Source organism: Manis javanica, chromosome 13 (assembly GCF_040802235.1).
Source record: "Manis javanica isolate MJ-LG chromosome 13, MJ_LKY, whole genome shotgun sequence".
NCBI lineage: Eukaryota > Metazoa > Chordata > Mammalia > Pholidota > Manidae > Manis > Manis javanica.
In genome coordinates this window covers 36,511,419-36,583,507 of record NC_133168.1, presented here as the reverse complement: position 1 = coordinate 36,583,507, position 72,089 = coordinate 36,511,419, and the positions used below count along the sequence as shown (strand labels likewise).

The 72,089-nt window shown below is 37.8% G+C and overlaps 1 protein-coding gene and 1 pseudogene across 2 annotated transcripts; both read right to left on the bottom strand.

Moving 5' to 3' along the window:
- Positions 1–14,353: 14,353 nt before the first annotated feature.
- Positions 14,354–52,323, bottom strand: LOC108394645 (amine sulfotransferase-like). Of its 2 annotated transcripts, XM_017656313.3 has the most exons (8): positions 52,214–52,255; positions 41,575–41,643; positions 41,242–41,391; positions 23,123–23,331; positions 19,265–19,391; positions 18,240–18,334; positions 16,284–16,470; positions 14,354–14,484 (listed from the first exon to the last, which is right to left on the bottom strand). In XM_017656313.3, the coding sequence occupies exons 3-8, from the start codon at positions 41,378–41,380 to the stop codon at positions 14,363–14,365; spliced, it is 879 nt and encodes a 292-aa protein (XP_017511802.3). In that variant the 5' UTR covers positions 41,381–41,391; positions 41,575–41,643; positions 52,214–52,255; the 3' UTR covers positions 14,354–14,362. The 2 variants fall into 2 exon arrangements, with proteins under 2 accessions (XP_017511802.3, XP_017511800.3); XM_017656311.3 differs by lacking the exon at positions 41,575–41,643 and having other exon boundaries at positions 52,214–52,323.
- Positions 52,324–71,447: 19,124 nt separating this feature from the next.
- The window catches only part of LOC108394646 (amine sulfotransferase-like), a 6,178-nt pseudogene continuing 5,536 nt past the window's right edge, over positions 71,448–72,089 (bottom strand).

The window sequence follows — 72,089 nt, the reverse complement described above, 5'->3', positions numbered from 1 at the left end:
AATTTAGGTTATGTAATTTTTTGACATATAATAGTTTATAGTAGACTCTTACAATGTATTTCTCTATTCATTTCCAATGATTTTTTTGTGTTTTCTATTCGTTTTCATTAGTAGTCAAGCTAAAAGTTGTGTCAAGTTGTTTATCTTTGAAAAAGAACCAGGTTTTAGATTTGTTGATCTTTCTGTTATTTTTCTGAGCTCTGTTTTGTGTATTTTCACTCTTTTTATTATTTCCTTTCTTTTGCTTCCTTAGGGCTCAATTTGATTCTTTTTCTTTGAGGTATAAAGTTAGGCTGTTTATTTGGGATCTAATTTTGACTATATGCATATTTTTTTACAAATTTCATTCACAACCTCTTTATTGTAATACATAGGATTTGATATTGTGTACCTACATGTTCATTTGTTTGAGACACTTTTTTCCCCTTTTGATTTATTTTCATCCCATTGGTTATTCAGATGAAATTTGTTTAATTTCCACATATGTGTTGATTTTCTTATCCTTTTTTTATTGATTTCTAGTTTTATAACATTGTGGTCAGAGAAGATACTGGGTATGTTTCCAACCTTATTAAATTTGCTAAGCTTTGTTTTGCGGTTTTTCCTATGATCTAAACAGGGAGATGTGCTGAGTAGTCTATGCTCTGTCTACTTGAGTTTGGCTGCTTTTCACTAAGCTGTCTCTTGTTACACTTGGGCCACAAACACAGGTGTCTGTTACATGAACCTGTCAAGTTCTGCTTGTCACCATGAAATTTGCTTTGCTTAAGGTCTAAAGTTATTCCTTCTCATGGGTCACTTATGCCTATGCCAGGTCTCCTCTTGTCAATAGATTATCTTAGCAATTCTTCATCCTTTAGAGGAGTTTCACAGAAATTTTGGTGTAGAGAAATAGTTCTTAGTTCTATCAAACATCCATATACTTTGTTGTTATTTTTTCCCATTTCTTCACACTGCTCTTTATTTAAATTGATGTATGATATACTATAAGATTCATGGATGACTGTTTAGTTGATTGATTTTCTCAAATGTATGCATTTCCTTCTACTCAGAAAGTTCTCATGTAACCTTTTCCAGGAAATCACTCATGTCTCAGGGGCAACCATTGTTTTTTCTCTTGTCAACATAGATTTCAATCCTTGTTCTAAAACTTCCTATGAATGCCATTTGGCTAAATATGAAATTGTTGAGATTCATGCATGTTCTAACATGTACCTGTGGTTCATTTATCCTTATTGCCAAATAGCACTTGGTTGTGTATATGTAACACAATCTGTCCATGTGTCCTGGTGAAAATTTGGGGTGTTTTTCAATTTGGTAAAACTCCTATGAATATTTGTAGAAGATTTTGTTTTACATAGGTCAATATATCTCCTAGTTGAATGCCAGGAATAAAAGTACTTGGTCAGAGAGTAGATGTGTGGATTATTTCATAAGAAACATCTAGTTTGCCAAAGAACTTCTACCATTTGACATTCTCAGCATTAGTATAAATGAATGCCAGTTGCACCAGTACCTCATCAAAATTTGGACTGTCAGTCTTTTTAATTCTAATCATTCCAATGAATGTAACATATTTTACTGTGGTTTACCTTTTGTTTTAAATAAATTGTAATGCCTTTGCTTTCCTAGGACAAATCTATAGAACATGACTTAACCCATATGAAATTTGGACAAAGATTATATGTCTCAATTATAAAGGGTAAATAGAAATCAGTGATGAAATACAAGAGTATATATTTTTGTTTTAAAGACCCAAATGGTACTATACTATAAGACATACTAAAATGACCATATAATTGACTGTATAAGCAGAATACCATAAGTAATATAATGTGAACGCATACAATGCAAACTTTGCTTTGCAAATTCACCTATGTTATGAGGAACTGTTATAAGCAATGCTGTTTTTTCAATGGCAAAGAGCTCTTGGTAAAGTTCTCAACATAAAAAAGGACAATCATTATTCAGCTTACATGGTATTTGCTTTCTTACAACATTTAGTGCTTATTAAAATTCTGTAAAACAGACTTTGAGTATATATGCAAAATGGGATCAGTTCAACACCAAAGTTGTTATACAAGTTTTTCACAGACATGGATGGCCAAAGACACATTAGGAAATTGGGATGATACAGAAGAGTTTTTTGCATTGTGTGAGTGTCCTGACACCAGAAAATGTCTAGGACCCCTAACTTCTCCCCACCCTGCTTTACTGTGACAACCACACACTTTCTAAAGTCACCAGAACTACTTTTCCAGCACTACATGGGGTCTGTGGTTAGCGAAGCTCAAGACCTGCTCCACCTACCATGGCCATCAGCTCGCTCTGTCCTATAACTGGTCTGCTTTGGTTCATCATGCCGGTTTAATTCAAGACATTATATTTGATGTAAAAAGTGGTTTTCTTCCAAGAATTGCACTGAGATGATCTCTCAAGGACAATGGCTGTGAGGGACTGAAGGAAGCATGACTGGGCACAGGGAAAGGCTGGGCTGCAGTGCAGTCCCATCAAAACCACAGCTGATCAAACAGGGATCTCAGGGACTGTGGTTCCCTTCACAACTGTCCTATCTTGGGGCCATCTGTCTGCTACAGAAGCAAATGCAGGGCAACATTTGTGCAAGTGTAGCTAAAAGATGTGCCACCAGTACTGCTAGTCCTTCCTTTTCTTCTGGATTAGATATTTTGAAGGAGTATTGCCTTCATCTCATATGTCTACCATAAAAAATCATAGATTGGGTGGCTTGTAACAATAGATATTTATTTCTCACAGTTTTGAGGCTGAGAAGTCTGAGATTATAACACCAGTAGATTCATGTCTGAAAAGAATGCACTTCCTGGCTGACATTTCACTGTGCACTATTAAAATAAGTACAATATTAATACATTCTTCAAAATAGGTAAACTTCAATGTCTAGAAGAGACAAACCTACAAAGGCAGGATATAGCTTAATATATGCTGGATCTGAGACATAGTTGGAGTGATTAGCTGTTAGAGGACAAAAGGGACTGGTGAGTTGATGGAATTGTTCTACAACTGAATTGTGATGATGGTTGCACAACTCTGGAAATCACTAAAAATTATTGAATTACACTTATGCAGTAGGAGAATTGTTTGGAATATAAGTATTCCTCCAATAAAGATGTTTTAAAAAGAGCTTAGAACATTCATCTGATATACAACAACCAATTTATACTATAATATTGTCTCTATAGAAGCTCTAGTTTCCAGGTACTTTCATCTTGTCTGGTTCCCACCCCCAAAGCAGGGAGAATATAATGTGGGAAGAGCTTGGAGTTCATCTCAGGATTCTCACTAACTCAAATATTTAACATGGTAGCCTTTTGTCAGTCACAAATCTTCTGACTGCTTCATGGATGCTCTTTTTATTATATCTGCTGCTTATTTGTTTCACACAAGGGAAAAATCCAAAAATTAGATACAGTGATAAGAATAAGTACCAGTCTCGCACACACAAAAATACATTTAATTAGCCATATAGTCAAATGTGATGTCCCTGTCCATCTTAAACTACTCACAAAATTCAGTAGGAAGATGAGAACCTTTATTCCTAAAGCACAAAGACATTTATAATTAGAACTGTCTTATTTACATGAAATTTATAATTAGAACTGTCTTATTTACATGAGTAGAAGATTTTAAGTTTCATTGGAAAAATACCTATGAATAAACCTGTTTCTTCATTTACACCATATAAAGGATTGAGTTGGCAGTCTACTTAAGAATTCATTACAGGTATTTTGTACTTCTCTTTTTTGGAAGGCTTAATGAAGAGAATAAGAATTCTTATTGACCATATTACAGGGAAGCTATGGATTTAAATATTAGAAGGAAAAAATACATGGGAGATTTAGTACTTGGGCCCAGTAAATATTATATTGGTTATGTGGCTGGAAAGGGCTCTCAAATGATCTATGTGTTCAAAGAAGGAAATTTTAAGGGGAATTAGACTCACTCTAATGTTCTTATGATGAGAAGAGGTATTTGTTGAGAGAGAGGTTGTGCACTGCAACAAACCTAGCAACAATTAATGAACCCGTGGTAAAATTTGAGGAGCAATTAGGCAGGACACAAACATGATAGAAATGACAATGTGGACAATTAGTACAATATCCTCAGCTGATCTATTTACTTGCTGCAGTCAACCTGTCAGAATTATCCTGGCACTGGAAAATTCTCTGGATCTTATTTAAATGAGGTGATGCTTGGTTTCCCATCAGATTCTCTCCAAGTAAAGCTTATCTCACTGAGAAACTCATGACAGAACTCATGGAGAATGGACATGGTGCTCATCCTGACAGGCAGGCAGGAAGCACTGGTGAGTACCTGTCAGAGATCTTAGCAACATAAATTCAAGGAGAATCTTTAGGATGTTAATGTTGAACCTCATGTTTATGGATAAACTGGCTTTTCTCTTGTTTTAGATTCTGTTTCTCCTTTCACAAATTTTCTTTAGATTATCAAGAAAAACAAAATATCAGAGGGGAAAAAAGATGGTCACATGAGAAGTAAAGCAGAAATCTCCCAATATCATGTACAACAGTAAAATAAAACAATTACAATCCTAAAGAGTGAAATAAGGTTGTACCAGTCAGCCTACATCTGGGAAAGGAGAACATCTCATGGAAAAGGGTAAAGTGACAAAGTGACCTATTAGGACCCAAGCCCTTCCCCTACCCCAGCTCACAAGTGGGAGGAAAAGAGAGCAGAGAGGGAGTAGAAGCCCAGCACTGATAAATACCCAGCTTGGAGATCTAGTCCAGGAGCACAAATGCACATTTCATGGTACAATAGAGATTAGAGGGCTTGAAAAGCAAAGTCAGAGACTGAGATTCCAGTGGCTTGTGGAAAACAGGTTCCCACAACTGGCTGCTCTGGGTCAAAAGAAAGGCAGGCACTTTGAAAGACTTCCCAACAGTAAAAGGGCTGCTACAGATTCAAGGATTACACAGAACTTGCTGCTCAGGAGAGGGAACAGGTGGAGAAAATCATCCTGGCAAACACAGATGAGCAGATTGTGGAGTTTCAGGAGCTACAGGCACTCCATTCCCCTGGCTGGCAATGCAGACCAGAGGCCCCCAACAGTGATAATCAGCTTGCTTATCAGCTGGCACTAGCCAGCACCTGAGTACAAATCTGCTGTCCCTGCCCTAGCTCCAGGCCAGCCAGAGGTGAGCCCCACCTAGAGCAGCTATAGAGTCAGTGCAGAGGTTGCTTCCTGCAGGCATAGCTAACTGGCCCTGACAGTGGAGGCAGGAAGTGCAGCCAAGAAGCAGGAAAGAGTTTTTTCTTCCCTTCAAGCATGCACTCCACTTTCCTGTGACCCCCACCATTTCTCCAGGCCAGCCAGAGTGGATTTCCACCTTTGGCAGGTTAGGGGTTTAAAGCAAAGACTGGGAATGCACTGGCCCAGACAGCAGAAGCAGGCATTGCTGCTGGGAAGCAGGCAAGAGCTCTCTCCTTTGGGCGGGCTCTGATAGCACTTGTCTGAGACCCATGCCATTGCTCTGGGAATATAAAAAGACAGAAGAAACTTGTTCAATCCCAAATCCCTCAAACAGCAGGAGGAAGGCTGCTGTTTCCTGAAATAACCAATATTCCTGAAAAAGAATTCAAAATAAAAGTCATAAGCATGCTAACAGAAATATTCAAGATCTAAGGGATGAATTCAAGAGAGAGAAAGATACCTTAAAAATTACAGTAGCTGAAATGAATCATACAATTCAGGATTTAAAAGCAGATTAGAATAGGCAGAGGAGATGGTAAATGGACTAGAAATTTGAGAATAGGAATAGGAAGAAGCTGAGGCAGAGAGAGAAAAATGGATCTTTAGGAAAGAAAGAATATTAAGAGAACTGTGTGAACAATCCAAAAGGAACAATATTCACATTATATGGGTACCAGAAGAAGAAGAGAGAGAAAAAGGGATAAAAAGTATCTTTGAAGAAGTAATTGCTGAAAACTTCCCCAGTCTGGGGAAGGAAATAAACTATCAGGCTATGGAAGTGCACAGATATCCCAACACAAGGGACCCAAGGAAGACAACACCAAGACATATGATAATTAAGATGCCAAACATCAGGGACAAGAACAGAGTATTAAAGGAAGCCAGAGAGATAAAAAAAAAAGATCACATATAAAGCAAAAATAATCAGGCTATAATCAGACTTCTCAAAAGAAACTTTACAGGCCAGAAGGGACTGGCATGATATATTCAATGCAATGAAACAGAAGGGCCTTGAACCAAGAATACTCTACTTAGCAAGATTATCATTTAAATTTGAAGGAGGGATTAAACAATTTACAGATGATCAAAAGCTGAGGGAATTTGCCTCCCACAAACCTTCTCTACAGTGTATATTAAAGGGGCTTCTTTAGATGGACGTGATCCTAAGGGTAAATAGCTGTCACCAGAGAAAATAAAACTACAATAAAATAGACTAATTAATTACAACTAAGTGAAAAATTAAATCAGCTACTCACAAAGTCAGTCAAGAAACACACAGAGTACAGAATATGATATCTAACATATAAAGAGTGATGTTGGAAGGAAAAAGGGGAGAAAAAAGAATCTTCAGATTGTGTTTCTAATAAGTGAGTTAAATTACACTATTAGATAGTAAAGCAGCTGCCCTTGAACCTTTGGTAACCACAAATCCAAAGCCTACAGTGGCACTAAGTATATATCTATCGATAATCACCCTAAATGTAAATGAATTGAATGCACCAATCAAAAGACATTGAGTTACAGAATGGATTAAAAGCAAGACCCATCTACAATCTGCCTACAAAAGACTCACTTCAAACTGAAAGACATACACAGACTAAAAGTGTATGACAGTGGAAAAGTGAAGAAATGGGAAAAGATATTTCATGCAAACAATAGGGAGAAAAAACAGGAGTTTCAATACTTGTCTCAGATAAAATAAGCTGCAAAACAAAGAGAGTAACATGAAAGAAGGACATTATAAAATGATAAAGGTGTCAGTCCAACAAGAGGATAAAAACATTTAAAAAATCTATGCTCCCACTACAGGAGCACCTACACATGTGAAGGAAATACTAACAGAATTAAAGGGGGAAATAGAATGCAATGCATTTATTTTAGGATACCAAAACACCACTCGCTCCAAAGGACCTATCAACTGGGGAGAAAATAAGTGATGAAACAGAGGTACTAAACAACAAATTAGAACAGCTGTACTTAACAGACATCCTCAGAACACCCCTTCCAAAAACAACAGGATACACATTTTTCTCAAGTGCACATGGAACATTTTCCAGAGTATATTACATACTAGGCCACAAAAAGAGCCTCAAAGATTCAAAAAGATTGAAATTGTGCCAACCAATTCCTCAGATCACAAAATTATGAAACTAGAAACAAATTGTGCAAAGAAAACAAAAAGGCTCATAAAAACATAGAGGCTTGACAACATGCTCCTAAATAATAAATGGATCAGTGACCAAATTAAAACAGAGGTCAAGCAATATATGTAAACAAATGAAAACAACAGCACAACACTCCAACTTCTGTGGGACTCAGCAAAAGCAGTTCTAAGAGTAAAGTATGTAGCAATTCAGGCCTATCTAAAGAAGAAAGAACAATCCCAAATGAACAGTCTAAATTCACAATTAATGAAATTGGAAAACAAAGAACAAATAAGACCTAAAGTCAGTAGAAGGAGGGACATAATAAAGATCAGAGAATAAATAAATAAAATTGAGAAAAATAAAACAATAGAAAGAATTAATGAAATCAAGAGTAAACAAACAAATAAACCCCTAGTCAGACTTATGAATAGAAAAAGAAAGTCTGCACACATAATCAGAATGAGAAATGAGAAAGGAAAAATCACTACTGACAACACCAAAATACAAAGAATTATTAAAGAATACTATGAAAAATTATTTACTAACAAATTGGATAATCTAGAGGAAATGGACTACTTTCTAGAAAAATACAACCTTCTAAGACTAACCCAGGAAGGAACAGAAAATCTGAATAGAACAATTACCAGCAATGAAATTTAATTCGTAATAAAAAAAGTACCCAAGAACCAAATCCCTGTACCAGATGCCATCACCACTGAGTTTTATCAGACATTTAGTGAAGACCTAATCTCATCCTCCTTAAGTTTTCCAAAAAGTACAAGAGGACGGAATACTACCAACTCATTCTATGAAACCAGCATCACTCTAATAATAAAACCAGGCAAAGATACCACAAAAAAGAAAATTAAAGACCAATATCCTTGATGAACATAGATGCAAAAATACTCAGCAAAATATTAGCAAACCAATTTAAAAAATACATCAAAAAGATCATGCATCATGATTAAGTGTAATTTATTCCAGAGATGCAAGGATGATACAAAATTTAAAAATCCATCAACATCATCCTGTATATCAATAAAAAGAAAGACAAAAATCACATGATCATCTCCACAGATGCTGAAAAAGCATTTGACAAAATTCAATATCCATTCATGATAAATACTCTCAACAAAATGGGTATAGAGGGCAAGTACCTCAACATAATAAAAGCCATACATGACAAACCCACAGCCAACATCAAACTTAACAGTGAAAAGCTGAAAGCTTTTCCTTTAAGATTGGGAACAAGACAAGGATGCCCACTCTCCCCAATTCTATTCAAGATAGTACTGGAGGGTGTAGCCACTGCAATCAGAGCAAAGAAAGAAAAGGCATCCACTTAGGCAAGGAACAAGTTAAACTATCACTGTTTGCAGATGACATAATATTATACATAAAAAACCCTAAAGAATCTAATCCAAAACTGGTAGAATTAATAATTAAATTCAGCAAAGTTGCAGCGTACAAAATTAGTACACAGAAATCTGTTGCATTCCTATATACTAATGATGAACTAGCAGAAAGCGAAATCAGGAAAACAATTCTATTCACAACTGTATCAAAAAGAATAAAATACCTAGGAATAAACCTAACCAAGGAGGTGAACCACCTATACCCTGAAAACTACAAGACACTCATGAAAGAAACTAATGAAGAAACCAGTAAATGGAAATACATCCCATGCTAATGGGTAGGAAGAATTAATATCGTCAAAATGACCATCCTGCTTTAAGTAGTCTACAGATTCAGTGCAACTCCTATCAAAATACCAACAACATTCTTCAACAAACTAGAACAAATAGTTTTAAAATTCATAAGGAATCACAAGAGACCCCGAATAGCCAAAACAATCCTGGGTGGAATAAAATAATGGGGGCTATTATACCGCCCAACTTCAAGCTCTACTACAAAGCCACAGTAACCCAGACAATTTGGTACTGGTACAAGAACAGAAATATAGATCAATGGAACAGAATAGAGAGCCCAGATATAAATGAAAGTATATATGGTCAATTAATATACAATAAATAGCCATGGACATACAATGGGGAAATGACAGCTTCTTCAGCAACTGGTGTTGGCAAAACTGGACAGCTACATGTAAGAGAATGAAAATGGATTATTGTCTAACTGCACACACAAAAGTAAATTCAAAATGGATCAAAGACCTGAATGCAAGTTATGAAACCATAAAACTCTGAGAAAAAAAAATAGGCTAAACTCTCTTGAATATAAACATGAGCAACATTTTCATGAACATATATAGTCAGGCAATAGAAACCAAAGCAAAAATGAACAAGTGGGGCTACATCAAACTATAAAGCTTCTGTACAGCAAAGGACACCATCAGTAGAATAAAAAGGCATCCTACAGTATGGGAGAATATAGTCATAAATGACATATCTGATAAGGGCTTAACATCCAAAATATATAAAGAGCTCACATGTCTCAACACCCAAAAAGCAAATAACCCAATTATAAAATGGGCAGAGGAGCTGAACAGACACTTCTCCAAAGAAGAAATGTGGATGGCCAACACATACATGTAAAGATTCTCCACATCATTAATCATCAGAGAAATGCAAATTAAAACCACAGTGAGATATCACCTCACACCAGTTAGGATGGCCAACGTCCAAAAGACAAGCAGCAAGAAATGCTGGCAGGGATGCAGAGAAAGGGGATCCCTTCTACATTGCTGGTGGGAATGTAAATTAGTTCAACCATTGTAGAAAGCAGTATGGAGGTTCCTCAAAAATCTGAAAACAGAAATATCATTTGACCCAGGAATTCCACTCCTAGGAATTTACCCTAAGAAAACAAGATCCCTTATTCAAAAAGATATATGCACCTCTATGTTTATCACAGCACCATTTACAATAGCCATGATATGGAAGCAACCTAAGTGTCTATCAGTAGATGAATGGATAAGGAAGACATGGTACATATATGCAATGGAATATTATTCTGTCATAAGAAGAACATAAGTCCTTTCATTTGCAACAACATGGATGGAGCCAAAGGGTATTATGCTCAGTGAAATAAGCCAGCCAGAGAAAGCCAAGTAACAAATGATTTCACTAATTTGTGGAGTATAACAACAAAGCAAAATCTGATAGAACAAAATGGCAGCAGACTGACAGACACCAAGAATGGACTAGCAGTAACCAAAGGAGAGGAGTGGGGGAGGGCAGGTTGGAAGGGAGGGAGAGGTGGATTAAGGGGTATTATGATTAGCATACATCATATAGGGTGGGGCATGGGGAAGGCAGTGTAGCACAGAGAAGACAAGTAATGACTCTATAGGATCTCACTACTCTGATGGACAATGACTGTAATGGTGTATTTTTTGGGGATTTGAGAATAGGGGGGAATGTAGTAACCACAATTTTGCTCATGTGAAACCTTCATAAGATTGTGTATCAATGATACCTTAATAAAAAAGAAGAAAAAAAGAAAATATCAAAATTTTTAAGCAGTAATGGTACATCACAATGAATCTAGAAAGGGAACACACATGCCTTGTTCATTCAAGTGAAAAATTACAATTGATATTCTGAGTTTCCAATGTTGAGTTATATAACCTAAACAGTCACTTCAATTTATATTATAAAGCTCTCTGCATTGAGTAAGGAACACTTCATATTTCAACACAAAAAATTTTTCTGATAAGAAATCTAACCTCATTCGAAAAATCAATATCAATATAGGAAACAAGTACACTATAAAAACTCTCATCCATAAATTAAACAGTCTAAAAGAATTGCATTCCTGGAGCCACCAAATCCAACTTCCTCAGTATGTTCCAAATAAAGAGATTATGTAATTTATCAAAGCTAGAAATGGGTTCTAAATCCTGTTTATAGATCACTGATTAAATTTTTAGAAACAATCTGAAGGATATAGTTTCATAGAGAGATAAAGATATAGGTTCACACGCATATACACAAAACACACTTTTGATAATTAATGTGATAACTATAGTTCAAGGTAACCATAGATAAAATCACTTAAAGTGTGGTGACAGTCTACCCACGAACCTCAGACTTCTGAACCTTACCCACAACCTACAAAATCAAAATCTCTCTGAACTGGGGCCCTGAAGTCTATACTTTTATACACAAACCAGGAAATTATTGTACACTAAAATTTGAAAAAATTGCTGTCACTGTATATGTGTGTCTTGTTTGAACTAAAACCTTTCCCTCAACTTGGGCATTTGGAGAATGTGTATTTGGAAACAGATTCATGTGAAAAACACAAGAAAATGTGATTTCACATACACAGAAGCATCTACTTGATCAAATGAGTTATAATAAAAGATTGTTACAAATTAGATACCAGAAATCATGGCTTCCCATTCATGAATATAGGTTCATCAGTTGATCTCTGCTTTTAGAACACATGATAATTTAATAATATAATATAAAAATATTTCTTTATGTTAATAAGGCAACTGAATCACATTCAAGGACATGATTAGAGAAATGATTTATATGACAAAGTGAGTCACTGCTTTGGGGATCATTGAATGTAATACATATGTCCTCAGTAGGGTCATACTCTTGGATTACCTAATTTACTTAAGGGATATAATTTCCATGCAACACTCATGTTGCCTTGAAAATGTATTTGAAGGTTAAATATATCAGGAGTTAAATTCCTTCACAAAATATCACCTTGCTTTTATTTCTACTACAGTGGAAAGTTAGACAACTTGCACTCTTTGGAATTGAAGAGTGGCCCCCATAACTGGTCAATTACAGCAGTAGATAAGAAGTTACCTTGGTAAGCATTATACATATCATCCTAAAAGATATGGTTAAGATTTCCCATCTTTTGCAGTTAGGATACAGAAAGTCATGAGAGGCCAATGTTCCGTTGGCAAAAAATGATAAAAAAAAACAAAGTACAAAAGTTATATATTTAAAAACCTTAGCTCTCTGTAATTAGTAAGTGTTAGATAAATTAAAATTCCAAAGAAGATAGAGCCCTTGTGTAGGTTAGGTATCCTTGGTTCCCTTTCCTGGGTACATTTGCCAAATCTACTTTAGGCCAGATTCTGACATCCTAGGGTGGAAGACTAAAGAACTAAAATCAGCACCTCTGCAGAGAAGAACTTCTGAATGAAGGGCCGAGGGAAAAGGCCTTTCATGTTTTCAGTGGAATGTGGATGAACCAGAGGTAGACTTTAATCAAGTTAAAATGGCAACTCAGACTAAACCAAGTTAAGCACTAATTTGGTATGAAAAGCTAAGGGGAGAGTAAGATTTTCAGCTATGGAGTCAGACAGACGAAGGTTTGAATCATAGTGCTAACACTTACTGCCTATTTGCTCTTCAGAGTTAAGTTTACTGTGCTCTAATTCCTATATGCTCATTTATGAAATATCACCGACCTTATAAGGATTTGTTAATAGTTCTTGCAGAAAATTCACATAAAATTCTAATGCCAATATCTTGTAGACAGAAGGTACCAATATTCATTCTTTTAAGCAAAATATTCCCTTTCCCACTCCTAACCTAAACTTGTTTTAGAAGACATAAGGAGAAAGGAAGGAAAAATGAATGTTTATTTCTAGGCAAAAGTCACCTCCTCCATGCCCCCCGGGGATGTTATGCGTTCTGAAGGGAGGAGGTACTGTGCCAGGAGGAGTCATGGGGACTGAGAAATCCTCTCCCAATGCTGGAGTCAGAGCCCCTTATATTCTTGTTTAAAGAAGCAGTGATGAAAGAAATTATTTGTGTTTCTCAGGAAAGGTGAGCAGAGCTATGAGCATATGGAAATGAAGCAAGTGAGGCAGCCAGCCACCCTAAATTGGGCACCAATCAGCAGAGATGTACACAGAAGCTGGTGGGTGGTGTGGCAGCCTCCACACTAGTTGCAGCCTCAGACGAGCTGCATTGCTCCCCACTCAGCCAGACTTAATGCCAGAAACCCAGACTATAGACGAGCAGCAAACACCACGAGCAGCGATAAAGAGTCAGAAAATTTAACTGATAAAATTTCTTACTTGCAATAACTACAATGTTATAAATATATACATGTATGATAAGGACTAAACGTAGCAAGAAATGAGCTGGCACACATAAGAACCACATGTCTTTACCAAATGATCTGGGGAAAAAAAATGGTGAGTGTGAAGTATTTCTGAATGAGACTGCTCAGTTGATAATGGTTTGGTTTAAATTACCTTTAAAGCAATACTTACAATAATACCAAAAGATTCTTTCTGAGAGTTCATAACTTTATTTTAGAAATTATATGTCCTAATTTTGGAAGAGAAAATCATACTAGGAGAACAAACATGACATTTTACACAACTCAACTTATGTGTCTACAATTATTTAGAACATGATAATGTCCATTTTAATCAGTAAGAAAATGATGGACTATTCAATAAACAGTTTAAGTTACTTTTTTATCTATTAGAAAAATAATTTTTTACAGCATAAGCATATTATCTAGGTCAACCCAACATATGATATGTGACTATATGAAAATATTTGGAGTGGCAACCTTCCTAAGTTAAACATAAAGCCTAGAAGTTAAAATAAAAGTTTCACTCACATGGTTATGTAAATATTAAGCTCTTTAACATGAAAAAAGACAATAAGCAGTGTTTTATAATAGCAAACCTTCCATTACAAGATAGCAAATTGGTTATGTTATGAATTCTTCTTTTACTCAAGAATTGAGGAATTACTTGAAAGTAAAATACAATATTCCATAATTATATGCTAATGCAATAAGGAGAATACTTTTTACATCAGAAATTGATGAACCCACGAAATGGAAAACAGGTCGCATATGCCAAATTATGTAGAATTACTCTATTACTATTTATTAATCATTAAGGTTTTCAATTGTGATCCAATATTAGTCAAAGATATTAGAGTGTATTATTAAATGTTTCTTTCTGAACATGTTTTCTTAAAACATTTGGGCTGAGTTTAGGATTCTATTCTTCATTTATATCCCAGATGAACTTCAAGGGAAAATCTTTCATCTCCTTTTGGAAAATCTTGTCAAACCTTTCATTCTGGGCTACAGTCATGTGATTTTTCCAATCTCCAATGGTACCTGGGAGTAGATATAAACCAACTGCTTCAGTGATGTGACTGGGCTGGGGGTGCTGGTGTGGGAACTTAGCTTTGGGAGAAACACATTTTTCTCACTTTTATTTTTCTCTTCCCTCTAAGTTCCCAGTTCCTCCTCCCCATGGCTGTGACTTCACTCTCTCACTTTATGGAAAGCTGGCAAACAAACTTATCATTACAATTACACTATAATTTGTCCTCTTTCTAAGATGTCAGCCACGTGGAAAAAAAGAAAATCACTGCAATTTAATCACTCTTTTATTCCACAATAGCATCGCTTACTGTTTTTTAAAACGTATTATAATAATCCCATATCAAATATCACTGAATTAATATTTCCTGATGAGGACATGGATGTTCTAAAAGATGTGAAATTATAGCCAAATATCATAGAGTGTATAAAAGCAGGGCTGAAATTACTCCATATTTACTCAATTTAGGTATGACACAGCCTCGTACTCAGCATACAGACATTTAGAATTGTGGTGACAAATAGAAGCTGAGAGAAGGAGAGGAAGAGAAGAAACACTGACCTCTAAAGAACACTGAATGGAATGAAAATGAAAATATGTAATGAACTAAAAATGGAAAGAAATCTTAATGCAGGAATAGTCATAACAATAGAAACGACTTTGAAGAAGCTAACTTCAGTGAGCAAAGTGCATGTGAATCTATCTTCACAGTAAACATGTTGGGAATATGCTCCAATTCTACAAAGAAATTTTGCTCACTCTGATTTTCCTTATTTACCAATTCAGCCTCTCTTGTTCAAGTTTGTTAAAGACATAGGTGCACAGAAAGTTTTCTTTTTTCAAGAAAATACGAATCTAAGTAGAGCAATAATGACAAATGACAATGGTCTTAGTATCTACAACACAACAGTCTGTGCTGGGGTAAAGGGAAAGGCCCTTGAGATAGGCTCTCTGCTACCACTGCTTCAATTTCTTAAGAGAAGGGGGAAGATGTACCTAAGAGATGAAGGGATACAAAAGAAACTTTTAGAAAAAGTCAATGTTTATTGCTTGACATAGAGGCATAGAACTCTATAATTAAATAAAAATCTTTATCTGTAATTCTGTATTACACAATCTACTCATCCTCAGTTAAAAGGTGATAAGGTCTTATTTGGAAAGATTGTAAAATAATTCAATATGTTCAATAGTATCAGTTGTATAATGATTTAATTCAATTATAAATATCACTCACCATTAGGCCAGATAAATGAGATATTTCTCTAAGTTATGATATGAGATTCTGATTTGATATAAGATACATAATACATACATAATAGTACATAATAGTCACTTCTCACGGCAGAGAATAGCAAATGTGTTCTTTTAATTCACACCAGGAGGATGTTCAGAAAAATTGTGAAAATGTAAAAGCAGCCAGTGAGGCCCAACAGACACGTCATTAACTCATCATTGTAACGTGGCCATATTAATGAAGGGAAACCATCTAACACTGAATGAACATCCATTTTGTTGCAGGTTCTGTGCTAGGCATTGGTAGATTTGTAGGGGACATGTAAAGACCTTGTGATTGTAGGTTACTCCTCAGTAGGTCCACTTTCAGGGACCAAATAATATAGTCTCATAAAGAGCATGGAACAGAAAACACAAAGAAATCAACTGTGTGGAGGAGGGAATGGGACAAGGAGTGCTCCATTATGGGAAATGCTGGCAAGAGGTCCAGAAGAAATATTCTGGTTCAAAATAATAAAAATGCTGAACTTTGGATGATTTACATCACAAAACAAAAAAATTTCATGCTGAACTTCACCTTTGCGAAGGAAATGGCCATCTGTTCTTCTCAAATCATGTCGTCTCTTTAGTACGTTTTCATAATTTGCACGTGGGTCAGACTTCATGTTTTCAAACATGGCCTGACTCACAACAGCATCCATGTCTTCCTTACTCAATTCTTTCCCCAGAAATTTACAGACTTTTAATGTAGAACTTCTCAGATCCTGAAGTAAAGCAGAGACTGATACATTAGGCAAATTATAACAAAGAATACTTGAGCAAATGCCACAATGAAACAACAACATGGAAAGAAAAATGTAATTTGTTATGTTGGTTATAAATTTGAAATTACACAATGGGAAGGTAGTTCATTTATTCTTTCTTGGTAAATTAGTTTTTCCTTTGTCAAGAGTTTTACTCCTGATTTTGGTGTACTTCAAGAGCACTCACATTTCGTTTTATCTGTGCTCAACAGAAAACCTCATGAGCAGCTACTATTTATCAGACACGGCCCTGTTTGACAGTGCAATTGACCAGAGGGATAGCAATGGAATCAGAGCTTGCATTGAGTATATCAACACATGGGAGAGAGTCAGTGTGCAACAGATTTCAGAGAAAATTTCAGGGAGCAAGAAAAATATGTCATAAGTCTTAAATGGAAACAGAGTTTTCCTGGGGAGGCAATGTTGGAAATACATAATCTAGACTAAAGGGTCAAGATATACAATACTGTGGTTGCATGGAACTTGTGAGGTGTCAGTTCACAGAAAAGTTAGATATTCAGATTCCCTGCAGGTAGCTGGGAATAGGCCAGGGATGAGAAGGTCAGAAGTGTCTGGAGGCACTGAGGAAGCCCTACTGGGAGGAGGGATGCAAACCCATCCAGATACTTGAATCTCTCTTGGTAGCTGTTATAGACTCAACAGGAGAATCTAGGATTCTATCATGACTTAGGGGTAGATTTTGACCAAAGCTGGCCATGAACATTCAGCTGGTGCAGCCATTAGTTGTTGCCTGCATTTCTGCTCATCCTCATCTTTCCTGCTAAAAGATCCCTTCTGGTATCCTGGCAGCAGTTCCAGGACAGGTCTTGTTTGAGCTGAGATCCTAATGACAGTACCACTCCCCTTTACACAGATAAGTCTAGAGAGGTGACTGATGCACTTTTGGCATTGAAACACAAAGACACAGTCAAATAGAAACTTCTGAGATTGATTTTCCTCCTAGGGTGAAACTGAGAACAGAGCAAGGGAAAAAGTCCTTAATGTTCCTGTTCCTTCTATTTTCACTGTGGGTGCTGTCTATCCTGTCCTCACAGGACATGAGATTGGCACAATGACAACCATCTTCCAAATATGAGAGGAGGATCAATGCCACACCAAATACGATAAAAAAAGGAAATAGAAAATTCTTGGAACATTTATGACATCCTTTAGCTGACATAACCAGCCTCATGATAGCCTGACTCTAGATTTCAGTCAACAAACAGTGGATATCCTTATGCTTCAACCACTTGTAATTGACTCTTATTAGGAGCTGCACTTTTCTTAAAGAAACACAGACATTTCATTTTAAATTGTCCTATCAGGCTTACTCAGCAGAAGGCTCACAAGATTATATTTCACAACAAATATATCCCAGTGTGATAAACTAAATCCAGAATGTCAAAAGGATGAATAATGTATAACATAGAAAGTATAAACTTGACTGAGAAAGAACTATTCTGGTTCAAAATAATCAAGCATTTGAAGCCCTGCATATACCCACAAACCCCTCACACACATATGTTTATTAAAAGAAAATTTAAATCCATACTGTAAATGAAAACCTAGCAAATAGAATATGGAGATGACATGGAAAAAGTCTCTGTAACACTGCATCTTGGATCTCTAACTCAATATTGTCTTCGAGAATTCCAGATATGAAATCATCAGTTCATTAGGTCAGGCAGGGTTACAATGTAGGTTAAAATAGAGCTATAATCTCTTCTCACCTTTATCATGTTCTCATACATTATGAACTGAATATTGAAGTGACTTTTGTGCTCGCACCAACCTCTGATATGGTCAAACCAAAGACTTCCCAGTACTGTGGGAAGATAGAGAAGGAATTAGATAAATGTGTTGGAGAGGTTAAGAAATAAGCTATAGCCTTCTTATGAGGTGCAGTAACAATATATACTTAACAAAAAAACTTATAATGTTTAGTAACAATAATAGAAGGGAAAGAAACACTGTTGCTAGATGGCAGTTTGTTCTCTGTCACATGATTAACAGGTGAATCACCCGTGTGCCACCAGGAAAATATCGTGTGCATTTAAGGATAAGTAGTTTTTTTTCTTACAAACATGTTTTAAATAAATAGAAAAGCATTTAAAAGTTGGATTAATAAGGGAAAAAAAATCAACAGTCATAGGAACAAATTCCCTCTGATCCACTCCTCCCACTGACCCCAAAGGCACATAGAGCTGCTCCACTCAGTGGACCATGTGCACTCCCTGAGGAGTTCCTTCAGCTCTGGACAGGATGCAGAACCTAAACTTACTTCTCCTGTGCCAGAACATCATCTCTATCACAGCAGGCCTTTCTCCTGGTCTACCAGCCACACTGACTCCCCAGAACACAATGCAGAACAGAACTTTCTCCCATAGAAGCCTCTGGATGTTGCCACACGCACTATATACTATGTACTGCGAAAGCCCCAAACCTACTGTGATCTACACTGAGCTCCCTTTTCGGCTGAACTAGAACAGAAACCTCTGAGTTCCAAATCTGTTCACACTCCTATCATGATCAAATATAAATATTTACTTATAGCATGACTTTGTAATCTTAACAATATGCAGAGTTTGTGTGACAGTGAGTAGAATTTGTATTCAAGATAACCCCACCAATGGCTTGATAAATGGCACACTGAACCCACTCTATTCCATTTCACCAATACTCCTCTGCCAGATTCACTAAACTGAAAAACTTCCCACAGGTCTGAACTTATGGCTAGGTTTATAAGGTCAGTTACCTTTTCCTTCTAAAAAGAGTTCCATAAATTCCTCCATATTGGCTGATGGTTTCAGTACACTCAGCATTTTTGAAAAATGAAAAAATGAGCACATAACATCTTTAGGATTCCTGTATAAATAAATAATCTGCAGGAAAAAGAGGGAATCATTGTTACTGTTCCTTTCATTCCATCATAATTTCCCCTGAAGGCACTTCAATTGTATGGGACCAATTAATGTGAGTATCCACAACTTCCCAACCATGTCGTGTATGTGCTCAGTTGTCATCTTTGTATTCAACTTCCTCATTCCCTCAATGTCTCTCCCTCCCTGCTTGGCCTGGACTATCAATAGCTCTTCAAGACCCATCTCAGGATTCACCTCTTCTTAACTTCCCAGGTGGAGAGAGCAACATCGTTCTCCCCTGCAATAAATAGCTAATGCAGATGTAAGTGCTTCATAAACTATAAAATTCTATGAGAACTGGAACACCTTACTAACACATTTCAATACAAAAATAGAACTCAAAGTGTGTTATTCTTACCCTTCAGTGTACACTTAACATCTTCTGTACTGACAGAGGAAATGCAACTGCTTGGCACACACAGGTTACTTATTCGTCAAGTATTTTTTACATGAAAGGAATAGAGGGTTCACTTAAAACATTGTTTATGATAATCAACTAGAAGAAATAATTCCTTAACAACAATAAGCAAGCTAATCTTACAGGAATACAAAATATCATTTATATCTTCCCAGTCCATGTTTAAGGGCCTTATTCTCTGTGTGTACAGAACATTCAGCATCACTCTATAATCCCCAGACCTTGCATCTCTGTTGAGAATTGACATGTGTATCTGTTGTTTCTCTTCTTGGCGAACATCCAGTTCAGGTAAAGAGAAGGTTTTAGCCACCTTTCCCCTCCCTGTGCAGTGCCTGGTGACAAAGATTCATGACAGGAGATGAATTGATGGATTCTCAGTATTTCTATGCTCGTCTTGTCCCTAAGTGACCCACACTGCCAAGGAAGGAGAGTCTTGTAGCCATGGCACTTGTTTGAAATCAACAAAGTGTTTGATTATATCAAACAAATATCAATGATGACTGATATTTCTGTAAATAAATGAATGGCACTTTTGCAAAGGATAATAGGTGAAGCAAAGAATTCATTTTCAGCCCCTTGTTATGATTCCTCATGTCTCTAACTATGGTTTGTGAATTACTTCTTGTCATATGTCTGTTGTTTATTTAAAGTGACAGTGTAATCACAGCATAAGAGTTCCTGCCTCTTTAGGTAGACAATCATGCAAGTTATCAGTATATACATTTTATTTAAAGCTGTGGTGTTATGTAATATGAACTAAGTAATAAGTGCAGAGGGAGAGATGGAGAAGGCCAGGTCAGATACTTCCAGGATCAGCACTTAGAGGTTAAACAGATAAGGAAAAGCCAGAAGGAGGAAGGAAAAGTATCTCAGATGCACACTGTACCATTAGAGAAAACCCTAAATAATGCAGGGGCTGATTTTTCTGAATAAGCAAAACCAAACCAAACAAAACAAAACACAAAGACCTAACATTAGAGTCAACAAGTTAGGTTAACTCATTATCTAAATGTTTTCAAATTGTTAAAGGTTTCCTACATTTCTACTTTTACTTGATAAAATAGGAAAAGAAAACATGTAAAGAAGGGGAAAACAATCAACTATGTTAGATGCCATGGATAGACCATATAAGATGATAGGAAATTGAGTCCTTGGTTTATAAAATGTAAGAAATATGTGATATTGACTTTGAGGCATGAATGAAAGTTAGAGGCCAAAGTCAATTTTTGTCAGATTAGCTCAAAGAACAGAAAAGCAGCAGCTAAAAATTGATATGGAAGAAGCAGAGTTCTGTCTCTTTCAAAAATGTGTAAAATGACAACATGATTCTGTGCCAAAGAGTATGATCAGGAAAGAAGGAGAAATTGATGATGAGTTGAAAAGAAGGAAATTATTACTCATGCCAAATCTGAGGATAGAACAAGTTTCCCAAAGGGGCTATTCTGTTATTTTGGACCAATTAATTCTCCATTGTAGGCTCTTCCGGTGTGCAATGTTGCCTATTTAATAGCATTCCTGGTCTCATCTCACAACAAACCAGCAGTACCAGCACAACCCCAGCCAAAACGCCTCCAGACAGTTCCAAATATCCAATGGAGACAAAATCACCCCATTTGATGCACACTGGGGATGACAAAAACAGACTCTGACCACAGAGAGGCTGATTTCTAATAGGAAGGAACAGATACAGTGTACACACTGCACTTTTTCTTTTAAGAAGGGCACTGAGGGGACACCAGTGAGGGTAACATTTTGAAAAGTAGGTCATTAACTCTCTGGAGGCTTGGAGCAGAATGTTGTTGAGGTTTCCAAAGAAGAAAGAAAATATATATTCATTTTGTAAACCAAGAAAGTGAAACATTTAAAGTAATAGAATTTGAGAACTTTGGCCAGATTAAAGGCCAGGCACAACTTTGAAATATTTATATTTTATCCTAGTCACTCAGATCTCTGAACAAGTTAGGAATGCATTCCAGTTGTGTTGTAAGAGTTAGGGTTTCCCAGCTGATAATAACAGAGACAAAAGGAGCAAGTGGCTTTAGAAAGAAGGGAGCAGAGTACTAAAATACAGTGAGGAAGTAGGGCTCTCTTCGCCAGAAGACTGGAGGGGATGGATCCTGAATGATGCTGACACAGGCTGGGATGGGAATGCCAGCAAGGAACAGGCAGACTAGGAGGCAGCATTCTGAACAAGGGGCTTGAAGTCATGATTTAATTAGTGCAATTACGGGTGAGTCCTTCCTTCAAGTCCACTACTTGAGGGCCACTGTTTTCAGCATTGCGAACTCAGCCTTGAACAAACCTGTACTTTCTCATGGTTTCACACTCATGTCAAAAAAAAGATAATAAGCTAATATATATATATATATATATATATTCATATTTAATTCAGAAAGCAATGAGCACCATAAATAAATAGTTTATAAGAGGGTTAGAAGGGGAGCTGAGGTCAGTGGAGGAAAGATCACTGGTGTTGGGAATTTCACACTGAGGTTGGTGGGATTGGGAATGGAAGGAGGCCAGGGCAGGGCCTGGGGGCAAACTTGAAGAAGGAACTTTGTGCATTTGTTGCACCCTGAAAGTGAGGTCCTCCCTGGACTTTGGGCACTGGTGCCTTGTTGGCCTCTCCTTGTGTGACCCTGCCAGAAGACAATTCACATGAACTTTGAAATTATTCTGTGAGTGATGGGAGCAAAAGTGAGAGCAAGGAAAGTAGCCAAGACCTAAAATTTTCAATACATGGAGATGATTGATCCAGGAAAGATCAACGAGAGGGAGAAAGAATCACTCTATAGAGAAGACTGATTTGTTTTGAAGATCCTTTGATTTTTCATGAAGGTTGAGCTTTGATAGGTAATGGGAAATAAATCGGGAATGTCTAGGGAAGCAGAGAAGGCCCTAGAGGGAAAGGAAAAGAAATTTCTGGTATTTATGTGTATACTTATTGATAGAGATAATTTAAAATTAGAGACAAATATCATATATGTATTATATATGCTATTATAATATATTCTTTAATGTAAAATATATAAATGTATATATTTATACATTTATAAAGTATGCTTTACTTTTAAATAACCTGTATTATTATATAATGAGAAAAGGACAAGGTGAAAATAAAATTAAATGTTATAAATAAGAATGCAAATGCTAATGAAAATTACAGTATGCAAAATAGCACATTAGATAACAATTAGATGCATGTAGTATCAGTGTAATGGAAAATGAAGTAATGAAAAGAACAATCTTTGAGCAGGCATCATCTCTTTCCTACTTTGGCTTTTTGTTTCTTCAGCCCTCTGGGAGCCAAGTAGTACGGAATGTGGCTACAGAACAGACGAGGAGAAGGGCTTCTGTCAAGGTCACTTGGGTCGGGACTGTATTCAAGATGGCGGACTCGATAAACTGTGTCCACATTTGCAGTTCTTTTGCGATACTCTTCACAATAAATCAGGCTTAGTAAGTGCTGAGCCCACACGGTTCCTGTAAAAGAAATAATTTTGCTTTCAACTTCAAGAAGTGCTCAAAATATTCAAAACTATAGCATCAGTTTTTAAATCATGTACATTCTGTTATTCAACAAGGGATAATGATAGTGTTGTCTGCATAGATTCTTTTACATATGTAAAGGCAGTAAAGATAAAAGACAATACAGATTGCCTTTGTTTTCCGTTTAAGGAGTTGATCCATTCAAAACTCCAGGGGCATTTGTCCACAAATGCATTCTTTGACTCATACTCTGTGCTTTCTCTTCTTCATATGGTATCTTTACATTACGTCTATGCCTACCTTCATATTTTCTTCCTCACTTCCACTCCCTCACTTTCTCACTTGTTCTAATTAAGTACAGATTTTTAAAAATCCCTCCAAAGAAGTAACTTTTAATTTTTGTAACCTTCCGCTGTTTTCTCACTTTGCCCATGATCTCTACTTAGTAAATGGTCCTCATTACAAATACCTCAAGCAGAATCTGTGACGCCCACATAGACACAAAGGGAAAGATGCTGCCTGAAGTTGGACCCTGGTTTTCAGTGGGATCCGTGAAACTCTTAGGATGACTCTTACAGGTAATTCCAATTAAGGTGAACATTTGTGACCAAATAGTTGGGTGTAATTGCCTGTGTTCATTTCCTTCCATTTCTTCACCAGCTACATACATGGGACTAGTGAGATTTAAAATACACCCCCTAAGAAGGTCTGCTTCTGGTATTTCCTAGCCAGTGTTTTGAGACACACTTAGAGCACCAGAACATCCTAAGTCCCTGTCAGGATAGCGATCTGAGTTCTGAAATTAGTAAACGTGCTGACCCCTCATCAATTCCCATGCTAGCCTTTCTTCCCAAAGGCTTCCAATTCCACCCAGGGATTGGAATTTGTGACCTATGACCACTTGTGCCTACCTATTAACACAGCAGAAGCTAAAACTCAATGTTATGGAGCTCTGAATGATTTTCTTACATAAATCTTCCTCTACAGATAAAAGATACTGCTCCTGGAGGAGGTGTCACAGCTTTAGGAAGACAGGTGGGATACCAATCATGACTTGATATCAAATGTTTCCAGAGATTCAAGAATATGAAGACTTCAGCAAGGTGTCCTAAAGTCAAAATAGGCTGCACTTCTTCTCTGTCTCCTCCTCTTCTTTCTCCCTCTTCTGCTGGGTCTGTCCCTCTCACTTTCCCAGCCTGTCCTTCTCTTTATACCTTTTTTCCACTTTTGCCCTTTTCATGATTGAGGTGTTGTATTATATTACATTTTCTGCAGTTCATGCCATATTGCCATCATGATTCATCTCAGACACTGCCTTATCAGATGCTTCACCTGTAATTTCTGCACTGGACATTTGGCTGAGAAGCTCTTCCCAACTCCAGGTCACAATGATTTTTATAACAGAAATAGCTACACTTCCCTAAGAAAAATAGATATATTGCTTATCCTTAATATTAATGTCATAGAAACAGCTATAATTCACACTTGGATTAGTTGATAGATATCCAGTTGCATTTCCTCCACATAGTAAGGCAGCTTTCCTAACGCTAAGAACCCCTCCTTTTTTCATTAATAGTTGAGCCATGCTTAAATTTATATAGAGTCTCTCATACATGGGGACTTGTGTCTCCAGTCTTTCTTTTACTTTTTATTAAGGTGTCATTGATATACAATCTTATGAAGGTTTCATATGAGCAACATTGTGGTTAATACATTCCCCCCTATCACCAAGTCCCCACCGTACACCCCATTACAGTCACTGTCCACCAGCATAGTAAGATGCTGTAGAGTCACTACTTGTCTTCTCTGTGCTATACTGCCTTCCCCGTGCTCCCCCTACATTATGTGTGCTAATCATAAGATCCTTAATCCCCTTCTCCCTCCCTTATCACCCACCCTCCTGACCTTCTTCTCTTTGGCAAGTGCTAGTACCTTCCAGGAGTCTGAGTCTGCTGCTGTTTTTTTCCCTTCAGTTTTTGCTTTGTTATATGCTACAAATGAGTGAAATCATTTGGTACTTGTCTTTCTCTGCCCAACCTATTCCACTAAGCATAATACCCTCTATCTCCATCCATATTGTTATAAATGGTAGGATTTGTTTTCTTCTCATAGCTGAGTAATATTCCATTGTGCATATGTACCAGATCTTTATCCATTCATCTACCAGTGGACACTTAGGTTGCTTGCATATCTTGACTATTGTAAATAGTGCTGTGATAAACATAGGGACGCATATGTCTTTTTGAATCAGGGATCTTGCTTGATTCCTAGGAGTAGAATTTCTAGGAAATTTCTAGTAAATTCCTAGGAGTAGAATTTCTGGGTCAAATGATATTTCTATTTTCATTTTTTTGAGGGACCCCCATACTGCTTTCCACAAAGGTTGAACTAGTTTACATTCCCACCAGCAGTGTAGGAGGGTTCCTTTTGCTCTGCATCCTCGCCAGCACTTGTTGTTGCTTGTCTTTTGGATGTTGGCCAACCTAACTGGTGTGAGGTGACATTTCATTGTGGTTTTAATTTGCATTTCTCTGATGATTAGCAATGTGGAGCATCTTTTCATGTGCCTGATGGCCATCTGAATTTCTTCTTTGGAGAAGTGTCTGTTCAGATTCTATGCCCATTTATTAACTGTGTTATTTACTTTTAGGTTATTAAGGCTTGTGAGTTCTTTATATATTTTGCATGTCAACCCCTTATCAGATATGTCATTTACGAATATAATCTCCCATATGGTAGGATGCCTTTTTGTTCTGTTGATAGTGTCCTTTGCTATATGGAAGCTTTTTAGCTTGATGTAGTCCTGTTTGTTCATTTTTGCTTTTGTTTCCCTTACCTAAGGAAATGTGTTCAGGAAAAAGTTTCTCATATATATTCAAGAGATTTTTGCCTACGTTTTCTTCTAAGAGTTTTATGTTTCAGGAATTATATTCAGGTCTTTTATCAATTTCGAGTTTACTTTTGTGTATGGAGTTAGAGAGTAATCTAGTTTCACTTTTACATCTAGCTGTCCAGTTTGCCAACATCAGTTTTTGAAAAGGCTGTCATTTATCCATTGTATATCCATGGCACCTTTATTACATTCATTGGCCATATATGTATGGGTTTGTATCTGGATACTCTATTCTATTCCATTGATCTATGGGTCTGTTCTTGTGCCAGTTACCAAATCGTCTTGATTACAGTGACTTTGCAGTAGAGCTTGAAGTTGGGAAGTGAAATTCCCCCAGCTTTATTCTTCCTTCCCCTGATGGCTTGGCTGTTTAGGGTCTTTTGTGGTTGCTTCCATATGAATTTTAGAACTATTTTTTTCTAGTTCATTGACAAATGCTCTCAGTATTTTGATAGGGATTGTATTGAATCTGTAGATTCTTTAAGGCAGGATGGCAATAGACAATATTAATTCTTCCTATCCATGAGCATGGGATGTATTTCCATTTCTTGGTTTCTCCTTTAATTTCTTTCAAGAGCATCTTGTAATTTTCATGGTATAGGTGTTTCATCTCCTTGTTTAGGTTTATTCCTAGGTATTTTATTCTTTTTGATGCAATTGTAAATGGAATTGTCCTGATTTCTCTTTCTGCTAGTGCATCATTAGTATATATTAATGCAACACATTTCTGTGTATTAATTTTATGTCCTACAGCATTGCTGAATTCAGTTTTTAGTTCTAGTACTTTTGGAGTGGATTCTTTAGGGTTTTTTATGAACAATATCATGTCATTGTGACAGTTTAACTTGTTCCATGACATCTGGATGCCTTTTATTTCTTTGTGGTATCTGATTGCCATGGCTAGGACCTCCAGAACTATGTTGAATAAAAGTGGAGACAGTCGTCATCCTTGTCTTGCTTCTGATTTAGAGGAAAAGCTTTCAGCTTTTCACTGTTAAGTATGATGTTGGCTGCGGATTTGTCTTGTATGGTCTTTATTATTTTGAGGTACTTGCCCTCTATACCCATTTTGTTGAGAGTTTTTATCATGAATGGATATTGAATTTTGTCAAATGCTTTTTCAACGTCTATGGAGATGATCATGTGATTTTTGTCCTCTTTTTGTTGATGTAGTGGATGATGTTGATGGATTTTTGAATAATGTACCATCATTGCAACCCTGAATAAATCCCATTTGATTATGATGGATAATCTTTCTGATGTATTTTTGAATTAGGTTTGCTAATATTTTGTTGAGGATTTTTGCATCTGTCATCAGGGATATTGGTCTGTAATTTTATTTTTTTGTGGTGTCTTTGTTTGATTTTGGTATTAGAGTGATGCCAGCTTCAAAGAATGAGTTTGGAAGTATTCCCTGTTCTTCCACTTTTTGAAAAACTTTAAGAATGGGCATTAAGTCTTCTCTAAAAGTCTGAAAAAATTCAGCAATGTAGCCATCTGGTTTGGGAGTTTTATGTCTCCCATCTTTTTTGTCCCTGTGACCTATTTTGTTCTTGGGTAAATGCTACGCTGGTTTCCTAAGTGTGTGTCCTTGTAAAAAATTAAAAAATCATAAATATTCAAATATGTGGTATATTACAATGTGATTAATATACTGTGGGGAGAAAATAAATTAGCAAAGAGATCTATAAGTTTTTTGAGTGAGGCTGATTATTTAAATTTGACCATCCAGAATGACTTCACTTAGAATGCAAAATTTAAACAAGTACCCAAAGGTGAGAAAAAATGTAACCTTTGCAAATATCTTGGGAAGTGCATTACAGGAAGAAGAACCATTCAGTTCAAAAAGCCTGAGGTAGGAATGTCCCTGTTATATTTGAATAAGAGCAAGAAAACCAGTGTTTCTTTGCTAAAATACTTTAAATGTTTTTAAAAAATTATTAAGGTATTAACACTAGCCCTTCTAAAACTCTTCCAAATATTAGAAGATGAGGGAACATTGTCAAACTCATTTTACAAAGCCAACATCACATGATAATAAAATCACACACAAGGACACTACAAGAAAAGAAAATTACAGGCCATTATTCTTGATGATCATTGGTGCCAAGATATGCAATAAGAAATTAGCTAAAAGAATTCAATAATACACTGAAGCCATCATACATCATAATCAACTGGCATTTATTTAAGTGAGGCAAGAATGCAACATCATCCACAAACCAATCAATGTGATACACCACATTAACCAAATGAATATTTAAAACCATAATATCAGCTCAATAGATGCAGAGAAACCATTTGAGAAGGAAATACACCCATGAATATATGGTCAATTAATTTATGACAAAGGAACCAAGCTAATACAGAGGAAGAAGATAGCCTCTTCAGTGAGTGATGTTAGGAAAACTGTATATCCATATGCAAGAGAATGAAACTGTACCACTATCAAATACCATACACAGAAATAAATCCTAAATGGATTAAAGATATGAATGTAAAATCTGAAACCACAAAACTCTTAAAGGAAAACATAGGCAGTAAACTCCTTGATGTTTTGCTTGCAATAATTTTTTGCATAAGACACCAAAACAAATGCAACAAAAGCAAAAATAAGAAACTATATACATCAAACTAAATAATGTCTGTTCAACAAAGGAACCCATCAACAAAATGTAAAGGCAAATTGGTGATTGGGAGAAAATCCTTGCAAATAATATACCTTATAAGGGTTAATGTCCAAAATAGGCAAAGAACTCAGTAGTGAGAAAATACATCCATCCAGATAAAAAAACAACAGTAGTGGATCTGTATTGACTTTGGTGTACATATACATTTGCAATTATAGGTGCATACTTATTTGTTTATTTATATGTATAAATACATATACACAGAGAAAGATATGTTTCTGACCACAGTGCAATAACAAACAAAACACCACAGTGCGCAGACTAGAAAGCTTATAAGTAACAGAAGTCTGTTTGTCACTGCTCTGGAGACTAGAAATTTAAGAGCATGGTGCCAGCAGATTCAGTGTCTGGGGAAAGCTCTCTTCACAGTTCATAGCTCTGGTCTTATTGATGGGTGCTTACATGGAGGATGGAGATAAGCATCTCCTAGAGCTTCTGTTTTGGACATTCTATCCTCATGACCTAACCATCTATCAAAGATACTACTCCCAACACCATCACCTTTAAGGGATAAAATTACAACACGTGAATTTTGGAGAGCCAGAACCATTCAGACCATAGGAAAGAAGAAAAAATATATATGTACATATAACTCATCCTCCTTTTCTCCTAAGAAACAAATGATATGGTAACTGGAATTCCTTCCCAGTGTCTCTGTATAAATCCCTTGATAGTCATTAAGGTAACCTAATGTTTACATGGGAAATTTTTGGCCAAAATAGTTCAACTGCTTATTCCACACCTCAGAGGTCCATAAGAGATTAACCTGAATCTACACACACACCCTATGTAATGCTGCTTGCCAGTCACAAAAGGACTCTCAACATTTAGTTGATGAGAGGGAAATGTGCCTTCAATGGAACTGGAAGGTTGTCATAAAATTGAGTCCCTGCTGCTGACCCATAAAGTGCTGACTTGGCTTCAATTTAAGAGGATGTCCAGTGGAGCACATAGGACAGTTAGGGTTCCCTTAGATCTGCACTGCACACTAACTGGTTCCTAACAGTAAGCGGATGTAGCAAAAATACTTAAAAAATATGCAGATCCTTTTTTATCCTTCTGTGAACTCTCTAAATTATTACTATAATCTTCCTTTTTTGGAAGCTACAACACTTACAAAGAGCAGAACACTTTCTTATTAAGAATTTATGTTTTAACTTGTGTTCTAACATTACTTAAAATATTTCTGATCTTCCAAGTGCTGATTGTCTTCTAATATTTAGATACAACATATTTATATAGCAAGGAGTCACCATTAGATCAGCCCATTCGAGGCCATCAGAAAACCTTGGCATTGGAAATAGGCCTAGTGTTGTGAGCTATGCAATCAACTGAATGAATGAAAATGGAAGAAGCAGCCAGAATGTGTCCTCTGAAAATATAAAAGCTGGGTTACCTAAGAGGGAAACTCAGTACAGAAAGGGAAACAAAAATCAGAAATCAGTCATATTGTGACATCAGAGGGAAAAGGCTGAGGGAGGATGGTTAGTGGATTAATGAGCCGTGCCTTGAGGCACAACAATGGGAGTAAAGTGGCAAAGAAGCCCCTTAAGTTTTCCCTATGCAAATCACTACTTAAGACTTTGCTTTAATAATACAGGCCTTTCTATGACCAAGAGACACATTTAAAATCTTTGGTATATATACTTTCTTTTCTTTTTAAAAACAGTATAGAGAAAATATTAAAGATGGTGGCATGAGAGGTAAGACAAGAGGCTTCCTTCTAAAACCACATATAATACAAAAATATAATTAATACAACTAATCTGGAGAGAGCAGCAGGAAAGAAGACTGCACCAGACTGCATACACCTGGAGAAAAGAGCATAATTCATGGAACAGGGAACTGTACCAAAGCTGTGGCATGGTGGGACACAAGTCCTTCCCCCACCCCAGCTCACTGGTGGGAGGAAGAGAAATGCAGCAGAGAGGGAGTGGAGGCCTGGGACTGCTGAATACCTACCTTCTGGGATCTGCTCTGGGAGCACAAACCTACATTTCATGGTGCTTGCATGATACTTTCATGATTATGGGATTGGAAAGCTAAGAAAGGCAGAATTCCCAGAGAGACTGAGATTCCAGCTGCTTGTGGAAAGCAGGGATCCATATTATCCAGCTGCTCTGGGACAAAAGCTTATACCTGTGTGCTCAGGTCGCTGGTTCACAGAGGAGACAGGCATAGCAGCTGGGAAGTAGGAAACCACTCTTTCCTACCCCCAGGCACCAATACCACTCCCCTGCAACCTCAAACATTGCTTCAGGGTCTGAGCACCTCCAGAGAGTAGAGCTTCTGCACACTACAGGGTGCCATATACAAATATGAAATGCCAAAGGAACTTAGTACAGAGTAAAATTAATATAACCCCTGAGAAAGATGACATGGACCTCATGACTCTTCCTGAAAGGGAGTTCAAAATAAAAATCATCAACATGCTAATGGAGGTACAGAAAGATATTCAAGAACTCAGGAATGAATTCCAGTCAGAGATCCAATCATTGAAGAGCACAATGGAGGGTATTAAAATCAGATTGAATACAGTGGAGGAGATGGTAAATGAAATAGGAACAAAGAAGCTGAGGCACAGAGAGATAAAAAGATCTCTAATAAAAAAAGAATATTGAGAGAACTGTGTGACCAATCCAAATGGAACAATATTTGCATTATAGGAATACCAGAAGAAGAAGAGAGAGGGAAAGGGATAGAAAGTGTCTTTGAGGAGGTAATTGCTGAAAACTTCCCTAATCTGTAGAAGGAGATAGTCTCTCAGGTTCCTTGTGTTGGGTGTCTCCACTGATCTCCCAACACAAGGGACCAAAGGAAGACAACACCAAGACATATAGTAATTGAAATGGCAAAAATCAAGGATAAGGACAGACTGCTAAAAGCATCCAGAGATAGAAATAAGATCACATACAAAGGAAAGCCCATCAGGCTAACATCAGTCTTCTCAGCAGAAACCTTAAAGGCCAGAAGGGAGTAGCATGATGTATTTAATGCAATGAAGCAGAAGGACTTAGAACCAAGATTACTTTATCTGGGAACATTATCATTTAAATATGAAGGAGGGATTAAACAATTTCCAGATAAGCAAAAGCTGAAAGAATTTACCTCCCACAAGCCATCTCTACAGTCTATTTTCAAGGGACTGCTATAGATGGAAGTGTTCCTAAAGTTTAATAGCTGTCACCAGAGGTAATAAAATCACAGTAAAGAAAGTAGAACAGGTAATTACTAAGCAAATGCAAAATTAAATTAACTATCCCCAAAGTCAACCAAGGGTACAGAATATGATACCTAACGTACAAAGAATGGAGAAGAAAGAAAAATGAGGAGAAAAAGAAAAGAACCCTTACATTGTGTTTGCAATAGCATATAGTGACTTAAGTTAGACTCTTAGATAATAAGGAATTTAACCTTGAACCTTTGTTAACCACGAATCTAAAGTCTGCAATGGCAGTAAGTACATACCTATCAATAATCACCCTAAATGTAAATAGACTGAATGCATCAATCAAAAACATAGTCACTGACTGGATTAAAAAAAAAGACCCATCTACATGCTACCTACAAGAGACTCACTCTAAACCCAAAGACATACACAGACTAAAAGTGAAGGGATGGAAAAAGATATTTCATGCAAACAATAGGGAGAAAAAAGCAGGAGTTGCAGTACTAGTATCAGACAAAATAGACTTCCAAACAAAGAAAGTCACAAGAGACAAAGAAGGACATTGCATAATAATAAAGGGGTCAAACCATCAAAAATATATAACCATTAACCATTATAAATATCTATGTTCCCAACACAGGAGCACCTACATATGTGAAACAAATACTAACAGAATTAAAAAGGGAAATAGAATGCAATGCATTCATTCTAGGAGACGTCAACACTCCACTCACTCTGAGGAACAGATGAATGACACAGAAAATAAGTAAGGACAGAGAGGCACTCAACAACATTTTAGAACAGATGGACCTAATAGACATCTACAGAACTCTACATCCAAAAGCAGCAGAATACACATTCTTCTCAAGTGCACATGGAACATTTTCAACAATAGATCATATACTCGTCCCCAAAAAGAGCCTCAGTAAATTCAAAAAGATTGAAATTGTACCAAACAGTTTCTCAGACCACAAAGGAATGAAACTAGAAATAAATTACACAAAGAAAATTTAAAATCCCACAAACACATGGAAGCTTAAAAACATGCTCCTATATAACCAATGGACCAATGACCAAATAAAAACAGAGATCAAGCAATATATATGGAGACAAATGACAACAATAATTCAACATGGTAAAATCTGTGGGATGCAGCCAAGGCCATGCTAGGAGGAAAGTATATTGCAATACAGACCTACCTCAGGAAAGAATAACTATCTCATATAAGCAGTCTAAATTCACAGTTAATGAAACTAGAAAAAGAAGAATAAATGAGGCCCAAAGTCAGTAGAAGGAGGGACATAATAAAGATCAGAGAAGGAATAAATAAAATTGAGAAGAATAAAACAATAGAAAAAATCAGTGAAACCAAGAGCTGGTTCTTTGAGAAAATAAGCCAAATAGATAAGCCCCTAGCCAGACTTATTAAGAGAAAAAGAGAATCAACACACATCAACAGAATCAGAAATGAGAAAGGAAACATCACGAAGGACCCCACATAAATACAAAGAATTATTAGAGAATACTATGAAAACCTATATGCTAAGAGGCTGGAAAACCTAGAAGAAATGGACAACTTCCTAGAAAAATACTTCAATGAAAACAAGAGCTGGTACTTTGAGAAAATAAACAAAACAGATAAATCCCTAGCCAGACTTTTCAAGAAAAAAGAGAGTCTACACACAAACAGAATCAAAAATGAGAAAGGAAAAATCACTACAGACACCATAGAAATACAAAGAATTATTAGAGAATACTATGAAAAATTATATGCTAACAAACTGTATAACCTAGAAGAAATGGACAACTTTTTAGAAATACAACCTTCCAAGGCTGACCAAGGAAGACACAAAAAATCTAAACAGACCAATTACTAACAAAAAATCGAACTGGTAATAAAAAAACTACCTAAGGACAAAACTCCTGGACCAGATAGCTTCACCACTCAACTTTATCAAACATTTAGTGAAGATTTGATACCCATTCTCCTTAAAGTTTTCCAAAGAGTAGAAGAAGAAGGTGTACTTCCAAACTCATTCTATGAGGCCAGCATCACTCTAATACCAAAACCAGGCAAAGATACCACAAAAACAGAAAATTACAGACCAATATGCCTGATGAACATAGATGCCAAAATACTCAACAAAATATTAGCAGACCAAATTCAAAAAAACATAAAAAAGATAATCCATCATGACCAAGTGGGATTTATTCCAGGGATGCAAGGATGGTACAACATTCAAAAATCCATCAACATCATCCACCACATCAACAAAAAGGACAAAAACTATATGATCATCTCCATAGATGCTGAAAAAGCATTTGACAAAATTTAACATCCATTCATGATAAAAACTCAACAAAATGGGTATAGAGGGCAAGTACCTCAACATAATAAAGGTCATATATGACAAACCCACAGTGAACATCATACTTAACAGTGAGAAGCTGAAAGCTTTTCCTTTAAGATTGGGAACAAGACAAGGATTACCACTTTCCCCAGGTCTACTCAAAATAGTACTGGAGGTCCTAACCATGGCAATCAGACAACACAAAGAAATAAAAGGCATCCAGATTGGCAAGGAAGAAGTTAATCTGTCCATTTGCAGATGACATAAAAGTGTACATAAAAAACCCTAAAGACTGCATGCCAAAACTACTAGATCTAATATCTGAATTCAGCAATGTTGTGGGATACAAAATTAATACACAGAAATCTGTGGCATTCCTATACACTAACAATGAACTAGCAGAGAGAGAAATCAGGAAAAGAATTCCATTCACAGTTGCATCAAAAAGAATAAAATATCTAAGAATAAACCTAACCAAGGAAGTGAAAGACCTATAGCCTGAAAACTACAAGACACCCTTAAGAAAAATTAAAGGAGATATCAATAAATCATGGCCATGCTCATGGATAAGAATTAATATTGTCAAAATGGCCATACTGCCTAAAGCAATCTATATATTCAATTCAATTCCTATCAAAATACCAAAAACATTTTTCAACAAAGTGGAACCAATAGTTCCAAAATTCATATGGGACCACAAAAGACCTTAAATAGCTGAAGCAATTATGAGAAGGAAGAATAAAGATGGGTGCACTATGCTCCCCAACTCGAAGCTCTACTCCAAAGCCACAGTAGTCAAGACAATTTGGTACTGGTCAACAGACCCATAGAACAATGGAACAGACTAGAGAGCCCTGATATAAACCCAACCATATATGGTCAATTAATGTACGATAAAGGAGCCATTGATATAGAATGGGGGAAATGACAGCCTCTTCAACAGCTGGTGTTGGCAAAACTGGACAGCTACATGCAACAGAATGAAACTGGATTATTGTTTAACGCCATACACAAAAGTAAACTCGAAATGGATTAAAGACCTGAATGTAAGTCATGAAACCATAAAACTCTTAGAAAACATCTCCTGAATATAAGCATGAGCAACTTCTTCCTGAACGCATCTCCTCGAGTAAGGGAAACAAAAGCAAAAATGAAATCATGGGACTATATCAAACTAAAAAAGTTTCTGCATGGAAAAGGACACCATCAACAGAACAAAAAGACATCCTACAGTATGGGAGAATATATTTGTAAATGACATATCTTACAAGGGGTTAACATCCAAAATATATAAAGAACTTACATGCCTCAACACCCAAAAAGCAAATATCCCGATTAACAAATAGGGAGAGGATCTGAAGAGACAGTTCTCCAAAGAAGAAATTCAGATGGCCGACAGACACATGAAAAGATGCTCCACATCACTAATCATCAGATAAATGCAAATTAAAACCACAATGAGATATCACCTCACACCAGTAAGGATGGCCAGCATCGAAAAGACTAAAAACAACAAATGCTGGTGAGGATGTGGAGAAAGGGGAACCCTCCTACACTGCTGGTGGGAAGGTAAGCTAGTTCAACCATTGTGGAAAGCAATATGGAGGTTCCTCAAAAAAACTAAAAATAGAAATACCATTTGACCCGGGAATCCCCCTCCTTGGAATTTACCCAAAGAATACAACTTCTCAGATTCAAAAAGAAATATGCACCCCTATGTTTATCGCAACACTATTTACAATAGCCAAGATATGGAAGCAACCTAAATGTCCATCAGTAGATGAATGGATAAAGAAGAGGTGGTACATATACACAATAGAATACTATTTGGCCATAAGAAAGAAACAAATCCTACCATTTACAACAACATGGATGGAGCTGGAGGACATTATGCTCAGTGAAATAAGTCAGGTGGAGAAAGACAAACGCTGAATAATTCCCCTCATTTGTGGAGTATAACAATGAAACAAAACTGAAGGAACAAATTAGCAGCAGACTCACAGACTCCAAGAATGAACTAGTGGTTACCAAAGGGGAGGGGTGTGGGAGAGCAGGTGGGGATGGAGGGAGAAGGGGATTGAGGGATATTATGTTTAGTACACATGGTGTAGGGGGTCAAGGGGAGAACAGTGTAGCACAAAGAAAGCACATAGTGGATGTGTGGCATCTTGTTGCACTGATGGACAGTGACTGCTTTGGGGTATGGGTAGGGTCTTGATAATATAGGTAAATGTAGTAACCACATTGTTCTTTCATGTGAAACCTTTGTAAGAGTGTATATCAATCATACCTTAATAAAAATATTTAAAAAATCAGTATAATTCCCATTGGTTACAACTCACTACATAATCTGTACAACCCATAGGTTTTTAAAAACATATTCACAGGGTTGTACAATCATTAGCACAATCTAATTTTAGAATATTTCCCACCCACCAATTGCTTTGCAAATATTTCCGTAGCTATTCGCAGTCAATGAACATTTTTTATATTTTTTTATGATAACTCATCAGAATTCCTCTTCTAACCCTCAGCCCCAAGCCACCACTATTGACTTTCTATCTATAAATTCACACATCTGGAGTTTTTGCATAAATGGAATCATAAAATACGTGACCTTTTTTGTCTGGCATCTTTCACTTTATACACTATGTTCAAGGTTCATCCAAGTTTTAACATTTATCAGTACTCCATTCCTTTTTATGACGAAATAATATTCTATTTTACAGCTATACCACTTTGCTTGTCATTTCTTCAGTTCATAGATATTTGTCTTTGGTCTACATTTCTGCTCTTATGAATAATGCTGATATGAATATTCATGTATGATTTTTGGTGTAGGCATAATGTGTTCTTTCTTTGGGGCAAGAAGGAGTAGAATTTATGGGTAATATGGTAACTCTATGTATTAATATTTGAGCATCTGCCAAACCAGTTTATAGAATAGCTGTACCATTTTATAATCCCATCAGCAATATATGAGAGTTCTAATTTTTCCATGTCCTTGCCAACAATTGTTACTGTTATTTTTGGTTGTCACCATCCTAGTGAGTGTGAAGGGGTATCTCATTAGAGTTCCTTACCAGATATATGATTTGCAAATATTTTCTCTCATTTTGTGGGTTGTCTTTTCACTTTTTAAAATTTTCAATTGACATATTGCTGTAAACAATCTTCTGTTGTTTTCAAATATAAAACACAGTGGTTCAACAGTTACCCATGTTGTTAAATCCTCACCCCTTCTAGTGCTGTTACTTTCCGTCAACATAGAAAAATGCTACAGAATCAGTGAATATACTTTCCATGGTGTACTAGTATACCCATAACAACTTATATAATATGAGTGAGAATTTTCATACCTCTTTATCCCCCTCAGCCTCCCCATCCACCTATCGCAGCCACTCTCTCATGGTAACCACCTTCAGTGTCTATGAGTCTACTCCTGTTTTGTTCATTTTGTTTTGATTTATTTTTATATTCTAAACTTCAGTGAAATCATATGGTATTTGTCTGTCTCCACCTGGATTATTTCACTGAGCATAATGCTTTCTAGATCCATCCTTGTAGTTGCAAATGGCAGAATTTCTTTAATTTTTCTGCCTGAAAAATATTCCATTCTATATATTTACTACATCTGCTTTAGCCATTCTTCTACAGATGGACACTTAGATTGCTTCCATATCTTTGCTATTGTAAATAATGTGGCAATAAACACAGGGGTGCACATATCTTTTCAAATCAGAGGTTTTGTTCCCTTCAGGTAAATTCCTAGAAGTAGAATTACTGGGTCAATCATATTTCTGTTTTTAGTTTTCTGACATACCTCCATAATGCTTTCCAAAGCAGTTGTACCAATTTACATTCCCACCAGCAGTGTGGAGAGTTCCCATATCTCCACATTCAAGCCAACATTTGTTATTTTTTGTCTTTTGGTTAGTGGCTATTTTAACTGGTCTGAGGTGATATCTCTTTGTGGTTTTGGTTTGCATTTCCCTGATAATTAGCAATGTGGAGCATCTTTTCATGTCCCTGTTGGCAATCATAATTTCTTCTTTGGTTGTCTGTTCAAGTCCTCTGCCCACTTCAAATCAGGTTATTTCTTTATTGGTGTTGAGGCGTATTAGCTCTTTATGTATTTTGGATGTTAACCCCTTATTGGATAATTAATTAATTAATATATTCTCCCATACTGTAGGTAGCCTTTTTGTTCTGTGGTTGTATCATTCCCTGTACAGAAACTTTTTACTTTGATGTAGTTTCATGTGTTCATTTTTTATTATGTTTCCCTTGCTGAAGAAGATGCATCCAGGAAAATATTGCTCATACTTATGTTCAGAGAGTTGTACCTAAGTTTTCTTCTAAGAGTTTTATGGTTTCATGTCTTACAATCATATCTTTGATTCATTTCAAGTTTACTCTTTCATATAGGGTTAGACAGTAATCCAGTTTCATTCTCTTGAAGATAGCTGTCCAGTTCTTACAACACATTACTGAAGAGATCGTCTTCTCATCATTGTATATTCATATATCCTTTATCATATACTAATTGGCCATATATTTGTGAGACTATATATGGGCTGTCTTTACTGTACCATTGATCTCTGGGTCTCTTCTCATATCAGTAACATACTGTTCTTATTACTGTAGCTTTGTATTATAGCTTGAATTTAGGCAGTGCAATCTCTTCCAATTTTTTCTTCTTTCTCAGGATTGTTTTGGCTTTTCAAGGTCTTCAGTGATACCATATGAATTTTAGAACTATTTGTTTTAGTTCCTTGAAAAATACTATTGGTATTTTGATAGGGATTGCAATGAGTCTGTAAATTGCTTTGGGCAGGAGGGCCATTCTGATACAATTACAGTTTCTTAATCATGAGCACAGGATAGATATCCATTTATTTGTTTCTTTTTTAATTTATTCATGAATGTCTTCTTGTTTTCAGAGTGTAGGTATCTCACGCCTATGGTTAGGTTTATTCCTAATTGTTTAGTTATTTTTCATGCAATTGTAAATAGAATTGTTTTCCTGATTCTTCTTTCTGCTAGTTTGTTGTTTGCTTATAGGAATGCAACAGGTTTCTGTGTTTTAATTTTGTATGCTGCAACACTGGTGAATCCAGTTATTAGTTCTAATAATTTTTGATGTAGTCTTTAGGGTTTCTATGTGTAATATCAGGATATCTTCAAATAGTGACAATTTAACTTCTTCCTTACTAGTTTGGATGCATATATCTCTTAGTGTTCTCTGAATGCCATGATTAAGAGCTCCAGAATTATGTTGAGTAACTGTGGTGAGAGTGGACATCCTTGTCTTGTTCACAATCATAGAGGAAAAGCTTTCAGCTTTATGCCATTCAGTATGATGTTACCTGTGGGTTTGTCATGTATGGCCTTTATTATGTTGAGGATGTACCTTGTATTCCCAGTTTGTTGAGATATTTTATCTTGAATGGATGTTGAATTATGTTAAATGCTTTTTCAGCATCTATTGAGATGATCATGTGGTTTTAGCCTTCCACTTTTTAATGTGGTGTGTGACATTGATTTATGGTGTCATTCCATCCTTGCATGCCTGGAATAAACCCAACTTGGTCCTGAAGGATGATCCATTTGGCTTGCTAGTATTTTGTTAAGGATTTCTGCACCTTTGTTCATCAGGAATTTGGGTCTAAATTTTCCTTTTTTTCTGTTAGGATCTTTGTATGGTTGTTATATTAGAGCAAGCAATGTTGGCCTCATAAGATGAGTTTGGGAGTATTCCTTCCTCTTCTACTTTTGGAATACTTTAAGGATGGATAATAGCTATTTAATTGCTTGGTAGAATTCAAATGTGAAGCCATTTGATACTGTACTTTTGTTTACTGGGAGTTTTGATTACCGATTCAGTTTCATTGTTGGTAACTGGTCTGTTTAGATTTTATTTCTGTGTCAGTCTTGGAAGATTGTACTTTCCTAAGAAGTTGTCCATTTCTACTAGGATGTCCAATTTATTGGCATATAATTTTTCATAATATTCTCATAATTCTTTGGATTTCTGTGGTATCTGCTGTGACTGTTCCCTTGTTATTAATGGTTTTATTTATGTGTGATGCTCTCCTTTTCTTTTGATAAGTCTGGCTAGGGATTTATCTATTTTGTTTATTTTCTCAAAAAAACAGCTCTTGTTTTCATGTACTTTTTCTATTATTTCATTCCTTCCTGTATTATTTATTTATCCTCTCATCTTTATTATGTCCCTCCTTCTACCAAGTTGGGGTTCCATTTGTTCTTCTTTTTCTAGTTTCTTTAATTGAGAGTTTAGAATGTTTATTTTGATTTTTCTTGTTTCTAAAGGTAGGCCTATATAGCTATGTACTTCCCTATTGAAACTGCTTTTGTGGTGTCCCACAAATATTGAACTGTTGAATTTTTGTTGTATATATTTCATATTATTTATAATTAGTATAAGTTAAATTTCCTTCTTCACAGGTCATTAAATATAGTTTATATCTTCTGTCCCAACTCCTTGCCTAAGGGTAAATATTCCTGCCTCCTTTCCAAGCCACTTCATCACTACATTTTTTACTTATTTTCTTCAATCCAATTTCTTCTTCATTTAGTTCCTATCACTTGCCAAATCAGAAATAAATTTAGCTACATTGTAAACACCTTATTTCATGAGACATGAATTGACTTGTCTTTCAATACCCAAAAGATTTAGAGTATATGACCATACATAATACTACTGAAAATACTTAGTCCTATATTACAGAAAAGCCATTCAATTATTTGATTTGTTATCAGAATAGAGAAATTACTTGCCAGATTTTGGGTATGAGACTATGAAGACATCATCTTCTCTGATTTCAAAATCATCCATATTTTCTAAAAACTCAACATTAACTTCAGAATGTATAAAATGGCATCCTTTAAATTTGAGTAAAAATTCTAAGTCTTCCATAACTCAATTGCCTGCAAAACACAGATAAATTATTTGAAAGAAATATAGTACAAGTTTATATGTCCTTCCCTTCCATATCCTTGCTTCTCAGCCATAATTAAGAAGAGAAATTGATTTCTAGTTTTATCCACAGATCCTGAAAACCTGCTGGCTCTGAAAGCTACTATCCCAGATTCTGGATGTGTGGGCTTTACCTCATTTCCCAGGAGCCTGCTGATCATGGCTAAGTCTTGAGTTTACATGTGTGTCTTCCTTTCATGGAGCTACAGGGGAAACACTTAAAAGTAATTATTGAGATAGTTTCAAAAGTAATGCTTGAATCAGAATTCTGATGTATCCCAACACAGTAAAAATAAATACACAAACATGACTTAAACAGGCTTCGGAAGCAATTGTCCATTTCTCAAACCTGACAGTCTATGAGCTGAGCCTTTTTATGCCTGTAATGGAACTACAGTGCCTTAGGTTTGACCAGGTTTCCAGAACCATTTCATCATAAACTTTCTGGATAACAGTTATTTGTTCATGACATTTTTGGTTAACTTTTATTTAAATTTCATTTTATTTGTTAATATTCAGCTTGTTTAGAGCAATCCAAAAAATGGATAGTATTACTGTGAAATAACAGATGTGACTGTTAACAGGGAAGCTTGAGAAATTGCAAATAAGCAACTGAACTGTCCATAATGACAATTTCAACTACGACACAAAATAAAAGTGTAAAAGAAAACTTTCAAACACTGGTGACATGTAGAATGTACAAAAAGCCTTGTGAGTCATCATACATGCATATATTAGCCTTTTATTATCACCTGTCACTAGTCTTATGAAAAAAAATCTGTTCTATGCAAATAATTCTGAGGTTAGTTGATTTGGGGTTCTTCGAGAAGATCCTCAAGTTTCTCTTTTTTTCATTTTTCCCAAAGAGTTGATCTCAGGAATAGCTGACAAAGAAGAGCACCATAATTGTATATTTTGACAGCAATTCCAGGAATCTTGGACCATGTGCCCCTCTAAGAATAGGGAAGAGGAATTTGTAAAATATTTCAACAGTCACTCTGTAACTAGTAAATCTATATTTGATAACCTCTATCAAAACTGAGGATTAAGAAAAGTATAATTTGGTTGGACCAATAACAAAAATTCAAAGCCAGAACTGGAGTGGAAGCCATGAATCAGATGATGGAGGAAGAAAGAGAAGATTTATTACATCAATAGAGTTTCTTCAGGGCTGCTCTCCAGGGTTCAAGACAAGCAGCCTAATTGATACCTTGAGTCCCCAATATTTTCTCAAATACTAACTTCCATCATGAAGAAGCAGTGCTCCTTGAGGAGTAACTGCTTCTGTGTCTTGGGATGAAGATAATAAAGAAGACCCTATAAAGTCATCATCTATTTCTCAAGTAAACATAATTCCAGGGTTATGGCAATAGCGCTAAAGCATCAAAGGTCAAAATGAAGACCGTAGTGACCCAAGGGACATTTGGAGCATCAGCAGGCACAGAATAATTTCAGTCAATTAGAAAAAGAAACATCACATGAGGAGCATGAATCATCATAATGCTTTTAAAAGGAATGTAAGCAACTTGATGTGTTGTGCCCCAAATTGCTAAAATCCCTAATAGAAATTATGTGACTTCCATATTAAATCTGATCAACAAACATGTAATCAATTATCCATTGTTAGTAACAGTAGGGAGGATATGTTTAGAATATACTTAAAAATAAATATGCATAGCTTCCGAGTTTAGATGAAGGAATAAAGAAAACTACTTATAAAAATATAGAAAATTCACACTGGCTTCTAATAGTGAAATAAAAAGTTATGTGAGAGTAAAGAAAATGTAAGTTCCATGGCTAGGATCCTCTCCTGATTTCTAAATACTCACCCACTGTGTACCTGCAATGGTGTAATACTTAGCCCTCTCAGGCAAATGCTTGCATTCCCATTGATGATAAGCCATTATTACCTGTGTAGCTATAAAAAGAGCTTTGCCTGATGCTAAGAGCAGAGCAGAGGCTGGTGGCAAGGGCAGAGAATGGAGAGAAGACAGAGCCTAGAGTGGAGGCAGACAACCAGATGCAGATGTGATTCTACCACTAAACCTACCTCCATGAGAATAAAAATTGGTATAAGCCCCCTTACACTGTCAAAATTCTGTTGTCATTTTTCTGTCTTACTGAATCCACAATGAACTTGCTGGGAGTTGGGCATTCTTTCTGGCCACCAACTATATTTTGGCACAGTCACTAAGATTTGCTTCAAACTAAAAAATGTAAAAAGCTGCCCTCATGGGAGGGATACTTCAGCAGGTTCCCCTGTGGATGGGGATACACAAGCTATCCCCCAGTGGGCATATGGCCTGAGGTGGCTCTCCTCTTGAAGAGTGAGCCCCTCCCTAGGTCTGAGGGGAGGTAGAGGTGATGCCTAAGGGAGTGTTGGAGGCCCTCTATGATATTGGGTAATCCTTAAAGAAACAGGATGCGCACATGTTAGCAGGAACTGAGGGTTGGCTATTTCTCCCAGTATTAAGAAAGGACTTAAAGGAGAAGGATGTACTCCTGTGAGAAGCAAGAGAAGAGGCAGCATGAGAATGCAGGCTGTGAAGTGTGGTGGAGGAGGTAAAAGATTTGTTGATGACTGAGAAGGCATAAATGGGAAGCACTGTGGAGAGGGTAAAGGATGTAGTTCTGATTGAGACAGAGGTGCACTGTGGGGTGGTAAGAAGTTTCTGTCAGCTCTGGAACTGGTGGGTGATGCACTGGGGGAGAATTGGGAGGAAGAGATAATGCCAGAGGTACCAACCCCTCCTCTATTTAAATAATGACCAATTGTAGTTAAGAAAATAAAAACACAGAAATAACAGGCCCTTCTAATAGTGGTGAAGGTCTTTTGCTGGGTTTTGAAGCATTCCATGCTCCATCCCATATGCAGGCAGAGCAGGTGGATATGGGCTCTCAGTTTGTCAGAAACCATCGGAATCCATGTGAGCCTGTCTCCTTCACCTTTGAGATGTAGGGTTGGATGGGATTATTCTGCCCAGGTTATAAATGTGAGAGCTGGCTTCCCTGACATCTCTTGCTGCCTTGAGGAAAGAATAACTAAATGCATATAAGATCCCAAGCAACCACTCCCTTAATTGGATTATGGCCATACTTTGCACTATATGGACCAATAAAGATGTCTTACCATCTACACCCACTAAATGGCAGACATATGCTGATGTCCAAAAACTATTAATTGGAGTTGGATATGAAATTTGCCATATAAAACCCAGGAAATCAAGGCCCAGATGAGGAGCTCTTTACCATGGGGATGAGGGATATGGTGTTGCAAACAGTTCCCTTTTATCTCTTTGTGCCCCTAGTGGCCGTTACTGCCCCTCACTTAGGCAACTCATAAATGAGGTTACCCATACTGTGGCAGATTTGGCAAAGGCTGAGAGGCAATGCAAGCATGGAAGGGAGAGCAGTCTGCTGAGAAGAAGAGTTTAAAACCCCTGTGAAGATCACGAGGACCCAGATGTGGGCTGATATAATATAGGCAGGAGCAGACACAGAAAAATTGGTTGGGAAGACAGACAAAACCTCACTGGAACTGCAGCAAAAATTGAAGCCAGAGCAGCAGCTCCTGTTATTGACTAAGGAGAATACCAAGAAATGGAAGTCAGAGACCGAGCCACAAGTCTGGCCTGTGTGCCTGTAGGACTTCTGCTAGAGACTAAGCCTATCCCTCCTGGACCCTTGAAACAGTATGACTGGGTGGTACAGTTTCACTGAGGGTAGGGTCAAGGTCACCACTTTGGAACCAAATGGGGACTGAACACCTTATGTTGAAATCTCAATTCACTGGTCCCCAGTGAATGTGCAACATGTCCTTGGTCTGGTGGGCACAGAAGCTAAATGCTGATTGAATCATGGCAACCCTGATTGCTTTCCTGGGGCACTGTTATTATACATGGATATGGGGGTAAGGCTATCAGAGTGAAACAAACCCAAATACCAGTGGGAATAGGGGGTCTACCCCCAAAGGAGTATACTGTGTACAAGATTGGCCAATGTTGGTGTCATTAAAGCATGTGTCCTATCACCCTTAAGATTAATCTCCTCTAATGCTTTATGTATTAGACACACACCCTAGCAAAAACTGGTATTTTCTGGCTGTGCATAGAGCTTCCTGCTGGTTCCACTACTGGCCTCCTCTGGAAAGTATGAGTCACAGACTCATCTGAGTAGAACTAGTCGGAATACAGCTAGAATGACCACTTGGTGGTAGGCTTGAGGACTACTATTATCATAAATTTGTCATCTCTGTCATAATTGTTGTTATCTATAGGTTGATGTACCATCTGTTCTGTTGTGGGATCTGCTTACTATATTTCAGCTTTCTTGCATAGGAACCATCGTGGAAGATTGAGAGCACATAGTTTGGAAGGTGAGAACCCTGGAGGAGCAGAATGTAGGGAAAATGGAAGTTCTCTGGCCAGGATCCTCACCTGATCTTATACTACTCTCCCAGTGTGTACATACAATGATGTAATACTTAGCCTACTACACAGGTGTATGCTTGCATACCCATTCAAGTTAAGTCATTATTGCTGTGTTACTATTAAAAGTAGTTTACCAGGTGCTAAGACCAGAGCATAGCAAAGCAAGGGTAGAGGTGAGGGAACAGCTGATAGCAGACTGATAGCTGGAGCAGAGATGGACAGCCAAATGTGAACATATTTCTAACACTCAATCTACCTGTGATAATGGAGTTTGGTATAAGCCCCTTTTTACACCCCATTCTGTTGTCATTTTTTGGTCTCACTCCATCCAGAGTGAATTTGCCCAGAGCTGGGAAACCCTTCTGGCCCAGACCTACAGTGATACTTATATAAAGGTATAGGAATGTGTAGAATGAATGTTTGTACCTTTTAATCTTTTCAAAAGTGTTAATGTGGTTAAAAGATGGTGGTATGAGAAGTGAGACAGAAGAAACTGCTTCCCAAAATCACAAATAATTTGAAAATAGAGCAAACATACTAATCGTGAAAGAGCATCCCAAAGATTGTAGAACACACTGCATACACCTGGGGAAAGCAGAAGACAACAGAGAAAAGAATAAAGTAGCATAGCAGTGATCTGACAGGATACAAGCCCTCCCCCAAATGCTGCCCATGGTGGGAGGAAGAGAATCTTAGTGGGGAGGGAATAGAAGTGCAGGACTGCTAAACACCTAGACCTGGAGATGTCCTCTGGGAGACATTGCTCCAGGTGCTCGGCACTTCCAGAGAGTAGAGTTTCTGGGCAGTAGAGGGCACTCTCAACAAAGTGGGCATATAGGGTATGTACTTCAACGTAGTAAAGGCCATATATGACTAACACACAGCCAACATCATACATAGCTATGAAAAGCTTTTAGCTTTTCCTCTAAGCTTGGGAACAAGACAACGATGCCCACTATAGCTACTTTTATTCAACATAATTCTGGAAGTTCTAGCCACAGCAATCAGGCAACACAAAGAAATTAAAGGCATCCAGATTGATGAGGAAATAGAAAAACTGTCACCATTTGCAGATTACATGATGTTGTATATAAAGAACCCTAAAGAATCCACCCAAATCTACTAGAACTAATAATTGAATTCAACAAAGTTTGCAGGGTATGAAACTAATACACAAAAATCTGTTGCTTTCCTAAATGCTAATAATGATGAACTAGCAGAAAAAGAAATCAGAAATTGCATCTAAAAGAATAAAATATCTAGAAATAAACCTAACCAAGGGGGTGAAAGACTATACCATGAAAATTACAAGATACTCATCAGAGAAATTAAAGAAGACACCAAAAAATGAAAATACACCCCAAGCTCATGTATAAGAGGAATTAATATTCTCAAAATGGCCATCCTGCTTAAATCAATCTATAGATTCAATACAATCCCTATCAAATCAACAACAGTATTCTTCAGTGAACTGGAACAAATATTTCTATAATTCATATGGATCCAAAAATAACCCTGAATAGCCAAAGCAATCCTAAAAAGGAAGAACAAAGCTGGCAGATTATGCTCCGTAACTTCAAGCTCTACTACAAAGCCACAGTAATCAAAACAATTTTGTACTGACACAATAACAGACCTATAGATCAATGAAACAAAATAGTGAGTCCAGATATAAATCCACACATATATGGCCAATTAATAAACAATGAAGGAGAGCTGGATATACAATGGGGAAATGATAGCATCTTCAACAACTGGTTGAAGTTGTTGAATGGAGATGTAAAGAGATGTAAATGGGAGATTGCAAGAGAATGGGAGATGTAAATGGGAGATGTAAGAGGATGAAACTGGATATTGTCTAACTCCATACAAAAAAGTAAACTTGAAATGGATCAAAAACCTGAACACAAGTCACGAAACCATAAAACTCTTAGAAGAAAACATGGACAAAAATCTCTTGAATATAAACATGAGAAACTCTCTCCTGAACACATCTCCTTGGGCAAGGGAAACAAAATAAGAAATGAACAAATGGGACTATATCATGCTAAAAAGCTTCTGTAGAGCAAAGGACACCATCAATAGAACAAAAAGGCATCCTACAGTATGGGAGAATATAGTCATAAATGACATATCCGACAAGGGGTCAAAATCCAAAATATACAAAGAGCTCACATACTTCAACATCCAAAAAACAAATAACCTGATGAAAAAATAGGTAGAGGATCTGAACAGACACTTTTTCAAAGAAGAATTATGGACAGACAACAGGCACATGAAAACATGCTCTGTATCACTAATAAATGAAAATAAATGGATTTACCTTTAGCACAGGTAAACATGGAGCAAGAACATTTATATCTAAAGGAAGGAGGTACAGCAATGACAAATACTTAGGGAAATGGTACAGAGAATGACAAAACACTTTAAAACATGGGACAACGAAAAATAGATTAAACAAATTTATGGCAGCCAAAGATATTGTTTCTGGGTACAACACTTGAGTCCAGTTAAGAGCGAGATGTGAAGAAGAAATGGTTGGGGCTCCTGGGGGCTTGTGAGGCAATGTGTGCACAGTGTAATGGTAGTAATCATTTGTCTTTTCCTGTGTTCCTGTACTAATAGGAACTAAAGAAAGAAACTGAGACAAAAAAGATATCTTATGAATGGGTCTTTTTCCTGTGGAGATAAAATCTTTAGAAAGATATAGAAAATTTTAGTATGATCAGAGGTAGTGGAGAATAGAAAGCAAACAACTGCACCTTATATTTCTGTCTATAATCTACATAATATGAATTTTACTGTCTTATATTCTACTTGTTAGACTATAAGAGTAGGAATATAATATAAGAATATTAGAGTAGGAAGGTGCAAAGACTTACAGCAATGAGATTCCAGGAATGATGAATCATGCTTTTCCTTATTACATGTATATTTTTCTCCATGTTTAGGTGACATTACCCAATTCATGTTTTAAACCTCTATTGAAATGGCTTAAAGAAAAGTAAGTGCTCATCAAAGTACATATTTCTAACACTCAGAAATATAAGAGGACGTCTCTCAAATATTTTTCAAGTTCATGGGATCGAGGATAATTTTCAGTAATAAAAATCTAGTTGAAGTTTGGTGGTTTAATTAAGAGGCATGCCTTAGATTTACCAGCAGTAAATATGCACTTTCATCTTACCTAGCTTTGCTAAATGTCCAATATCCTGTTATCTCTGTTACAAACTTGGTCAGCATGAAAAATAACCAAAGACAATAGCGAGCTGCTTTAATGGCTCATGAAATTTTCATGAGTCAGCTAAACATGTTTATTAATTACAAGAGAATTAAGTAAAAAAAAAGTGAATGTGCTAAAGATTTTTATGTACACTGTTAAACAATTATTAGATTTTGTAATATGTGTATTTGTTTCCCAATTCTCTTTGGTAACTTAAACCCTGAGAGTTTTGCTAAGTTAAGTTAAGTGATGAAAATATATGTAATCACTAGATAATTTCTAAGTAAGAAAAAATGAAGAAACATTAAATATTGGACATATGTTTATTCACTTTTAGCTTCTTATTCAAAAAGAAACATGTTTGGATATGTCAGTAAACATGTCGTGTACCACATAAACCAAAATTGTACTATTAGAAAGGATATACTCCTAGAGGTTACAAAATATACACATAAACTTGCCAATATACACATTTGTGGTGGAATGGAGGGCTCACCATTGCTTTCTCCTTGGTTTCCAACTGAAGTAACAATTTCTAGTGTTTAAAAAAACTAATATATGGAATTTTGACCACTAGAATTAGTAAGGAAAACATACATGTATGGAAGAGGATACAAAGAAGTTGTGTTTTTGGCTAAGAAAATTTGTGAGGTATGCAGCTGTTTTTTTGCTAAGAGAAATGAAAGTAATTTTGTCCTAAGGTACAGCTGATTATTTCAGAATGGGACAGAGAAAAATAAAGGACAGCTAAATGAATAAAGAAAATTGGGAATAGAGAAAAATATTACCTTGTATGGTCAAGGTGGCTCAAATAATATCATGCTGTGTCTCTGTAAAACTAAAACTTAATTTTCTTTCATCAACTAAAAGATCAAAGACATCCGAAACTATTAGACTGCTCTTCATAGATTGTGACTCATTTTTCCTTATCTTTTAACCAATCTACCTACAAAGGAAAGATATTATGTCTTAGCAAAATAATTTTCTGTACTTCCTGTTGTCTTTACCAGGCCTTTGATTACCTTAGAAAACTGATCCTTAAAATTAAAAGGGCAAATTTTACTCACAACTATGGATCCTATTTATTGGTTCTTTAAATATGTTATTGTCACTTTGGTTAAATAGTAACCAAAGTATTGTATCACAGTGACCTATGATCTTAGCTCACCAAGTGTAATAAAACCTTTTGATATTTTTGACAAAATTCCCAAAAACTAAATTCTAAATGAAGTCTTTTTGACTTCCTAGTAATTTCAGGATTTTTCATAGCACACCTAGAATATCTCAAAAGATTTGTACTCTCTCCTTATCAAAAGAGAGATGGAGAAAATAAGTAGCCTTCTCTGATATATTAAATAACTTGGGAATTATTTTTAAGTAAGTGACACTGAACCTATGTTAGATTGTATTAGTACAAAAATATCAAACTTCTTCATGTACATTATACTAAAATCTTATCAGGGCTTTAACCACAGCCATTTTTAAGTTGTTTACTTTTTTTTAAAGAGCTCAGTTTATGAATAATCATATGGGAGTAGGAAGGTGCAAAGACTTACAGCAATGAGATTCCAAGAATAGGCCAACAGACAGGACAACACAGGAAAAGAGTTATTCGTTTACTTTGTTGCTTTCAAAAAGCACTTGTGTTCAATGAGATTAATGAAAAGGATTCTAACAAACATTGGTTTCTGCTGTCCCATCCATAACCCTCTGATGGTGTCTGATGGGAAGCCCTGGACTTTCTTCTTAGCCTCAAGACATTTTTTAGAGTCAAAGTCAGACTTTTGGCATACTCCAACAAAGTCAACTGTAAAGGAATCTATAGAGTCAATCTATTCCCCCTGCACTCATTTCAATAATCATGTCAAGGTGGAGACTATATGTATATTGAAAACAAATTTGTCTTACTTTGATTATCTCTGTTAGAAATGGGGCAAACTGTAAGATGAAAATTTATATTTCAGCAATAATCTATACCATAGCCTTGTGGATATCATTTTTATGTCTTGTCCATTATCTTTGAGGCTTTGTTTTTGATCTGTAAATTGAACTTCACTTGAAATTCTTCTAGTTTATTCTAACATTGTCAAAGGTAATACTTCCAATTATCTCCATACATGCTGATATAGAAACATTGGAAACTAAATCCTCTCTTTTCATAAGACATGCATGTTAAATTGGATATCATGTTTTAAACATCAGAGAAATTACCACAGCAGCTCATCTATGGACCATGACTGCTGCTGTATAGCGACTCAGAAACATCTGCAGAGACATTCACTCTTCAAACCAGGAATATTTGTCATATTACCACTGCCTGACATCACTGCATCTGAAGATGTTTCAAGCCAGATGTGTAAAAAATCTTGACCTACTGCTTCACCTGAAGAAGTGCGATTAAAGACTGCTCCTCTCATTATCCATTGCTTTTCTTTAGCTTCCATAGAAATGCCTCATTAAATACACTGGGCTATACAATATAAGCCTAATTTTGGGAAGTGACCTGCATCACTGCCTCCTTTAATGAGTTTAACTGAACTCATCTATTGTCAAGACTAAGAGACTAGTTCCATGAGATGGAGCAATGTAACAACAGAGCATGAATCTTCTTGGGGAAGTTGCCTAGGTGGGACTGAGCAGGAACAGAGGACATCACCCCAGGAAGTGAATTATTTTGAGCTGAAGGCAATTAAGACCCACCAGGCACAGGAGAAGGTTTTTCTTCTTCCTTATTGTAAAATACGTGTGACAGGTGACCTGTACCAGGGAAAGAGCTATTGCCAAGGGTACTTTTCCTATCAGAAAGACTTATCTGCATGGCAGGGAAAAACATGTTTACCAAACATTTGATCTTTTCATCTCAGGTAAATAATCATCCTGCCTACTGAAGCCCTAGACCACTAAGCCACCTACTTACATCAGGTGTTATATCAGCCTCAGTATATTGCCTGTATGTCTTTAAGGATTTGTGCCTTTGAGGTGCTCCTCTTTATAGGTATTTAAGATTGTTTTTCTCTTGTTTATCTTACTTTTATAAACTTAATTACAGAAGTGGACAAAGACCGTAAAAAGAAAGAAGGGAAAAGTTTTCTGCCCCAATACAAGAATGAAACTACTCACCTGAGGATGTAGCTTAAATAATGAGTTACCGTCTGATATAAATGCATGTAAGAACAAATCTGTGGCTCCATGTGGAAAAGATAACGACAAAGCCTAAATATTCCACAGAGATTGAATGATTGACCAGTTAGAAATGTTCCTGGGATCAATAATTCACTCTAGTGGGATTAAGTATATGCTGACTTATCCATTTTCCAGCACATGGGTGAAATGCCTATTCCATTTACTACAAATAGTGGATGGTAAATGATTCAACCAAATCAAAACTACTCAGGGCTGCTGGGCAGGGTTCAAAGTCACTATTTAGGAATAACTCCAGAAAGGAAGGATGTTTTTATCTGCTGTCCCATTCATAACCCTCTTATGTCTATTAGTTACCAGCACAATGGATCAAGGTTCTTCTACTTCCAAGTCACACCTATTGGGACAGTTACATCCTTGCATTATTTCTTATGACCAATTGAGAATAGGTATAATATGACAAACTGAAACATTAAGAGAAGAAAGCCGTACATGGAGGTTTTAAATTAAAGTACTTTGAGAGATTAATTTCTGAATTATCAAAAAAGTGTAATACTCACTTAACTAACAGTCACCTTTTATCTGCCATCATCCCACTCATTGGGCAGATATTAGTAAGATGTTCAAAGCTCTTCATCACACACATAGAGAGGTCCTGGGCTGATTCTTCTGATACTGTTTGTGTCCGTGGATTACACAGTATCCAGTCAGTCTTCAAAATAGGGGGGCCACAAAGATAAATATTCTAAGGCCTACTCAAATTCCCTCTACATTCACCAGGATTATTGACTTTATCTGCAGCTTTTCTTCTATTGTTTGTGGCTCTTCAATGCCAAGTACTTCTTCCAGTAAAGTAAGATAATTCCTGACTTCTCTGCATCTGCTGACTTTACACTGGACACACCATCTGCATAGGAAAACAACTCAATGCTTTTCTTGAAACAGTTCCCCTACTTCTATTCAGGATTCACAGCACCAAGAAAAGCCAGCTTGTATTTCCTACTTGAAGCAACTCTTAGTACCTTTGGAATTCATGGATACATTTTTCCTATCACCGTATTACATCAAATAAACAATTCAAAGGAAGGCTTCCAACCCTTTAATTGGAGAAAATTTCACTGCTAGGAAAATAAGTCTTTCACGTGACACAAACTTAACCTAGTAAACATTCATACTGCCTATTTCTCTTGGCAATTTATAAGTCAAAACATAATTCAACTCAAGAAAATAAAGGTTATTAATGGCTTGAAAAAAAAGCAATTTTCACTCATTTACTAAATGAATAACTTGAGGAAAGTATACCGGACTTATGGCTATTGAAATTTTAAAATATTTGTCAGAAGTCATGTAAAAGTGCAAAGATGGAAATCCTAGCCACTGGAGGTTTTGAGTAAAACCTCTAATTATTAACTGATGGCTAATGTAATCTTGCTCAGATGTCAATGTAGAAGACATTGTTTTTAAGAGAAACTTTTTTAGCGACTCTCGAACAAGTGTGAACATGCCTCAGGAAGTCGACTCCATATTAGTAAAACAAGCTGTAAACAAAACAAATCAAAAAAAGAGAAATAAAAAACCACCTCCAGGAAGAGATCATATTCCTGAGCTACTATAACATTATCTAAAAATGTCTAGTTTTCAACAAAATATGAGATAGGCCAAGAAACTAAAATTTGTGGCACAGAATCAGGTAAAAGACCAATTAATAAAAACTAACTTAGAGGACCCAGTGCTGGACTTAGCAAAGTAGTCATTGAACATATGTTCTATTTGATGAGTCACTAAAACATTTCCACAGCCATTTTGATCTGGCAGAAGAAAAAATCAGGGCACATGAGTCTGCGTCCATAGAGATTATCCCATGTGGCAGCATAAGGACAAACCAATGAAGGAAAATGAACAGAGCCTTGGAGATCCAGGGAAACATTAAACTTACCGACATGTGCATAAGAAGGACAAAAGAGAACAAGGTAGAAAAAAAATTGGAAACCCAATGGCCAAAAATTTCCCCGATTTGATGAAGATCCATCTACATATCCATGGAGCTCTGCAAGCAAGTAGGTTACACATGAGTAGATCCTTACTTGGACCTATCACAAAATATTGAAACAGAAATTTTAGAATTGTTTTTTCTACTTCTATAGAGAATGCCTTTGGTATTTTGATGGAAATCATGTTGAAACTGGAGATGCCTTTGGGTAGTATGAATATTTTAACAATATTAATTTTCTTGACTCATGATCATAGGCTATCTTTTGATTTGTTTGTGACTTTGGTTACTTTCAGCAAAGTCTTGTCATTTTTATTGTAAAAATCATTCACTTTTTTTATCCAAATTTATTCCTAAGTATTTTAAATTTTTATGGTATTGTTTATAGAAGAGCTTTCTTTATTTCTTCTTTTGATATTTCACATCAGGTAGTTTAAGTTAATGCAACTGATTTCTGGATATTGATTCTTTATCCCCTAACCATACTGAGATTGTTGATTAGGTCCCACAGTTTTTGCTTGACTCTTGGTGATTAACTGTATATAAAATCATATCATCTGCAAGTGACAATTCTAATTCTTCTTTTCCAATTTGGATGTCTTTATTATTTTTTGTCCCTAAGGGCTCTAGCGAGTCCTCTGACTCTACATTAAATAGGAGTGGGAGAGTGGGCATTCTTGTTTTGTTCTAGATGTTCCAGAAAAAAGTCAATCTTTCCCCTTTGATATGATGTTAACAGAGAGTAGTTCAGACATAGCCTTTATTAAGTTAAGATATGGTTCTTCTATAACCAATCTGTTAAGCATTTTCATCGTGAAATCATTTGATGTTGTGTTTTAACAATTGATTCATCTGCATCTATTACGATGATCATGTGAAAAATTACCTTCCATTTATTTTTATTAATTTGCATATGTTGAACCATCCTTCCATCCCAGGGATAAATCACAGTTGCACATGGTGCATATCTCTGTGTTTTTCATTGAGGTTCTGATTTGCATTTCCTTGATAACTGGTGATACTGAGCATCTTTTCATGTGTCTGTTGGCCATCTGTTGGTCTTCTTCAGAAAAATGTCTATTCAGGTTCTCTGCCCATTTTTAAAGCAATTGCTTGTCTTTTCATTGTTTGTTTCTGTGAATTTATGCATATATTAGCCCCTTACCAGATATATCCTCTGCTGAGATACTGTCCCACATGGCAGGTTGCCTTTTTGTTTTGTTGATGGCTTCCTTTGCTGTGCAGAAGCTTTTCAGTTTGCTCTAGCTCCCCTTATTTATTTTTGTTTCTGTTATCCTTGTTCGTGGAGTTCTATCCAGGAAAGCATTACTAATGCTGATGTTCAAGAGTTTATTGCCTAAGTTTTCTTCTAGGTTTCAGGTCTCAAATGTTGGTCTTTGACCTATTTTGAGTTTATTCTTGTGTATGGTTTAAGACAGTGATCCAGTTTTATTTTTTGCATGTAGCTGTCTAATTTTCTAAACTCCACTTATTGAAGAGGCTATCTTTCCCCACTGTGTATTCTTGCCTCTTTGTCATAGATTCATTGGACTTATAGGTCTGTTTCTGGGCTCTTTATTCTGCTCTACTGGTCTATCTTATTGTGTGATTAAATTAATATTTGTATTACTGTAGCTTTGTGGTACAGTTTGAAATGAAGGACAGTGATTACCCAGCTTTGTCTTCTTCAAGGTTGCTTACAGACTTCAGGTTTTGTGTGTGTGTGTGAGTGTGCGTGTGTTGGTTGCATATAAAGTTTGACATTACTTGCTCTAGTTCTTTGAAAAATATCATTGGCATTTTGATAAGGATAGCTCTGAAACTATTACTTTAGGCAATGTGGCCATTTTAATAATAATTCTTTCTATACATGAGCATGGAATAGCTTTCCATTTATTTGTGTTGTCTTCAGATTCTTTCATCAAAGTTTTATAATTTTCAAAGGACAGGACTTTTACCTCCTTAGATATATATATATACCTAGCTACTTAATTTTAATGCAATCATATGCAGAATGTTTTTCTTAATATCTCCTTTTGCTGGCTCATTACTCCTTCTGATCAATGAAATGTATTTCTGTACATGGTTTATTAATTCTGGTAGTATTTTGGTGGTCTTCCACGTTTTCTATATATAGAATCATTTCATCTGCAAATAGTGACATTGTACTTTTTCTTTATCCATTTGGATGCTTTCCATTTGATTTTCTTGCCTGGTTGCTAAGGTTCCTGGTAGTTGACTGAATAAAAGTGGTGCGAGTGGGCATCTGTGTCTTGTTCCTGATCTTGTAGAAGTGTTCATCAGCTCAACATTAATCATGAAGTTACCTGTGGCTTTGCCTTATCTGGACTTTCTTATGTTAAGGTATGTTCCCTCTATACCCACTGAGTTGAGAATTTTAATCATGAATGGATGCTGAATTTGTAAATACTTTTTCAGCATCTATTGGAATTACCATAGTGTTTTGATCCTTCCATTTGTTAATGTGGTGTATCACAGTGATTGATTTGTGGATATTAAACCAAACTTGCTCCCTGAAATCAATCCCAGTTGATCATGTTGATTGATCTTTCAATGTATTTTTAATTTTAGTGTGATAATATTTTCATGAGGATTTTCTCACCTATATTCATCAGGGATATTGGTCTGCAATATTCTTCTCTTGTAGTGTTTTTGTCTGGTGTTAGAATCAAGGTCATGCTGCCTCTTAAAATGAATTTGGAAGCTGTCTTTCTCTTCAATTTTTTGGAATATTTTGAGAAGAATAGGTATTATCTCTTCTTTTAATGTTTGTAGAATTCTCTGTGAAGCCATATGGTCCTGCGCTTTGTTTGTTGGGAAGCTTTTGATTACCACATTGATTCCATAACTAGCGTTCAGTCTGCAGAATTGCCATTGCTTCTTGGTTCAGTGTTGCATATTGTGTGCTTCTACAAACATATGCTTTTCTTTGGGGTGGTCCAATTTGTTGTTATTAGAACTATTCATAGTAATCTCTTATAATTGTATATATTTGTTTTGTGCCAGGTATTTTTCTTCTCTTTCATTTCTGATTTTATTTGAGTACTCTCTCTCTCTTTCTCATTATTTTTGGATGAGTGTAGCTACAGGTTTATTAACTGTGTTTATCTTTTTTAAAAAACCGGCTCTTAATTTCATTGATCCTTTGTTGTATTTTATTAGTCTCTATTTCTTTTATTTCTGCTCTGATCTTTATTATGACCTTCCTTCTACAATCTTTGGGCTTTCTTAGTCCTTCTTTCTCAAATTCTCTTATGTGTAAGGTTCTGTTTTTTATTTGTGATTTTTCTGTTTCTTGATGTAAGCTTTTAATACTACAAACTAAACTGTGGAGTTTTTGCTGCTTCTTAAAGGTTTTGCATTGTAGTGTTTTTCTTTTCATGATTCTCCAATTGTTTTTTGTTTTTCACTGTGATTTCTTTGGGGCCTCACTTTTTGCCTCGAAGTATGCTGTTTAGCCTCCAAGTGTTCATGTGTTTTCCAGTTTTGTTCTTGTAATTAATCACTGGTTTCATATTTTTGTGGTCAGTAAAGATGGTTGGTAAGACTCGAATCTTCCTAAATTTATTAAAACTTCTTTTGTCGCCTAATCTGTGATCTATCCTGAAGGACGTTCCCTTTTCACTGGAAAAGAATGAATGTTCTGTTTTTCTGAATATAATTCTCCGTGTATAGCTATTCAGTTCATTTGGTGTAATGTATCATTCAATGTCACTGTTTCCTCATTAATTCTCTGTCTGGATGATCTATCCAATGGTGTAAGTGTAGCATGAAACTCCTTTTATTATTGTTGCATTACTGTGAGTTTCTCCCTCCATGTCTGTGAACATTTGTTCTGTGTATTTCGGTGCTCCTCTGTTGGCTGTGTAGATATTTACAACTGTCATATCTTCTCGTTTTTTTCCCTTAATCAGTATATAATGTCATTGTCTCTTCTTACAGTCTTTGTTTTAACATCTTTTTTATGATATAACTACTACTTCACCAACCCTTTTCTGTTTCTATTCACATGGAATATCTCTTTCCATCCTGGAATTTTGTTAAACATTTTCCGGTTGGTTTTGTCATCTATCTCTGGTTCTGTCTTCTCTTTCTCTATTCCCTTGGGTGTGCTGACTTTATTAGTTCATGTCTGGAATCCTCTCTCTTCCTTTTTGTGCATCTCTTAATGGTTTTTGGTTTTTGGTTACCATGGGGTTTCAATACAAGGTCTTACACATATGGCAGCATATGTTAAGTTAATGGTAATTTAAGATTGAACAACTCCTGTCAGCACTATATTTTTAACTCCACCACTTCCACATTTTATGTGTATCATTTTTTTCTTTTACACCTTTTGTATAATGTTTCCCTGAACTACTTTTTAGAAGTAGTTGATTTTACTGCTTTTGTCTTTTAACCTTCATCCTAGCTTTTAAGCGATTGGTCTACCTTTTCTCTCTGCTTCCTCTGACCAGTGAAATTTCTTATTTTCATAATTTTTTTGCTTCTCCTTATGGCCTTATATTTTCCTCTTAAAGATGTTTCTTTCACATTTCTTATAAGGCTGGATTCGTCGTCATGAATCTTTAACCTGTGTTTCTTTGAGATAGTCTTTAACTCTCCTTCATCTGAATGATAATTTTGCAGGGTGGAGTATTAATTATTTATAGGTCTTTCTCTTCCAGCACTTTGAATATATTATTCCATGCCCATCTGGCCAGTAGAGTTTCCACTGAAAAATCAGTCAATAAGTTTATGGTGTTTCCCTTGTAGGTAACTCATTGGTTTTCTCTTGCTTTTAATTTTCTCTGTCTTTGAACTTTGACATGTTAATTATGATGTGCTTTTGTGTGGCCCCCTGGGGGCATCTTACAGGAGGCTCTCTGTGCCCTCTGGACCCTGGTGACTTTTCTTTCCCTGGCTTATAGAGTATTTCCGATATTATTTCCTGAAAAACATTTTCCACCATTGTCTATCTCTTCTCATTTAGGACCTATACTGCGAATATTAGGACATTTGATGTCATCCAGAGATTCCTTAATCTATTCTCATTTATTTTTATTCTTTTGTCCGTCTGCTGTTCTGCTGGAGAACTTTCTATTACTCTGCCATCCCAGTCGTGGATCTATTCTTCTGCATCCTCTAGTCTGCCATTGATCCTCTCTAGTATATATTTTATTTCATTTATTGTATTTTTTTCTTTGTTTCTTTTATGGATTTCAATCTCTTTGTTGAAGACCTCCCTGAGCTCACCCATTCCAGTCTCATGTAAATTGGTTCACCTTTATCAAGATTGTGTTGAGCTCTTCATCAGGTATATTGCATTAACTCTGATTCACTTAGGTTTATATCTGAAGGATTATTTATTTCTGTAATTTGAGCACAGTCCTCTGTCACCTAATTTCCAGTGGCTTTAGTGCTTTAGTCTATGACTTACTCAACAGGGTGCCTATTCCCAATATTGAAGGCTTGGGCTTTTATAGGAAGGTCCCCTGGTAGACTGCACATGCCTACTGGCTTTGGCTGGATGGATGCTAAGTAACCACTAGACAGGCATGTCTCAATGCTAGGATTCCAAGGACATGGGCTGAGGGTCTCCTTTGTGTTTGCTACCCATGGCCATGCTGGTGGGATAGCTGGTGTCAAAGGGTTAGAGTCTTGAGAGCTCCATGATGGGCATATCATTGAGCTCACTCTGATGGGGTACTGGCTTCAGAGGGGCACTGTCCTCAGCTGTCCCAGCTTGGTCCCAGTGAAAGTCACAGTAATGGGGTGGCTGTGTGTTGGTGGGTGCAGTCCAATGTCTCCCACATGGCAGTGTGCTGGGGCTGTGCAAATAGGGCAGCCGTTAAGGTAGGAGCATTGGCTGGGTGAATCTGAGTAAGTGTCACACTAGTACTACCTTGGTAGGGTTGATGTTTATCTGAGAGACATATTTGTGGCTGGCAGGGGACTAGAATGCTGCTCCCTTATGTCTGGAGCTGGTGTTTTCATCCTGCCCCTTCCTCTGTCTACAGCATCAATGTGGATGGGGAATGTAAAAATGGTGCTCGCTTTTTTCTATCTGCACTAGCGATGAGCAAGTGTAATTCGAATAATATACTTCACTCTGTACCCATGCACAGGGGATTTATAAACAATGTCCCCCACACTGATTCCATTTCTGCTAGTGGTGTGCAGGGGAGATGCAGACAGCAGCACTCATGCTGCTCTTTCAATGCTAGCAGTGTCTGTGGGCAACTCTAACAGCTGAGCTCACCAGCACCTCCAGTCTCAAAGCATTCCAGCTGTGTAGTCTGCCTTTTGGCATTTTGGGTGAAATCCTTCAACTTGTGGTGTTTTTATCTGTGTCCCAGGGCATGAGAGTCTGTACTCGGGTACCTCAGCAATATCGTTCCCCACCTCATGGTCATCCTGGGGGTGGTGATCCCACCAATACTGTATCTCCATCGCTCCTGCCAGTTACTTTAGTCTCTCAGCTTGGAGAATGTGCTCTCCCAGCACTCTGTTCTTCAAGAGCATGAATTGCTCTCTGTTTAGGTGTAAATGTTATGTATACATGGGAGGAGATGGACTCACGCGCTTCCTATGCCCATATCTTGGACACCTTCATGTGTTCCTGAATTTGGTTCTTAGTATTCTGCTAAGAATTGTTGCATCTGTATTCCCCATGCATATTGGTCTATACTTTTCTTTTTCTGTGGTGTTCTTATCTGGTCTTGGCATCAGGGTGGCATTGGACTTGAGCGCTGTGAGTTTGGAAGTGTTCTGTCCTACCTGAAATTAAGGACGAGGTTGTTGAGGATTTGTGCTAATTTTTAAGCTATTTTGAGTAATTTTCCTGTAATGTACTTTGATCCTGAGTTTTCTCTGTCAATTACTGACTCAAACTCTTTACTTTGTTTTAGCCTGTTCAGATGTTCTACTTCCTTCTGATTCATGACAAGTTGTGTGTTTCTAGAAATGTATGCATTTCTTCTTGCTTGTGTCTTCTGTTGGCATGTAACTGTTCATGGGAGTCTCTTACTACCACAATATCCTCAGATGATCTGTTTTGTTAGGAGGGGAGAATTGATTATATTATTTACTTTCTACTTCCACAGTGTAGGAATTATCCTGGCGTTGGAATATTCTATCTTATTTAAGCCCATGTGATGCTTGGTCCCCATCCAGGTGAAGCTTGTCTCATGAGGAACTGACGACAGGGCTCTGGGAGGAGGGAATGGATGCTCATCCTGAGAGGAGGCAGGAAGCCCTGGCCGGGACATGTCAGCGATCCTGGCCACATAAATTCTGGGAGAATCCACAGGATGTTAATGTGGAAACTCATGTTCATGTATAAACTGGCCTGTCTCCTGTTCTATAATATGTTTCCCTTTTTAAAAATTCTGCTGAAATAATCAAGAAAAATAATACATTAAAATTTTATAAACAGCAATGGTACATCACAAGGCGTCTAGGAAGGGAATACCCTTGCTTTGATCAGTCAAGTATAAAATAATCAAAATTGACCTTCTGGGTTCCCAATTTTGAGTTATATAACCTAAACATTCACTTCAATTTGTATTTTAAAACTCTGTACATTGAGGTACTGTTCATAGTATAAAATGCACTTCTTATTTCAACACACATGATTTTGCTGTATAGGCATCTAACATCATTTTGAAAAATCAGTATCAATATATAATACTCTCATCCATAAATAATGCCGTCTGATAAATTCCATTTCCTGGAGCCTTCAAAATCAACTATTTCAGTTTGTCCCAGATAAAGAGATCAGGAAATTTACCAAAGTTAGTTTTAGAACCTGTTTATAGATCACTGATTAAAATTTTTAAAATATTCTGGGTGAAATGGTTTCATTGATAGAGACATAGCAACACACACATACACTCACTCACACACACACACACACATACACACACACACACACACATGCACAACTGTAATGCCAAGAGGAAAATCATGAAGCAAAATCCCTTTGAAACTGAAATCATTCAAAGGGAGATATAAAGTGGGAGAAACACTTTTATTGCTTACAAGCAGTCATCCACTTCTCCACACCCATGTCTCTTGCTACTAGGCTACAAAAAGTGACCCCACCCAGCCTCTCAGGTCCAGATATGCCCTCCCTCCCACCTGTTATCACCTATTGATATGGAGATGGACTACTTCTCTCCATGCCTTGGAACCACTGACTGATATGGAGATGGACTAAGGCCATGTGAGAGATACTGGAAATATTGCAGTTTTACCCAAAACAAATTACTCGTTTGATAATGACTCTGAATAATGCAGTTCAAGATAACCACAGATTAAAATCTAAGTGTGGTACAGTCAAATGACAAACTTCAGATTTCTGAAATTTGCCCACACCCTCAAAAAATTAAAATCTCTCTGAAATGGGACTTTGAAATCCATGTTTTCACAAACAAACCAGCAAATTTCTGCACACTAAAACTTCAAAAAGTTGCTGTCATAATAATATGTCTACTTTGGAAAGACATCTTTGCTTAAATTTGTTATTTATAAATGCCATATTTGGACTCAGATTCATGTAAAGAAAAAGCATAAAGAACTATGATTTCATGTACACAGGAGTATTTACTTAATCAACAGAGCTTTAATGAAAGAGTGTTCCAGTTTAAAGAATAGAAATCATGGTTTTCTGTGGATGAATATAGGTTCTTCAGTGGTTTTCTGTTCCTGGAATATGTGATAATTTAATAACATAAATAGAAAAGTGCTTTTATGGTAATAAGACAACTGAAGCACACTCACAAAACATGTTCTGAGAATGATTTTATATGACAAAGTAAGTCTCAGCTTTGGAAATCACTGGGCACAACACCTGTGTCATCAGGAGGGTCATGCCCTCAGACTACCTAATTTACCTAAGGGATGTCATTCTCGCACAAGACCCATGTTGCCCTGCAAATATATTTGAGGGTTCAATATACCAGCAGTAAAATTCCTTACCACAAAAATGTAGTGATTTTTATTACTATGGTGGGATGGTTAGACAACTTACACTGAAGGGCCTCCACCAGTAAGATGGCAAACTTCTGGCTCCTCTTCTGGGTCCTCGGTTCCCGACAGCGCCACCTGAAGACCAATCACCTCTCTCCCCCCTCCCACTCTCAGCACCTAGCCAATAGCCACCAGCCCCATAGAAGTGACACCTCAATCAGCTCATGCCCCTTCCTATATAACCCAGCACCTTTCCCTAATAAAGCGGAATTCTCCGGTGAATTGCTGCTGTGTGTCGCTCCTTTCCTTTCATTGGTGCCGAAACCCAGGAGACAGGACACCCCAACTGGGCCCTGTCTTCCCCCCTGACACCAAAAGCAGCTTGCCCTCATCCTCTTTTTTCGGCACTGGCTCATCACACTCACCACTCCTCTCTGGCCTTTAAGTAAGTTTTCCCCTGGAGTGGGCCACTCTTCCCCGAGCTATCACAGTGCCATTGACTGTCATCGTCCGGCAAGGCCCTGACACTCAGGGACAAGGAGGGAACTCTCCCCACCTCAGGCCTTCATGGCTGGGGCAGACCCTCAGGCCCCTCCTCCAACAGCCATAAACGAGGTGACTCCTTTCCGGATGAGAACGCTCCCTTTTTCCTCCCTCCTCCTTCTGTTTTGTCTGCCAAAAACCATTCCTTCCGCCAAAAATTCCTAGTACTAGGTACATCGTGACTCTGGCACTCTGCCTTCTTAGAGAAGTCTGGGTGATGACCCAGACTTCCTAAGAAATTCCGACTCATATACGAGTTTCCGCAGACCACCAAGGATAATCGGGGACGCCCTTTGTCTCCTTGCTGTCTGCTTCCAGTCTGAGGATCTCCGTTCATCTTCCCCTGATCGTCTCCTTCTCTGTTCTTTAGCCATGGGAGCCTCCTCATCCCTCCCTAAAGATTCACCTCTTGAATGCCTGCTCAAGTATCTAGCCATCCTCTCCCTGACACCTGATATAAAATCAAAACTTCTCCGTAAATACTGCTCCCAAGATTAGCTGACATACCCCCTAGACAATAACAACCAATGGCCTGCAGGGGGAACTCTTGATCGTAACATCACTCGTGATCTCTTTAACTACTGCCAGCACCTGAAAAAATAGGAGATTTCCTATATTGAAGCTTTCGGCCTCCTCCTCCCCCCCCCCGCCCCCCCCCAAGTTCTCCTAGCCTGCAAGCCATCTCTCCCACAGAAGCCTTCCGCCCACCCCCTCCCCCTGCTCTCCTACAACAGCCCCTATCCCTTCCTCCACCACCATCTCCTCCCCCATCTCACCTCCTCCACCTTCGTCCCCCACTGATTAAGCCTGAGTCTTTCAGCCCCCCCTTTAACTAGGTCCGGGGGGCCTCCTTCATCTTTGCCCTCATCACCTGTTTCTCCCCTGTTGGGAACCACCTTTGTCTTCTCACATGTTTGTAGGCAGAATAGGAAAGCACCTTCCCCCATGTCTGAATCCAACATGGGAAAGCACAAGCTTGAGAACAACTGGTGCAGTCCTTGGAAGTTATCTGTCCACAAAAACATATCTTGTCCTTGAAGACGAGCCAAGACTCCTCACTCTGAAAATAGGGAGACCTTGAAGATGTGTAGAAACACCCCCCCTGCTTCTAGCTATGCCCTTCCCCCACTTGCCAATGTAGCAGGAATAGAGAACAAAGAACATTCTGTTTACATATCCCATAAGCAACTAACTGGAGCCCTGCTGCAGCTCAGTTAGTAGAGCATGGAACTCTTAACCTCAGAGTCATGAGTTTAAGCCCAACTGGAGCAGCAGGGGCAAGCAGCTGGGCTGCTGGCTGGCGACGCGTGGGAGCATCAGCCCTCCCAGTTCTTTCTATCTTTCTTTATTTTCTTCTCCCCCCTTCTGCACTTCAGGACCTGCTCGACTAGGCGTGGCTGGACTGAGTCACTCCCCAACAGACTGAGCCAGAATCCTTCAGTGCCCCTCAGACTCAGTCCCGAGGGCCTCCCAAAATTATCGCCCCCCTCTGGGACGTAGCTTAGACAGACTCACTCAAGCCCTATTACAGTATACCAGCCTTGACCCAGAAACGCCTGATGGAAGACATGTCCTTATGACATACTTCCTAGCTCAAAGCTACCCCAACATTAAAGCTAAACTCAAAAAGTTAGAACAGGGCCCCACTACCCCACAGACTGAGATCCTAACAGTGGCCTTTAAAGTCTTCCATAACCGGGAGGAGGAGAAAGAATGCCGTAAACAAAAGGCTGATCAGGCCAATTTCCAAATGTTGGCCCAGCTGATAAAACCACAACCTGGGTGCCCTTCTACAAACAAGCCCCCCCAAGGAGCTTGTTTCAAGTGCAGACAAGAAAGACATTGGTCAAGGGTGTGCCCCTCCCCCAGATCTCCTACCACCCCATGCCCCAGATGCCACAAAAAGGGCCACTGAGCATCTGATTGACCAGCCACCCGAAGGGAAGGCTGGACGAACAACCCCCATCCTAAGCCCGCCATAGTGGGACTGTCAGAAGAAGATTGACAGAGCCCGGGGGCTTCTGGCCCAACCATTTCCATCACCAAACAGGAGCCCAGGGTTACTTTAATAGTAGACAGTCGCCCCATCTCCTTCCTCCTAGATACAGGAGCCACCTTCTCAGTCTTGCGGGAATACCGGGGCCCTACCACACCTGCTGTTACTCTTATAGTCAGGGTAGGAGGTAAACAGATTTTCCCATTAAAACCCCCCCCTTTTATGCACAATCCAAGACAATCCCATACCTTTCTCCCACTCCTTCCTGGTTATGCCCCAGTGTCCTATCCCTTTACTAGGACGGGACATCCTTTCTCTCCTCCACTTTTCCATAACTATATCCACTCCCACAGCCCCCAGTACTCCCTTTCTGATAGCCCTCATAGCTGACGACCCCCCTCTACCCAATGAAAGTTCCAGTTTTGCCCTCATACACCCTGTAAATCCCAAAGTTTGGGACATTACGAGCCCCTCCATAGCTCTATGTCCTCCTGCCTCTATCAAATTACGTGACCCCTCTCAGTATATCTGTCAGGCCCAATACCCCCTAACCACTTCAGCCCTCATAGGCCTCTAACCCATCATCTGAGATCTCTTAAACAAAAATTACCTCAGACCCACTCACTCCCCATTTTATACCCCCATATTAGCTGTTAAAAAAACCAAAGGATTTTTCTGCCTCGTCCAAGACCTTCACCTCATCAACATGGCCATTGTCCCTATCCATCCCTTAGTTCCAAATCCATACACCCTTTTATCGCAGATCCCTGCCTCAGCATCCCACTTCTCAGTCCTAGATCTCAAGGATGCATTTTTTTCTATCCCTCTGGACCCCTCCTCCCAAGATTTCTTCGCCTTCACCTGGACAGACCCATACACAAGACATTCTGAACAACTCACTTGGACAGTTTTGCCACAAGGCTTCCGAGATAGTCCCCATATTTTTGGACAAGTCCTAGCTCAGGACCTCAAACAGTTTCATCATGATCACTCCGAGTTCCCCTTATTACAATACGTAGATGATCTTCTACTCTGCAGTCCCTCGTGGGAACAGTCTCAACTTGACACTGCCTCTCTACTTAACCTTCTAGCTTCCAGAGGTTACTGGGTATCCCCCGACAAAGCTCAAATCTCTTCCCCTTCTGTCACTTACCTTGGATTCCTTCTGTCTCAACAAAAAAAGTCCATTACCTTAGACAGAAAATGACTCCTCTCTGACCTGCCCGTTCCCAAAATCAAGACAGAAATCCTTTCCTTTCTAGGCCCGGCTGGGTATTTTAGAGCGTGGATCCCTAACTTCTCCCTGTTGGCAAGACCCCTATACGACCTCAGCAAGGGCCCCCCTGAAGAACCATTATCCTCCTCACCCCGACACTCCTTCATTAGGCTCCGTCAAGCCCTAGTAGAAGCTCCAGCTCTCCATCTCCCTGATTTGTCGAAACCCTTCTCATTATACATTCATGAGAGGTCCAGTCAAGCTCTAGGAGTCCTAGGCCAATATTATGGCCCATCCTTTGCCCCAGTAGCTTATCTCTCCAAGCAATTAGACCCCACAGTTCGGAGATGGGCCCCCTTCCTACGGGCATTCGCTGCTGGACAGGTCTTGCAGAAAGAAGCTCATAAACTGACATTCAGGGCGCCCCTTACCATTCTGTCCCCACATCACCTAAAAGATATCTTAACCTACAAAAGTTTACAGACTCTCCCTCCCTCCAGACTCCTGACCTTACTGTCCTCTTTCCTCCAAAATCCCGTTCACCCCCTTTGCCATCCATACCTGAATCATGACTTTTTCCTCCTTTACTGCTCTCTCGCTTTTTTTCCTCATTCCTATTGTCTTCCCTGCCACTCCAGCCTCCTTTGTATGGTGATTCAAAGTCAGACAGACTTACACACAGAATCAAACAAAAGTTACTGCCCTCATTGCCACATCAGACTGCCCTCTGAAAAGCTGCTCTGAGCCTTTATACCTCCACTTTCCTCCCTCCACCGAAGTATGCACTAGCAGCTACCCTTATTCTCCCTACCTCTGCTTCCTCTATGACCAAAAACAAGCCTATTGCAGGTGATGGCCAGACACCTACGGGGGATGTCCCTACTGTTCTTGCACCATTCACTACATAGGTAACTTCCAGTACCCACAGTATTACTCCAACCGTTTCATGAAATATCCCAATGGCTCATTCTCCTTATCAAACCCAGATCCCTGGGACTCTTGATGGGCTGCCGGAGTCACAGCTTCAGTTTACTATGGGAGGTCCTTGACCCCCCCCACGGTACCCTTCATATCTCTCAAAAGTATGTTCCCTCTCATTCCCAGATCCCTCAAGTTGCATCAGATACCAGACATTCCGAAAAAGTCATTATCCAAACTCTTGACGGCACCTCTTCATCTTCTTATTCCTCCTACTCTTAGTTACAGCTTATTCAAGACACGACCATCTTTCTCAACCACACCCTCAACACCGCCAATTGTTTCTTGTGTGTGCCCCTTAATATTTCCAACCACTACTTCCATGCAGAAGGACAACCCCTCCACCCCCTGGCAGACATACCCTTATGGGAACCAGAATACGCAGATAATCTCACCATCCACCACTGTGTAGGCCCAACTCCACCCTCCTCCAGTGCACTTCACTGCGTCTTTATCTACACTCCTACCTCCTGCTCTAAGACTTTTACAAAACTGGGACACTTCTTTTAGTGTAATGGCAGTCTTTTCAACTCACTGCCTCCCAACTCCAGCACACCCTGCATTATCATCACCCTAATCCCACAGCTTACACTTTACAGCATGGCAGAATTTCTTGAGCTCCAACCTCCCTTGCCCTTGCGCACAAGAAGGGCTGTTTTCCTTCCAATCATGGTCGGTATCTCTTTGACCACCTCAGCCATTGGGGCAGGATTTCAGGGAGAGCCTTGGGTCACTCTCTATAGGCAATTAGAGATCTCAACGCCAAACTTGAGGGGGCCCTGACATCCACTGCCGATTCCCTGGCCTCTCTCCAAAGACAGGTCACTTCGCTAGCTAAGGTCACTCTTCAAAACCGGCGGGCCTTAGATCTGCTTACAGCTGAAAGGGCGGCACCTGCATCTTCCTCCAGGAAGAGTGCTGCTATTACATCAATGAATCTGGCATTGTAGAAACTGACATCACCAAACTCACTGACCTTGCCTCCAGCCTCCACTCTACTTCCAATTACAACCCATTCTCTTCAGTACTAACAAACCCCCTCCTTACCTGGCTCTGGCCCACTGCAGGCCCCATAATAATCATTCTTCTCGCCTGTCTCTTCTTACCCTGTATAATAAAGTTCATCAAATCCCAAGTCGGAAAAATCTCTAATCAAACTTTCAACCAGCTTTTACTCAGGAACTACCAGCTTTTAGCCACAGAAGATCCCTCACCCTCACATAACCTCCTCACCACACACTGAGATGGACTCCTCTCTCCACTGGAAACTGTTCCTGGAAACAATGGCCACAGACGCCTGGCTTCTGGCACCCGTATCCTCCTGGCACCACGATTAGAATCAACAAGTCCTTGACCTATGGTTACAGGGAACCTTCATTGATTTCCAACCTGAAGAAGTCCACATCTACTTGTCCTTACTGTGGGGAGTCCTATCAACCCTTTCCTCCCAATCCTTAAGCCCTCACTCCCTTCCCCACCCCCGTTCAGCAGGAAGCAGTCAGAGAGAAGCAATGTCCACGACCCCATAGAGGAGAAAGGGGGGAATGAAGGGCCCCCACCAGTAAGATGGCAAACTTCCAGCTTCTTTTCTGGGTCTTCGGTTCCCGATGGTGCCACCTGAATACCAATCACCTCTCTCCCCCCTCCCACTCCCAGCACCTAGCCGATAGCCACCAGCCCCGTAGAAGTGACACCTCAATCAGCTCATGCCCCTTCCTATATAACCCAGCACCTTTCCCTAATAAAGCGGAATTCTCCGGTGAATTGCTGCCGTGTGTCGCTCCTTTCCGTTCATACACAATTCAAAATTAAACGGTGCCCACCAGAACCGGTCAATTACAGCAGTAGATATATAGTTACGGTGATAAACTGTAATACACACACTCATGAATAATGAGGTTCAGACTTCCTGTCCTGTGCTGTCAGCACAAAGAAGGTCATGAAAGGCCAATGTTCCCTTGGCAAAAAAACATAAAATCAGCAAATCACAAAATTTGTATGTTTAAAATTTAACTTAGGTATCTGTAATAATAAGTACTAAATTAACTGAAATTCCATAGAGGAAAGAGCCCTTTGCAGGTGAAGCATTCTTGATTTTCTTTAATGGCACTTTTGCCAATTCTAGGCTTAGGCTAGAATCTGACAATTTAGGACAGAAGACTACAGAACTAAAAATCAACACCTCGACAGAGAAGAACTTCCAATTGAAGGGCTGAGGAGAAATATATAGAGGACTCTGATTGGCATGTGGATGAACCAGAGGTAGATTTTAATCTAATTAACAGGGTATATCAGCCCCAAACCAAGTAAATTCCTAAGTGGGAACAAAAAGTTAAGGGGAGAGTATTAAAAATTCTCAGTTTTACTGCAGGAGTGGTCATATCAATGCAAATGACATTCAAGAAGCTAACTTCAGTGAGAAGTGTGTGTGAATCTGCATAGTAAATATGAGGGAACATACATCACTACAGCATAGAAATTTGGCTCACTCATATTTTCCTTATTTACCAATTCAGCCACTCTTGTTCAGGTTTGTTAAAGACATAGGTGCACAGAAGGTTTTCTGTTTTCAAAGAATGTCCAAATGCAAGTACAGCAGTAATGACAGATGACAATAGCCATAGCATCTAGAACACAATAATCTGTGCTGGGGCTGAAGGGAAAGGGCACACCCCCTCTTCAGGTTGGCTCCGTGTTACAACCACTTCCGTTTTTTAAGAGAAGGTGAAAGATACACCGAAGAGACAAATGGATACAAAAAGTCAAGAAAATAAGTCAGTATTTTTGGTAATTGACATAGAGGCACCCAATGCGATAATTAAGGAAAAATCTGTATCTACAATTTGGTATTACACAATCTACTCATCCTCAGTTAAAAGATCATAAAATATAATTTGGAATGATTGCAAAAAATGAAAATTTAATAGGTTCTAATGTATGAGTTGTGTAACAATTCCATTCGATCTAAAATCTCACTGAACAGGACAGACAAAAGAGATATTCCCATAAATTTGTATAATATGAAATTCTAGAGTGATATAAGACATGTAATAATCACTCCTGATAACAAATGCATGCTGATATTCACTCTGATGAATGCTGATATTCAGAAAATTCTGTGGAAATACAAAAGTAGCCAGTGATGGATGAAAGATCCATCATTAACTCATCATCAGAACCGTGGCCATTTTCATGAAGGGAAAGGGTCTAACACTCAATGTACACCCAGTTTGTGGCAGGCACTGTGCTAGGCACTGGTAGATTTTTAGGGGCCATGCAAACACCTTTGGATTGTAGGTTACTCCTCTGATAACTTCAGGGACCAAATGATGCATTCTCAGGAAGAGCATGGAGCGTATCATGGAAAATCAACCATCTGGGAAGGGAAGGGGACAAGAAAGTTCCATTCGGGAAACTCTGGCAAGAAGAACAGAGAATGTTGGTTCATTTTCACCTCAGACTAAAACAGACATTGCTGAACTTTTCACCTTTGTGAAGGAAACACCCATGAATTCTTTTAGCGTGGTCGTGCTTTTAGTGAATTTTCAAAATTAGCAAGTGGGTGACCCTTCATGTTCTCAAGCGTGGCCTGCCTCACAACAACATCCATGTCCTCCTCCCTCAGCTCCTTCCCCAAATATTTGCTGACTTTCAAGATAGCAGTTCTAAGATCCTGAAATAAATCATAGACTGGTACATTATGCAAATTACTACAAACTAAATGTATATAATTGTCACATCATGGAACAAAAATGTAGCTGCTTAGTCTGGTTATTAATTCAGAATTACACAGTGAGAAGAGATTTCCCTATTCCTTCTTGGTAAACTAATGTTCTTCCATCTTGAGTTTTATTCCTCACTTTTGTTTATTTCTGAAGTGGTCATATTTCACTTAATCTGTGTTCAGTAGGCAAAGTTTGTGAGAATAGCTACTACATATCAGACATAATCCTAGGTGATGGGGCAAGTGAAAAGAGGGATAGAATGGAATCAGAGCTAGGAATTGAATATAAAGTTTTATGCAGAGAGAGTTAAGTAGGAAACAGTTTTCAGAGAAAGTTTCAAGGAAGAAGAGAATTTGTTCCAGTTCTTAAATGGAAATAGGCTTTTCTAGGAAGACAAAGCAGAATTTCTCTGTTCTTGACAAGTGGAACAGTAT

What these genes read in the sequence shown, in the direction of transcription:
- LOC108394645 (XM_017656311.3), bottom strand. Translation starts at nt 41,380, where the DNA reads ATGGAAGACTTAGAATTTTTACTCAAATTTAAAGGATGCCATTTTATA. An exon ending in AGTCTCATACCCAAAATCTG is followed by an intron (nt 23,332 to 41,241) that starts GCAAGTAATTTC and finishes TTTCTTTTACAG; the next exon opens with GAACCGTGTGGGCTCAGCAC. An exon ending in ACTCTTTTTAGAAGGAAAAG is followed by an intron (nt 18,335 to 19,264) that starts GTAACTGACCTT and finishes ATCTTCCCACAG; the next exon opens with TACTGGGAAGTCTTTGGTTT.